Source organism: Papio anubis, chromosome 7 (genome assembly GCF_008728515.1).
Source record: "Papio anubis isolate 15944 chromosome 7, Panubis1.0, whole genome shotgun sequence".
Lineage (NCBI taxonomy): Eukaryota > Metazoa > Chordata > Mammalia > Primates > Cercopithecidae > Papio > Papio anubis.
Genome location: NC_044982.1, coordinates 86,953,915 through 87,014,862, shown reverse-complemented (window position 1 = coordinate 87,014,862; position 60,948 = coordinate 86,953,915). Strand labels below are relative to the sequence as shown.

Below are 60,948 nucleotides of genomic sequence, written 5' to 3'. Positions count from 1 at the left end.
TCCAGCCTGGTGACAGGGTGAGATTCCATCTCAAAAACTAAAACAAAACAAACAAACAAAGCAATGCTTTAGCAAAAATAACAAAGAAATGCTATTTCTTTGTCCACTTTGTTCATATGCACACGTAGGTATATTCAAGGATTTTCCTCCCTGCCCCCAAAATGGAACTGAGTCAAAGTATATGAGAATATAAAAATTCAGAAGATGTTTCCAAATTGGCAAATGTTTTCTCAGTTTACTTCCCCATTACCAGTTATGAAACAGCCTATTTTTCCATTTCCTACCAAGCTCTGACTTTTCTCAAATGTTTGCGTATCGGTCAAACTGATGAAACAACTGGTATCTTACTATTTTAGTATGTGTTTATTTATGAATGAGGTTAAATATCTCATTTAAAGTTAGACAGAGACTTTAACAGGCAGTTAAAGTAGATAGAAAGTTTCTAAATTTTCTGATATTTTCACTCTTTCTTGTTCTCCTTTACTTAAGATTTACAACTCATCACTTTCATTCTGGTTGCCTTTTTTAAATGTCTCACATTCTTTCCTCCCTTAGGAAATAATCTCTCTTAGAATCTCCTTAACAGCACCCATAATTGTGTCACTTTTTCTAGCATTCATGGTGAGTGCCATGATCTGGCATCCTCTACTCCTATAGTTCTTGCCTTCTTATAGGTAATTCACCTTATCTACCCAATTTACAGATACGAGAAATTTACATCTCTAGGCCTTAAAAATGCATATTAATATTGAAAGCACTTGTCAACATGGTCATATAAATGTTATTAGTATATTGAGGGCTAGGCATGGTGGCTCATGCCTGTAATACCAGTACTTTGGGAGGCTGAGGTGGGAGGATCACTTGAGCCCAGGAGCTGGAGACCAGTCTAGGAAACAGTGAGACCCCATCTCTACAAAAAATACAAAAATTAGCCAAGTGTGGTGGTATGTGCCTGTAGTGCCAGCTACTTGGGAGGCTGAGGCTGAGGTGGGAGGATTGCTTGAACTCAGGAATTGCAGGCAGGTTGTAGTGAGCTGTGATCGTGCCCTGCACTCCAGCCTGGGTGACAGAGCAAGATCCTGTCTCAAAAATAAATAAATAAATTAATTAATTAATATGTATATCAAGGATGCCCAAGTTATGAAATCCACTGTCACTTAACTATTTCACGTACTTTACAGAAAGTCTTTAGCTTACAGTCATATCTGAGATATGGCTATAAAACAATACTTAAAAATAAAACAAAGGTATCCATTCAAGTAAGTAAATGAGTTCTTATTCTGTGCAATGTACTTTCTGGTGACAAAATTTATGATAGAGGAATATGAGTTGCTTTGTGACTGAAATTGTCTCCAAAGGCGTATATTAGCCCATGTCTAGTTTTCTGACAACATATGAATTGCTCGTGATTTTGCTAACATCAATGCTTTTTGTCCTAAATCAAAGTTTCTCCTTACTCTACTCTTTCAGGTAGCATGAGAGTCGTCACAGCCGACAGAGGCAATGGATGAAGCCAATCATTCTGTGGTCTCTGAGTTTGTGTTCCTGGGACTCTCCAATTCATGGAAGATCCAGCTCCTCCTCTTCCTCTTTTCTTCAGTGTTCTATGTGTCAAGTCTAATGGGAAACCTCCTGATTGTGCTAACTGTGACCTCTGACACTCGTTTACAGTCCCCTGTGTACTTCCTGCTGGCCAACCTTTCCATCATTGATTTGGTATTTTGCTCCTCCACAGCTCCCAAGATGATTTATGACCTTTTCAGGAAGCACAAAACCATCTCTTTTGGGGGCTGTGTGGCTCAGATCTTCTTTATCCATGCAGTTGGGGGCACTGAGATGGTGCTGCTTATAGTCATGGCCTTTGACCGATATGTGGCCATATGTAAGCCTCTCCACTACCTGACCATCATGAGCCCACAAAGGTGCATTTTGTTTTCAGTCATCTCCTGGATTATAGGTATTATTCACTCAGTGATTCAGTTGGCTTTTGTTGTAGACCTGCCGTTCTGTGGCCCTAATGAATTAGATAGTTTCTTTTGTGATCTTCCTCGATTTATCAAACTGGCTTGCATAGAGACCTACACATTGGGATTCATGGTTACTGCCAATAGTGGATTTATTTCTCTGGCTTCTTTTTTAATTCTCATAATCTCTTACATCTTTATTTTGGTGACTGTTCAGAAAAAATCTTCGGGTGGTATATTCAAGGCTTTCTCTACGCTGTCAGCTCATGTCACTGTGGTGGTTTTGTTCTTTGGGCCATTAATCTTTTTCTATATTTTCCCATTTCCCACATCACATCTGGATAAATTCCTTGCCATCTTTGATGCAGTTATCACACCTGTTTTAAATCCAGTCATCTATACTTTTAGGAATAAAGAGATGAAGGTGGCAATGAGAAGACTATGGTCTCAGTTTGTGAATTACAGTAAAATCTTTTAAATATATCAAGAATATACAAAAAGGCAAATTATACTAGAATTTCAGACAGATATGTGCTAAGTAAGTTATGTTAAATTTAACCAGAATATCACTTTCTACTAGTATGTGTTGGGTTGTCTTTTTTTTTTTTTCTTCCCAAATTGAATTGTGATATAGATTTCTTGCTTATATAAGAGATTTAAAGATTAAAGAGTGTGGTTACTTTATCTCACCAACATTCTTACCTATATATAGTGTCAAATAGAATTACTCTAAATGTTAAACAATTCATTTTGAATGTCAGTATGTGGTTTATTGCCCATTTTCTATTTTTTTCATTTAAGGTAGACTATCTTGCTTTAAAGATAAAGGTTTTTACTAGACTTAATGATTTGTCTTACTATGTAGCTAAGTAATTTTTTTTATTTTTTTCAGTTCATTATCTGTTAGCTATTTATTTGCTAAAGTTGTTTTTTATTTTTTCAGCTCATTATCTGTTAGCTATTTATTTGCTAATCTTTACTCAAAGTCCAGTAAAGAGAAAGTACACTGTTGCCTTTTATTTTTTTTAAGGGGAATTTTGGTATAAAGAATTAACTAAGTATGAATTTGTGTTAAATAAATTTTATGGGAGCTACTGTTTTGGGTTAGCCTCCTGTATTAGGCCCCAGCCAAACAGGTGATATAGTTTGGCTCTGTGACCCCACCCAAATCTCATCTTGAATTATAATACCCATTTGTCAAGGGAAGAACCTGATGGGAGGTGATTGGATTATGGGAACAACATGGTTTCCCCCATGTTGTTCTCGTGATAGTGAGTGAGTCTCACGAGATCTGATGGTTTTATAAACTAGTAGCATTTCCCCTGTTTGCACTCACTCCCTCCCGCTGCCTTGTGAAGAAGATGCTTGCTTCCCCTTTGCCTTCCAACATATTGTAAGTTTCCTGAGGCCTCCCCAGCCATGCAGAACTGTGAGTCAATTAAATCTCTTTCCTTTATAAATTACCAAGTCATGGGTATTTTTTTATAGCAGTGTAGAATGAACTAATACAGCAGGCAAACCAGAAGAGAGTCACTTGTGCTAGGTGCCACGTAATCAGACTAAACTTCAAAATTAGCCATTTTCAACTCCCCCACAAACAAACAAACAAAAAAACAAAAAACAAAACAAAACAAAAAAACCAAAAAACCCCCAAAAAACCCATTAACTCAGTCAGCCTGAGTCACTATAACACAAAAGTCCCTTCTGTTTCAAGTATCTTTGAAAAGGCCAGTCCATTTTTTTCTCTGATTCTGCTATCTTCAGCCTTTTTCTGCCTACAAAGCCAAGCTCTTCTGCTCAGCTCATTGAGAACACTCATTCTGTTGATAGAACGAAGTACTGCCCAATTCTAGAATCACTAATAAAAGCCAATTACATCTTTAAAATAGTAACTTCTTAGTTTTGACAGTTGTTAACTAGTTATTTGAAAAAATCAAACTTTGAGATAAAAATGTAGCATTTGTAGGAAGCAGCTTTCACTCCTAGAAAAGGGAAAATAAAGGAAAGAGGTTAGAACTACTAAGACTTAAATAAATAAAAAACCCCAAACTCTTAAAGCTTGGAGGAAGAACCTGTGGAGGTGAAACTCAAATATCTGAGCAGAGGTGGATGCTGCCTGGCTGGGGCTAGTGTCTCTGAGCTTAGCGGAGGCCCTATGGGTCATAACACGCCCCTGAGGGAGAGGCACCACTGGCTGGCGCAGGTGTTCCTGAGTGAGGGTGTGAGGTGCAGAGCTCCTCTAGCATCAGAAAAACTAACTGGATTCAGCTGCTGCTTTGGAAAACAACCAAGGTTGCTGAGGTGATGAGTGTGGTTGGGTGATGCTGACAGGCACAGCAAGCAGAAAGGAGGAAAACAGGAAGAAGGAAGTCCCTTTTTCCATCTCCAGCCTTTCAACTTCCCTCACTTCCCTCTAGTATCCCTAATGGTGAATCCAAGCAAGGAGAAACTGAAAAGAAAAAAGAGAAAGTTGGCAGAGTGCCAGCTCCTGCATCATACAGAGTGTAGAAAGATACGTTGGCACTGAAAGCACATGCGGTTACTTAGTAGGAGAATAGAGTTTTTGAATTTTAAAGTAAATTATAAATAATTTTAGTCCTTCCTCATTTTGGAAACTCTCGACTACTAGAAAAGAAAGTGCTAAAAGTAGTGTATGGAAGATCCAAATCTAGACCCTAGAACCCAGACTGACAGACTCCTGGTCTTCTGCTGTTTTCTATCATTTTAGAACATATTTTCTTAGTTGATAAATCTGGTGTTCCCACTGGACTGTTAATTTTTTACTTACATAACATATTATTCACCTTGTATCTTGAGTGACTGTCAAATAGCAGAGTTTCAACAAATCTTCAAGCATGGTTTTCACTTAATCTATTCAGTCCTATTTTACATTTCTTTTTCTGATCCTTTGGATTGTTTTAAAATAAGGCTTTTATTTTGGAATAATTTTTTTTTAAATTTATTTATTATTATACTGTAAGTTGTAGGGTACATGTGCATAACGTGCAGGTTTGTTACATATGTATACTTGTGCCTTGTTAGATTTACAGAAAAGTTACAGAGATAGTCCAGAGGGTGCCCATATGCCCCTTACCAAGTTTCAATTTCCCCTAATGTTATCACCTTGTATTTCCATGGTACATTTTCCAAAACTGAGAAATCATCACTGGTATAATACATTACTGTAAACTAAATTCTAGACTTTATTCAAATTTCACCAGTTTTTTCCATTAATGTCTTTTTATGTTCCAGAATCCAATCCTGGATATCACATTACATTTAGCTATTATGTCTCTTTAATCTCCTCTGAGGTTTGTGACAATTTCTCAGTCTTACCTTGCTTTTCATGGTGTCACATCTTTGAGGAATATTGGTCAGATATTTTGTATAATGTCCCTCAATTTGAGTTTGTCTGACATTTTTTATTATAGTTATACACGGGTTTTGGATTTTTGAAAAGAATACCCAAAAGATGAAAAGATCTTCTAATCACATGATATCAGGGAGTACATAATATCCACACAGCATCACTAGTGATGTTAAATTTGCTCAATTGGTTTATTATTTGATCTTGATAGAAGCGACTTCTTAGATGTTACATATGGCATCTGCATTCTTTCTTCCTCATTAAGTCTCCCCAAGTTATCTATGGGATTGATGATGGTTTGTTGTAATTTGAGTATATACCAGATTTTTCTTGGGGTTATGACTGGGGTAGAGATTTTCTTGGCATATAGATTTTTCTTGGGGTTCATTTCAACTCCATCCCACCATAGTTGGATTGTAAAGACAAGCTGTGTACATGATTATTCTACGTCCTCTTCTCTTGCTCCTTCTTTGATTCAGTTACGTTTTGCTTCTATACAGATGGAACTCTTGGCCTCTCTCTTTTTGAGTTTCCTAGTCTTACGACTTCAGAACTGATGTTTGTATTTCAAACCTTTGTCTATTTATGGTTAGTTTTCCCTAGGAGTTCTCACTGGAGAATCTTTGGCAGTATAACCACCTTAGCCAGTTCCTAGTGCCTGTATATTTCACCCTCTGGCCTAGTTCTGTAAGAGTGGGCATTTGAATATTTTGTCACGAATCTTTGATGTGTAATTGCTAGCACAGCAACATGGATGAATTACTGACTGCTCTTTAAACCATAAGTCTGGGGTTCAGGACTATGGAGAAGAACATGGCCTTTGTGTCCCCACTTTGATATAATTTCTAGGGTTGGAACTATTCACTAATTTAGATCAGTCATTTGCTTTATTTGTATTATTTTTTCCATGCCACAAAACAGTGATTAATACAATAATTCTCACTAGCTCAAAATTTTTTTGCTAGTGAGAATATTTTTGCTAGTGAGAAGCATTATGAATGCCTCATAATGCTTTGAAAGACATGATCATTTCATTGCTATCTCCAGGGAGACAGTGTAGAAGGTGTCCATGGCAGTGTTGGTTTTAGTATAGGGAAGATATGATCTTCAAAATATTAAACAACTGCATCGATCGGAACAGATCCTGGTCCCAGGGTTGGAGCAAGATCCTGGAGACTCCTGCTGTTCCAGGCATTAACTTTTAGTAGCTGATTCATGAGGAGCTCTGAGGAAGCAACTTGGAAGCAGATGAAACCTCAAGAGACTTGTGACAGTGGCTATATTCTAACCAGTGTGCAAGTATTTTAAATTTTTAACAACTGGTATTATTACACTGGTGTCTTCTAGCTAAATATTAGCACTGTTGGTATGTGAGGGTTGAAGTTAGAAGCAAGGTCCAATACTTGCTTAATCCAATCAGTGACCCTGAAAATCTTGGAGGTGATCAGGGTACTCAGAAAGTCAGAGAGTGGTGCATACCCACCATGGAATGCTCTGTGGTATTTAGAAGTGATATACTAGATGTACATATAGCAACATGAGATAAGTGGAAAAAAAAGGATTAGAATGAGATGTAGAATACTATTTTATATGTATATGCATACAAACAATACTACATGTTTCATGATAACACAACAGCAAGACACGCTTAAAAAACACCAGAATGGCTGTCTTTGAGAGAAAGGGATTCAGAATGGAAATTAAAGGGGATAAGCAAGTAAAACAAGTGTGCTTGTTGTAACCCAATGATCATTGCTTGTTGATGAATTGATCAATACTTGTTGTAAACCAATGGTTATTAAGAACCATGGACAGAGACACATGATTACATCTAAGGTTAAAAAACCACACAAACAAGTCCTGTTGCTTCCTCTTAATATTTTGAAGTCAATCCTTTTTCATATTATTCCTGCTTCCTAATGACAGACATAGTAAAAGATAGTGGAATTACTTCAACAACTGGATTCTTTTATTAAATTCAATGAATATCGTCTTCTTTGATTACAGAAAACTGCAAGTTGCTTTGGAAAAAATGAATGTTAATTAGATAAAACCTATATCTTCAAATTGCTTGGTACAATATGTTAAATTTATAACTTATAAAAGTCACATTATAAGATATTTAAAATTTTTAATAGTTTACTATTTTACTTGCCTACTTTATTCATGTATAGATAAAATTTATATTTATAAGGATTCCATATGATTTTTATGAATCTCTTGGAAAGTGTGTATTATTAGATTATCTGGAGATACTTTCATTTATCATGATAGGATTTAAATTGTCAAAGATTGTGTCCTTTGCAGGGACATGGATGGAGCTGGAGGCCATTATCATTAGCATACTAACTCAGGAATAGAAAACCAAAAGCCACATGTTCTCACTTATAAGTGGGAGCTAAATGATGAGAACACATGGACACATAGAGGGGAACAACACACACTAGGTCCTATTGGAGGGTGGGAGGAGGGAGAGGATCAGGAAAAATAGCTAATGTGTACTAAGCCTAATACCTCAGTGATTAAAAAATCTGCACAATAAACCCACAAGACACATGTTTACCTATGTACCCACACATGTACCCCTGACCTTAAAATAAAAGTTAAAAAAGAAAAATAACCCAGAAAAATATAAAGAGGTGGAGATTGATTTTTCTTAGAGATTCTAGAGTCATTTCTTCCTCCTGTGACTCATTATCAGCATTTCTTCTTTGTTGCTTTGAATATATTTCTAGGAGACAATTTCTTGGCTCACTGACGTTAGAGTTGCAGTCCCAGGTCATTATAGCTTTATTAGGTCACTATCCTCCAGTGCAGTTAATTAGCTATTTTTTCCATTTATATAAATACTTTAAGTATCTGTGTGTGCTTGAGATGACAGTCTGTAAATAGCTACAAGGTAAGGATGGCATGAAGTTCACAACAGGAACAAGGTAAACTAGATAAACTTCAGCTGCAGGAAAGACTCAGGTAACAGTTTGCTAGCCTGGGGCAGAAAGAAACAGGTGGTTGTTGTGGGGAAATGATCACAGCAAAGGAGTAAATATGAATTACGATGGATATGGAGAACAAGAATTAATCTTAGTTTTTTAACTAAAACTTAGAAATGACTTGGAGATGAAAAGGTGCAACAGGGTATACTACAGAGTCTGGAGTCTGCACTGTGGCTTGGTTCAGGCCAGGACTAGGATGTTTGTAAAGTTGTTTGTGGTACCCAGAGACCTTTGGGGAAATCTATTAGTGCTGAAAATGAAGAAAAATATGCTTGTTGTCTTCCTAACAAGCTTGTTATTTACTTCTAATTCTAGAGAAGACCCAATATATAAAAAGGAGAAAGTTCATTAGATACTAGTCATAAGTGAAGTTTTAAAAAATAAAATCCCAGTTGCATGGAATCAAGATGGAGAAGGAATAATTGAAAACTTATTTGGAAGAAAAACATCTAGGGTTCTAACTCACCATGAACTAAAAATAAATGTAGTGTCTGTTAAATTTAGTTGATTGAAGAATGGAGAAAAAAGTAGGAAACTAAATGTGTAGCGTTTAACAACCTGCAATAAATCTTCTATACTTGTTTATGTTTTCAAAACATTTATGGTAATTTTTTTAGGTGTATACAATAGGAAGTTTAGGTAGTGAAATGGAATGATTAGACAAAAGTGACAAAGATAGGTAGAAGATGGATCCTTTGAGGAAGGCTAAAGAAATTGAGGTGAATAAAACTAGAGGGTACAGATGAGTGATCTTTATTTGCTTTTACCAACATCAAGGATATTAAGCACTTATCTGACAGAGTAGCTGACAACTTCTTTATATCCACAGAGGATGAATTAAGTGGACATCAGCTTAATTGAAAGGATGAGAGATTTCCTTTTTGTAAGAGAACATTTGGACTTTTATGTTAATGAAAAGCAGGATGCAGCTGGGCGTGGTGACTCGTCGCCTGTAATCCCAGCACTTTGGGAGGCCGAGGTGGACAGGTCAGTTGAATACAGGAGTTTGAGACCAGCCTGGCCAACATGGTGAAACCTCATCTCTATTAAAAATACAAAAATTAGCCAGATGCGGTTGTGCATGACTGTAATTCCGGCTACTTGGGAGGCTGAGGCTGGAGAATCGCTTAAACCCGGGAGGCGGAGGTTGCAGTGAACCAAGATTGTGCCACTGCACTCCAGCCTGGGCGAGAGTGAGAATCTGTCTCCAAAAAAAAAAAAAAAAAAAAAAAAGGTTTGACACCTGTTCGTAATAGCTAAGAAATATATTTTTAAACCTTGAAAACTGAGGAAAAACTGACATTTCCTTGATGGGTAAATACAAGAAAGGAAGCAGTTCAGAACATATTCTCAGATCTTTTCCAGCTCACCGAGTTTATTAATTGAGAATAATGAACATATTTGTTTTCAAAATTTTAAAATGTAGTGATCATAAATCTATTCTAAGAAGTTGCCCAATTCTAATGCCATGCAATTCCAGTTAGGTGAATTTAAATTTAAATGATTCCATCAAATGCTAGAGTATCTGTATTTGTCACATTATCACAATTGTTTAAGTAGTATAAATAGATGATGACTGTAATTCATGTCATTATAATTATTGAGAGCAATAGCCAGGCCAGACTAGGGAACTCAAAGCAGGATATCTCCTAATGGCAATGGCCTTAGGAGAGAGCACATTCTTTCTATGGAGGGTCTGGGATGCATCAAAAACAGTCAAACAATTATAACCCAATGTGTCATTCTGGAAGCCATTCATCAACCCAAAGATGAATACTTAATACTCAAGAAATATGAAGACAAGAAGACAAGAACTGACTAAATTTTTAGATCTGCTGCTGTTTGCTCTTTGTGTTATTTTCTCATCTTTGCTTTACAAGGGATTATGAAGTAGGTACATGTTGTATTTAGCTCAATTTATTCTTTTACTCAGTTCTAGCTTTCATTCTTGTAACTCTTATTCTCCTACCTAGCCGTTAAGCTCTTACCCTGTCTCTTGAAGCAACCAATCCTTGATAATCCTTCTTGGGTAATGATTAAGCTTAAAAATGGATCACTTATTTCTTCATCATTAAGACTCTTATGTCTTGCATGCGTAAGATCTCCACTAAGGAAAACCAGCTGGCAATTTTTTTCGTTTGTCTGCAGTAGCTCAATGGAATATCCTTCCTGTACCAATGTAAGCAAAACTAGGGACTTCAGTATGTTAACCTAAAAAGAAAGCAGCTCTAGTGCTGCAGTACGTTAACCTAAAAGAAAGCAACTCTAATGCTAAAAGGAAATGTTTTTGGGCACTTGAGCTTTTAATATTGCACATCTAGACAAACTCCTACTTTGCCATCATTTGCCCTTTATCATAATGAACCATCTTAGTCTCCTGTTGAATTCAATAATTCAATTTCCCCTTCTCTTTTTTTCTCATCTATTTCCTTTCTGATTTAAAAAATGTATTTTAAAAAAGTTCACCTTGCCTTTGTGTAGGCTCTGTCTTTGAGTAAACTTTACACAGAATCTCGTATTTTTTTGAAAAACCTAATAGACCCTCTTTTATTTTTGTTCTTTTCCTTGTAAATTCATTAAAAGTGAAATTTCCATAATTTCTTTTGTTATTCTGAGTTGTAAGTTTTTGCTATTCAAATTTCAGTTTGGAGGAAGCACCACATATATTTCCACTTCATAGCATATTTTTATTATTCCTACTTCATGGAAGCCTTAATAGCATTTTTTGCTACAAGGCTATTTTTTCTCTTAGTGATTAGAAGGATTTATTTTTGTCTTTTTTTTTTTGCCCATTTTTAGACAAGTTTTGGTTAGTTTGTAGTTCAGGTCACGAGGATTTAGATGTAAATCATAGAATGGTTTGCACAGCTCTTACTTAAAATTGTTCTGATAACCTTAGATTCTCATTTTATTTATGTTCAATTTCTTAATTTTTTCAACATAATTAATGTATATATTTTCACCTTTATATAATCTCTAAGGTTTAGTGCACTGTGAAGCACTTGATAGATATAGCATAAATACTTGTTGAGTGAATGAATGAATAAGCCAAGAAATCTTCCCAGCATTGTTTTTGAGTTGCTTTAGAGTCAATACAAAGAATCATTGTATGTGAAACTAGACCCCACGAGTTTTATATGTATATGTGGGGAGATAAAACCAATGCATTTTTATTGGATAAAACCCACCGGAAAATATTGTAATAGAAGTTATAGTTGTAAGAATTCAGGTAAAGGAAGAAGTCAGAAAACTGAGGTATCCTGAAAGTAGAAATTGAATTAGAAATAGAGTGTTTGAGACTCCCCAGGTAGTTGATAAATTATAGACTTTCTTCAAATGTTCTTACCCTTTCTGTAGAATGAAAATCTGTATGTGATACCAAAATTGCATTTGCTCTGGTGAATATGGATTCTACAAAAGCAAGAATTCTTGTCAATGCTATAAACCCAACCTTTGGAATCATATCTGGAATCCTGGGCACTCAAGATATTTTTTGAATTAATGAACAAAATCATTCAGAGAACCACTCAGGAGTGATATACCTAGCATAACTACTTTTCTAAGAACATGTTGGTTGACTAATGATCCTTGTTTCCTTATTGACAGTCATTAGTGGCCATGCTTGGTCCTACATGTAACTGGAGTCAGAAGTCACTAATGTATAGTTACAGAGCAAAAGTCACGATGCACTGTCTCTCCCCATTCCCTCAATATCTCTTCCACCTTCCTGACAGGCTACTTGAAATCTCTCTGTAGATTCATTAGTTTAAGATTTTCCTTTTTCCCGTAAAGCACTTGTTCACAGTAAGAAAGCTGTGCTGTATGGAATAATAGCCTTCAAAAATGTTCATGTCCTAATTTCTGGATCTGGTGAAAAGGTACAGATATGAATAATTTAAGAATCTTGATTTACTTGGATTATCTGGACTTTCCCAATGTAATTACAAGGGTCTTTATAAGAGGAAGAGTCAGAGAGGAGATGCAATGACAGAAGTTGAGGTTGGAGTGATGTACTTTTCAGAGGCAGAGTCATGAGCAAGCAAGGAATGGAAGCATCTTCCAGGAGCTGGAAAAGGCAAGGAAACGGATTCTTTTGTAGAAGCTCAAGGAGGAACGCAGCTTTGTTGACACCTTGATTTTAGCTCTGAAAACTCACTTTAGACTTCTTTCTTTTAGAACAATAAGAATATAACTCTGTGTGTGTATGTGGTAAGCCACTAGATTTGTAGTAGTTTGTTACAACAGCAGTGGTAAACTAATGTAACAAGTATTTACTGTAAATAACTTTGGAAGTAAAAAGTTCTTGGTCCCAGTATAAATTTTCCCACCAATTACCTTTGTGAGGCTGAGCAGATTGCTTCCTATATTTCTTCCTTTATGAATTATTTATAAAACAAATGTTGGACAAAATCAGGAACATTTCATTGAACAATGAAAGTCTAATGGTTTATTTCTGGCAGTTGTTCTTCATCCTTAAAGAATTGTAATATTGTCACACCTCCCCATGCTGGGACCTGGCCACCATTCTTTAGTTTATTTTCTGGACTTAATCTCCATTACTCAATCATCATCTTCTTCCAGAGTGCAGATACAGACACTGTCTGGCTCTTTTCACTCAATATTTTATTTCTGTCACTTTTATTCACTCCAAATGTATTTCGATAAAAAAGAGAGACTGCCTTTATGTGACATGGTTTTTATCTTATGGTATCCCCTGGGTGTGTATATCTACATTAGAGGAGATTATTTGTTTCAGCTCATTACATCTTTTATATAAAAATTGAGATTAAAAAATCACTTATAAAATGCAGTGGTTTCTTCCTAGAAGCCTTTTATTGACTTTAAAATGAATAAGACCCCATATTTATTTTTATGACATCTTATATAAATGTTTCTTTGAGTGGTTAAATAAGTACAGGATTGAAATAGGGATAGTGTGATAATTCCTGATTGGCATGTTGTTAATACACTAATATAAACCTTACTGAATTATGATGTACTCTCTTGACTCCAGTGTCATTCTTCAGTCCCATTAATGTATGCCTTCATTCAACAAGCGTGATACACTTATTATATGACTGTGTTGGTCACAATTGGTTATTATGATGATGGTGGGAGCTACCAGTGTGGATCAGTCATGGCTTCTGTATTCAAGAGTCTACATTTTAATTGGAGAAATGGACATTTCTATAACTGTGAGAAGCAGAGTAAAATAAATGCTGATGGTGCGATGAGAATACAGAGTCTTGGTCACATTGGGAAGATTTCACACATAAGTGAGAATTTGGCTGGGATTTTGAGAATTAGATTTTGTGAATTGGAGAATAGAATAAGAGAAATTTTGAAATTTAGAAAAAGAAGGGAAACGTCTAAAGTCTAATCAAGCAATATAAATAGTAGAACAGCTGTATGCTGTGCATGAGTAATTGTTAGGTGGCTCATGTCACTGGTTGAAATCATATCCATTGATAAGTAATCATAGTGATAAGTATTTAAAGATGACCTTATATCTCACCCAAATAGAACATCCTGGGAAGGATCAAATAGGAAATATTCATGTAACACAAAAGCAGAGGAGAGATAGGTCTAAGGATGGAATTAATTTAATAGTAGTAGTTTTGAAAACCCTAATGCCAAATAGGAGCCAGCTGACCCCTCTAAGTAGAAGTCCAGCATACATGTGATGAGGGTTATTTGGCTGTGTGAGATGTTAATATGATACTTATTTTCATGGCTGGAGGCTTTCTTTCTTGAACATGAGTACTTGCCTAGGTAATTCTTTCCCATTTTCTTTCTTCCTTTAGGTAAGTAACATGAAAACTGATCTTGGAGTCTGAGGCAATGAATGGAATGAATCACTCTGTAGTATCAGAATTTGTATTCATGGGACTCACCAACTCATGGGAGATTCAGCTTCTACTTTTTGTTTTCTCCTTGTTGTTCTACTTTGCAAGCATGATGGGAAACGTTGTCATTGTGTTCACTGTAATCACAGATGCTCATCTGCACTCCCCCATGTATTTCCTCCTGGCTAACCTCTCAATCATTGATATGGCATTTTGCTCAATTACAGCCCCTAAGATGATTTGTGATATTTTCAAGAAGCACAAAGCCATCTCCTTTTGGGGATGTATTACTCAAATCTTTTTTAACCATGCTGTTGGGGGCACGGAGATGGTGTTGCTCATAGCCATGGCCTTTGACAGATACGTGGCCATATGTAAACCTCTCCGCTATCTGACCATCATGAGCCCAAGAATGTGTCTCTACCTTTTAGCCACTTCCTCAGTCATTGGCCTTATCCACTCATTGGTCCAATTAGTTTTTGTGATAGATTTACCTTTTTGTGGTCCTAATATCTTTGACAGTTTTTATTGTGACCTCCCTCAGCTCCTCAGACTTGCCTGCACAAACACCCAAGAACTGGAGTTCATGGTCACTGTCAATAGTGGACTCATTTCTGTGGGCTCCTTTGTCTTGCTGATAATTTCCTACATGTTCATTCTGTTCACTGTTTGGAAACATTCTTCTGGTGGTTTAGCCAAGGCCCTCTCCACCCTGTCAGCTCATGTCACTGTGGTCATCTTGTTCTTTGGGCCACTGATGTTTTTCTACACATGGCCTTCTCCCACATCACACCTGGATAAATATCTTGCTATTTTTGATGCATTTATTACTCCTTTTCTGAATCCAGTTATCTACACATTCAGGAACAATGACATGAAAGTGGCAATGAGGAGACTGTGCAGTCGTCTTGCGCATTTTACAAAGATTTTATAAATGGGTTGGTTGTGAAGGTGTGTAACTATGAATTATTCTTCATGCTGGTTGCATAAAAGAAACTATGCAATTTCAGAGAAATGCTGAAGACTCAGGCCATATTATATGCCTGAAAATCTATTAAATTATGGTAACAATTTCACTGTTAAATTAGAAGTGGTGTTATTCTTTGCACCGTGTGCATCAAAGTGCTAAATGTTGAATCTTAATGTCTTTTGTAACCTACCACTTTGAAAGACCTTGTTCTAGGCTGTAATTGAACAAATAATAATACTATGTATCTTTTTCTCTATTGGACAGATTATTCTATCGATAGACAAACTACACATTCAATTAACCTGTTTACTACCTAACTCCCTTTTTTTTTTTTTTTTTTTTGAGATGGAGTCTTGCTCTGTCACTCAGGCTAGAGTGCAATGGCATGATTTCAGCTCACTGCAACCTCTGCCTCTCCGGTTCAAGGGTTCAAGCAATTCTTCTGCCTCAGCCTCCTGGGGGCTGGGATTACAGGCACCTATCACAACCCCTGGCTAATTTTTGTATTTTTAGTAGATATAGAGTTTCACCATGTTGGCCAGGCTGGTCTTGAACTCCTGACCTCAAGTGATCCACCTGCCTCCGCCTCCCAAAGTGCTGGGATTACAGGCATGAGCCACCACACCTGGCCTGTTTAGTATCTAACTCTCTTGATTTTAATTCTTTTTGTTCCTAAAGTGTTTGCTTTGTGTTGCTCCAGTCTCTACATATTTTGCCTCCTTTTTAGGCTTCTCTGTCTGGCCATCTGGAAAATTGTTAGTCCTATATTTAGAATTAGAGTGGATTACCAACACCATTTGTTGTAATCCCTTCAAACTACATGTACTAAAATCGAAGAATTGAGTGGTGACTACAGTTTGCCCAAAGGCACACAGCTGGAAATCATCAAAGAGAGCCAGGCACCAGAAACCGTGACTTTCACTTTCAGATCAACTTTGTTTTTGATTTGATGCTCATATTCCACTCTTCCAGCTTTTCCTGTAGGACTAATTTTGAGTCTATTTGAAGAGAGAGCTTTATACTAATCATTTCTATTACGTCCTACCAGGAAATCATTAGCACTTAGCACTTCTTTATCATTTCTGAATCCTTCCCTAATTTCTGCCACCATGATACATTGCCTTGTTCAAGTCCTACCAAAGCTGAATTTTAAATCATTACTTTACATTTTCTTGTTCAAGTTCTACCAAAGCTGAATTTTAAATCATTAATTATAAAAAAAATGCTTGAACTTTATTATTAAACAGTGTTCTTTTGTCTATGGTAGTATTCACAGAGACCCTTGATTAAATTCTATTTTATAGGTTTGAAGTTCATTCCATTGCTTACAGTGGATGATGTTTCTTATTTTGGGAAACAGAAATGTAATTGGTGAATTACATAAGTTACACTAAGGTATTTATGCCTCTTTCTCAGAAGGATAAATTTCAAATATATCAGCAAAAATTGAAAGATTTATAAAAGATGTGTGAAAATTCTTTTTCCCCAAATTCTGTGAATTTTAATCTAACATGGTTACTAAAATATAGAAACAAACCTATTAATTGAGGTTTCCATCATGAGGTAATGAAGCTCTGATCGCCTTTCATCATTTGTGTCCTAGGGGAGATAATTCATGTTACTCATATAGTGCTTCTTATGGTCCAGGTACTCTTCTAAGTGCTTTATTTGAATCTTATGATGCAGATTCATTCTCTCATTATACCCATTTTAGAGAGGAGGTGTCTGAGGCAGAGTTGCTAAATATCCTCAAGATTATGAAGTAGTAAGTCTGGACTCAAAGTCTGCTAGTTTGAATTCAGAGTTTGTTCTTATAACCTGTGCACTATAATGCATCTCTGTCAATAAAACGTATCAGAATAGCTTCTTTACTTAAAAGCAATCTCTATTTGTGGGCTCTCTACTGGGTGACCCCATCACCAGCAAACCCAGCATTTATGGGGTCAATTAATTTACAAAAATTTATTGTATATGTATACCCATTCAGCCGTTTTATTGTAGGCTGTCACTATAATCAGGGAAGTTGAAATGCCAGAATTTCCCTGATATAGTATAGAGGAAAATGTCTAAAGTCTCCAGAAGATATTAAATAATTCCTAACTCTACCTTTTTGGGAGGAGCTAGGAGGACACAGCATCACCATGGCTGCTTTAATAAATGGCAGAAGGAAGGACTGTACAACAACTCTAAGTACATATACACATAGTAATGATCTACCAGTACTTGGCTCAAACATACCTATGACCGTTTATTTGCACAATTAAACACCTGGAAGAAAAAGGAATATAATAATATTTAAAGGACTGTTAGACACAGAGTTGACATTTACTCCCAGATTCCTGAAGGGTTATCACTCCTTTTTTGAGTGGAGGCATTTGGGAGTTGGGTAATATGTGGAGTCCTAGTTCAGATGGGGTGCATGTTGGGTTCACCAAATGACAACCTCCCAGTGATCATTACATCATTTTCTGAATGTATAATTGGAAAAGATACACTTTGTAGTTGGTACAACTCTACACTTCTTCCTTGTCCTGTAGGTGACAACTATGATAGTAGGGAAGTCACGAAACTACTGTCCTATTCCCCAGTCTAAAATAGTATTTCCTTTTTCTTTTCTTTTTTTTTTTTTTTGAGACAGAGTCTCACTCTGTTGCCCAGGCTGGAGTGCAGGGGCATGACCTGTAACTTCCACCTCCTGGGTGCAAGCAATTCTCCTGCCTCAGCCTCCCAAGTAGCTGGAATTATAGGCACATGCCACCACACCCAACTAATTTTTGTATTTTTATTAGAGACAAGGTTTCACCATGCTGGCGAGGCTGGTCTTGAACCCCTGGCCTCAAGTGATCCACATGCCTTGGCTTCCCAAAGTGCTGGAATTACAGGTGTGAGCTACCACACCCAGTCTAAATAGTATTTCAAAAATTATACTGCATTATGTAGGGGTAAAAATATCCCAAAGATACAGAAATAGTTCCTATCCTATCTCCATTTAATTCACCAGTGTGTCGCCTATAAAAGCTAGTCACTTCCTGGAGAATGCCAACGGACTGTTGTAAATCTATCCCAGCAGTAGTCTAAATTGCAGATGCTATGCCAAAGGTGGTATCTTTGCTAGAGCAGATTAACGTAGACCTGGGTATATAATATGTGATCATTGGTCTGGTAAATTTTCTTTTCCACCTCTTTTGGAAAGGAGAATTAGGAACAGTTAGCGTTCACTTGGAATGGCCAACATATACATTTGCTGTCTTACTCTGTCATAACATAGCCTGAAAAGACCTGAACCATTTGGATATTTTATAGATTGTCTTAACGGTCTGTTATATTAATAACACTATGCTGTCAAACCAGATGAAGAAGTGGCAAGTATTAGATACTTTAGTAGTATGCATATGCTCTCAAGAGAAGGAATAAACTCTATAGAGAACCGTGAAATTGTCACATCATTAAAATTTTGAGAGTTTGATAGTCCAGTCCATGCCAGGAGGTCCTTTTCAAAGCAAAGGAAAATGTTTTTTCCTTCTTAATTTTTTATTTCAATAGGTTTTGGGGTACAAGTGGAGTTTTTTTTTGTTGTTGTTGTTACATGGATGCATTATATAGCGGTGAATTCTGAGATATTTGTGCACCCATCACCTGAGTGGTGTGCATTGTACCTAATGTGTAGTTCTTTTTTTACCCCTAGCCTCCAACCCACTCTCCCACTTCTGATTTTCTAAAGTCTATTATATCACCCTGTCTGACTTTGTTTACTCGTAGCTTAGTTTCCACTTACAAGTGAGAACATAATGATTTTGGTTTTCCACTCCTGTGTTACTTCACTTAGAATAATGGCCTCTAGCTTCATCCAAGTTGCTGCAAAAGACATTACTTCATTCCTTTTCGTGGTGGAGTAGTATTCCATGGTATATATATTTTTTTGTCCATTCATTTGTCGATGGGAACTTAGGTTGGCTTTCTGCATCTTTGCAATTATGAATTGTGCTGCTATCAATATACGTGTGCAAGCATCTTTTTCATATAATGACTTCCTTTCCTTTGGATAGGTACTCAGTAATAGGATTGCTGGATCAAATGTTAGATCTACTTTTAGCATTTTAAGGAATTTCCATACTGTTTTCCATAGAGGTTGTACTGATTTACATTCTCATCAGCAGTGTATAAGTCTCCCCTTTCCCCCACATCCATGCCAACATCTATTGTTTTTTGACTGTTTAGTAATGGCCATTCTTGCAAGAGTAAGGTGGTGTCTCGTAGTTTTGATTTTCATTTCCCTGATGATTAGTAATGTTGAGCATTTTTCCATACATTTGTTGGCCATTTGTATATCTTTTTTTTGAGAAATGTCTATTCATGCACTTTGCCCACTTTTTGATGGGATTATTTTATTTTCTGCTGATTTGAGTTCCTTGTAGATTGTGGATACTAGTTCTTTGTTGGATGCATAGATTGCAAATATTTTCTCCCGTTCTATAGGTTGTCTGTTTATTCTGATTATTATTTCTTTTGCTGTGCAGAAGCTTTTTAGTTTAATTAGGTCCAATTTATTTTTGTTCTTGTTGCATTAGATTTTGAGGTCTGAGTCATGAATTCTTTGCCTAGGTTGATGTCTACAAGAGTTTTTCTGATGTTGTCTTCTAGAATTTTTTATAGTTTTGGGTCTTATATTTTAGTCTTTAGTTCACCTTGACTTGATTTTTGTATGTGGTGAGAGACACAGATCCAGTTTCATTCATCTACATGTGGCTTGCCAGTTTTCTCAGAACCATTTATTGAATAGGGTGTCCATTCCCAATTTATGTTTTTGTACGCTTTGTCAAAGATCAGTTGGCTGTACATATGTGACTTTATTTCTGGGTTCTTTAGTCAATTCCATTGGTTCATATGCCTACTTGTATGCAAGCACCACACTGTTTTGGTAACTATTGCCTTGTAGTATAATTTGAAGTCTGGTAATGTGATGCCTCCAGGTTTGTTCTTTTAATCAAAGGAAAATTATTGCATCTTGCACCTTCTGTCACTAATAAGAAAGAACTATACCTGGTAGATTTCTTCCATTTCTGGAAGAAGCATAGGCTATAACCAGGAATACTACCACAACTCACATGCTGAAAGCCATGAAAGTCTGTCAGCTTTGAGTAGGGTGCAAATCTGGAAAAGGTTTTTCTGCAAAAAATCCAGACTTTGTGCAAATAGCCCTACTTCTTGGGTCATACTACCTGGCATACCCAGGTATTAGAAAAATTGGTGGTGAAAAGAGAAGAAATGAGTTTTATAGCAAGCACCAGTTGGATAATTACAACACAAAGCTTTAGGGGCTTAAGCAATCATTTTTCTAAAAATTACAGAGTAATTAACACATAGACATGTAATTCCACAAGACGTCATATTATACCACATTAAAGATATGGAGGTATGAGAGTTAGCACATGACCATTAGATCTACTGGCCTCTTCATATACTGCACCACCCAGAATCTGCTCATCTAATGAAGCAATGAAATGGCTGTTATCAAAATAGTCCTCATGGTGAGCTACATGAAAGAGGATTTCAACAGCTATGTTTTATATTAATTACCTTTTCCTTCGCCTCCTTTCCCACTAATTCACGTGAAAGACACTGGCAGCTACCATTGTGGGTTTAGATTACTCTGCAAAGACATAACAACTCATTTCTTCTATTTTGCTAACTTTCTCCTGCCCTGATATTATTTGTCTTGCCCTGTTTCTTCCCTGGATAAAAAATGAGTGGATTCAGACAAGAATAGCACAGCTTCCATTTGTCTCTCCAGTGTCACTCTTAACCCTTCTCCACCCAGTTTTGTGCCTTTATTAAGCTCTTCTTCAGTTACCTAATTTGAATGTGCCATCTCTTGTCCTGGCAGGCTCCTGACTGACATAAGTGTACAAAATTGAAAGTAAAAATACCTTGTTTTCTTGCACAACAATCTCATTGTCAGAAGTACTTATTGCAAAAACTTTATTGTCTATTTATTCAGATTTATATGCACAGCAGCATAGTATGTGCTGTATTGGTATCCACTGTTTCACTCAATGGTGTGTTGTGGTTGTCTTTAACTATATAGATATCAAACTTGCTTTACAGTGGCTTTAGAGAATTTGATTGTATGGATGTAGCATACTTTTGAAAATTTATCATCAACTGCTGGACGTTTTAGTTGTTTCATTTACTATTAAGCTCTGAACACTGGAATGAATTTCTCTACAACTAAATCTTGGTAAGTATCCATAACTACTCAGTATATGATTATGTGAAAATGAAGTGTTGTATACACTCTTCTACCATTTAAACTGTACTAAAAATTTGGCACAGTGGCTTTTCTGGAGATGATAAAATGATTAAATTTTTTGAGTTAACGTTTACTTATTTTCAGGGATTAATTATAATGAATAGTTATTACTATTGCCAACAAAACAGCACAAATATATTAAACAAAAATATTCCACTTTTGTTTCCCTCTTTTTCTCTAGTGTCTTATTATGAACTTTTGCATCTTTTGGTTGCACTGGTCAAAGCAAATAGTTCTCTAGTGGCAAAGCCCATGATCCATAAGCTCCTTTAAACTATCATGTTTTTGCAGTATCACTTGGTCACTGTCCCCTTGAGGTATATGTAATTAGCCTTATATTTCCTATGGCAGGATATGATATGGCATTTCACATTAGAGAACACAGGAAACTCCCAGAGTACCTGAACATGTTGTTCTCTCTATACAGGTAAAGTGGAAGGTTGCAAATAAATTTAACAACGGGATATTGGCTTTAGTTTTAGACAAGGTTCTGTTGTGGGACTTGCTATGCAGTGAGTCATAATCTAAAGCAAAGTAGATAGGGTCCAGGATAAGGAATTGAATAACACGAGAGAATAATTGTGAAAAACTTTACTGACATTTTGGAAGAAGTTAACTGGCTTTGGCTTTGAGCTAGGATTACGTTGTGTCTAGGGAAAGGTGAAAGACATTAGAAAAAGTCTGATTTTGCAATATTTTAAATTCAGCATAGGTTGCAATTAATCACTCTCAGTGATTACATGAATGATTCTTATCCTTTGTCATGTGATAAATAGGCAAGAAAAACTAACACATGCAGATAGAAAAACATAGGTTATTATATTTTTCTCTCAATTTTCTTTTCAAAAGAGATGGGTATAAACTGATCATTTTCCATAATAAGGGAAGCATATTTCTTAAGAATCTGTCAAGTCGCAAGATGGAAGAGTCTCATAGATACTTCATGAGAAATGAAAGACATGGAGTCCAAAAGCCCCAGAGCTTAGTAAATAATTTCCAATGTAATATCATTTAAAAATGTGATGTGAAAAGTTTAAAAATAAAATAATACATAAACCACCAGGAGCTTGATTTAGTTTTCCTGGTCTCTTATATGGTTTAGAATTACAGTGTTTGTATCAATTGTATCTTTGAACTGTAGATAGAATGAAGAAGGATTTAGAGAATGCTTATAAATAATTTTTTTTTTTTTTTTTTAGGAATCAGAGTAAGTGAGAAAACATTCTAAGAGTAAATATAAAAGGTATTGAGTTTGTCGAATCTTGGAAACAGAAAGATAAGGGCTAACTTTGTTGCATTTATGTATATAAAAGTTAATTTGACTGGATACATGATTATAAAACTTTATTGGATCCTTACAATTTACCCTATAAAGTTAGAATCATTAATTGCAATTTGATAGACCAACTGAGACTCATAAATTTAAATAACTTGCCCAATACCAACTTGTAAGTGGCTGAATAATTATATAAAAAATGATTTCTTTCCAAAGTGCTATATTGCTTCTCTAAATAAAACTGATATTACAGTAAAATGTGATAAATCTTTGCATAGAGGTTTGAACAAAATGCTTCCCACTGTACCAAAATGCTCTTTGTAGTTTAAGCTTTTTAGATCATTTGCTAAATAGTCTAGGGCAGTGATTCTCAAATTATCTTCTCAGATTATTTTAGTTACATATGTTTTCCCCCAGTGCTTCTTGAACTTATACTTTGGTACAATACAAAATCAAACACTTAGATTTTGCTGTAATGTCATATTATTAAAGAACTTTCTAAACACTCTCAATGTCAGTATCTAACATAAAGCAAACCAGTAACTAACAGTTTGTGGACATGCTTTTCTCTGTAGACCACTTTTTTGTTGCTTCAGATAATCCAAATGTGAAAAAGTACTAATCCCTGCCTTTAAGATACGTCAACTTGGTGAGTTAAACTTGTACCCAGTTTACTACAATATAAGGGATAGTAAAATGAGTACTGGTAATATAAAGCAAGACCTCACAGCTATGGTAAACATTTCTTAAACCTTGAAATACTTTCCAGATGTGGGGACTGGGGAAGAATGTTTTTTCCAGAATAGGGCTGTGGTCTTGGAAATGGATGCAATAGTTGAGAAAACATAAATAGTTTTGTGTGACTAGAGCCAAGCTATATTAGTCTTGAAGCAAAAATTAAAAGAATTTGGAATCAAATTCCTGTTACCCATGTTGACCAGTCTTGTATTTCAAGAGGAACATCACAGCCACTACTCTGGGACAAGCAGAGGGATATTAAAGCAGAGAAGGTTTTCTCTTTCACACTTGGTTGTCACACTGTGTTAACACAATTTCAGAGCCTATCAGGAGATTAGGTTCTTCTCTCAACTCTCTGCAAGTTTTATTAAAGTGTAGTTAACATATAAAAATTACACATATTTATGGTGAACAATGTGATATTTTGATACACACATATGTATGAAATAATTAAATCAAGCTAATTAACATATTCATCTCCTACACTTATCATTTCTTTGTGGTAAAAACATTGAAGATCTGTTCTCCTAGAAATTTTAAGTATGAAGTACATTATTATTAACTCTAGTTACCATGCTTCACAACAGGCCTCCAGAATTTATTTGTCTTGTTTAACTGAAACATGGTACTGGTGCATAACATCTCATTCTCTGCCTGTTTCATCAACCCTTGTCAGCTGCTAATTCTAATATCTAGTTCTATGAGTTTGACTTATTTAGATGCCACATATAAGTGAGATTTTACAGTATTTGTAATTCTGTGTCTGTCTTATTTCACTTAGCATAATATCCTACAGGTTCATCCATGTTATTGCAAATGACAGAATTTCCCTTTTTTTTTTTTTTTGGTAAGGCTGAAGAGTATTTGATTGTATAGGTACACACACACACAGACACAAACACACATTTTCTTCATCTACTTATGTATCAATGAACACTCTATCTTAGCTATTGTGAATAATGCTATGATGAACATAGCAGTACAGATATTTCCTTGAGGTATGTATTTCAATTCCTTTGAATATATGCCTAGAATAAGATTTCTAGATTATATGGTAGTTCTCTCTCTCTCTCTCTCTCTCTTTTTGGAAACTCCATAGTGTGTTTCATAATGGCTATAGAAATTATATTCCCAACAACAGTGTACAAGGGTTCCTTCACTTCACAGCCTTGTCAAGGCTTGTTATCTGTTGTCTTTTTGGTAATAGCTGTTCTGACAGGTCTGAGATAATGTCTCATTGTCATTTTAATCATATCCTTAATGATTAGTGATAAGATTTTTTATATACCTGTTGGTCATTAGGTTGGTTTTAATGCTAAAGTGGAAATAGACTTTTATAACTTTGACTTCTTTCTTTCTAGTTTATTAATATGATTATTATTTACATTTTCTGCTGTTGTTCTCTTCAGGTACCACTGCTAACAAAGCCAGTGGTTGGGGCAAATCACTCTGTGGTGTCAGTTTGTGTTCCTGGGACTCACCAATTCCTGGGACATCCGACTTCTCCTCCTTGTGTTCTCCTCCATGTTTTACATGGCCAGTATGATGGGAAACTCTCTCATTTTGCTCACTGTGACTTCTGACCCTCCCTTGCACTCCCCCATGTATTTTCTGTTAGCCAACCTCTCCTTCATTGACCTGGGTGTTTCCTCTGTCACTTCTCCCAAGATGATTTACAACCTTTTCAGAAAGCGCAAAGTCATCTCCTTTGGAGGCTGCATCGCTCAGATCTTCTTCATCCACATCATTGGTGGTGTGGAGATGGTGCTGCTCATAGCCATGGCCTTTGACAGATACGTGGCCATATGTAAGCCCCTCCACTACCTGACCGTTATGAGCCCAAGAATGTGCATGTTCTTCTTAGTGGCTGCCTGGATGACGGGCCTTATCCACTCTGTAGTTCAGTTGGTTTTTGTAGTAAACTTGCCCTTCTGTGGTCCTAATACATTGGACAGCTTTTACTGTGACCTTCCTCGGTTCATCAAACTTGCCTGCACAGACACCTACCGACTGGAGTTCATGGTTACAGCCAACAGCGGATTCATCTCTTTGGGCTCCTTCTTCATACTGATCATTTCCTATGTTGTCATCATTCTCACTGTTCAGAAACACTCTTCAGCTGGCTTATCCAAGGCTCTGTCCACACTTTCAGCTCACATCAGTGTGGTAGTTTTGTTCTTTGGTCCTTCAATTTTCTTCTATACATGGCCATCTCCCTCCACACACCTGGATAAGTTTCTGGCCATCTTTGATGCAGTTCTCACTCCTGTTTTAAATCCTATCATCTACACATTCAGGAATCGAGAAATGAAGATGGCAATGAGGAAAGTATGCAGACAACTGGTGAATTACGGGAAGATATCCTAAGTCATGGCTTGTATTGTGAGTGTCTTTATTAACTATTGAAGTTTATTGCTGAAGCTTCTCTTTGTCCTACCTTAATTTGATCATCCACATGGATATTGGGTCTATTTTTTCATTTAGGAGGGAGGGAAATTTGCTTCTGAAAAGAGAAAAAAGTTACATATAAATTATTTAGAAACCAAATATTAAAGTTCTGAGCCTTAATTCCTAAGAGTAATTATTAGAAATATGTAAGATGGAAGGCTATTTGAAGGCCTCTGAAAAGGGAGAAATATCTCCTTCATCCACTGTAATTCAGTATGACCTTAAATTGACTATATCTGCAAAGACAAACGTTTGCAAAGAAGGCCACATTCACAGTACTCAGTGTTAGAATTTTAACATACCTATTTGGTGAACACAAATCAAACCACAACAGTAGTATAGGTAGTACAAATATCTGAGAATAGAAATGATTGTAGTATAGTTACCTATTTATCAGAGTAAAACTATTTTTAAAACAAAGTTAGTAGAAGTAACTTTTGAAATCCACTATGTTTTTTAAAATAATGGAGCATAAAAAGTCAGCATAAAGCACAAAAAGTGATTCCTGTGGGCTACAGAATTTTTGTCTACTGGTAGGGACATTTACAAAGAAGACAAAAAATAACACTTACTATTTTTTTAAAAGAAGAAAGAATAAATTTGTTATGTCATTCAAACAGAGAGAATGCCAAATTCTAGTCTTGCTTTAATGTAATATTTGGCAATAAAACATTCTTGAGATTTAAAAAAATAGATCAATCAAAGCTGAGCTGTGAAAAACTTTGCCAAAATTTTAACATATAACATTGCTTCTATTCAGAAGCATTATTTGTAGTTACATATATGTAACAAAACAGAATTTACTTCCTCACACTTCTAAAGCTTTCTGTATCCTTTGGGTTTTGTCTTTTACTATTGTTCTTCACATACTGGAATAACTAGACATTTTATCTTAGAATGAATCTACCCCTTTCTCCCTCTTGATAAACAAAACCAGATCCTATTACATTACATAGCCTGTCATATTTTTTGGTTATTATTACTTCTAGTTTCAATGACTCTTAGTAATTATGACATTAACCAAAGAAACTGACTTTTATTTCATAGAGAGTATTTGCTAAAGAAAACTAAAACCTGACAATATTTAATGTGGTAAAAACATTAGTTGGTTTTTGAGGAACCATATATTTTATTGAGAAATTATTATAATAGAAGAAAAGAGATCTCAGTAAAGGTTTGGGCTCAGTTCCTAGTACAACGAAAACAGGTGGGAATTTATGGCTATGGAGCAGGCTGTAGTTTCTGTAGGTGGAAAATTATTAAAAAGAGACATCAAAGGTAGTGGAGAATTCTTGCTAAACTGACCTAACAGGATTCTTGCTGCAGGCAGGCAAGAACATATCAAGGATGGAGAAGAGGAATTAGATCAGATATCAAGTGTAATCAGATATCAAGGCTGGAAGATCCTCCCTAAACTCTTAGCAGTATTCTTGCTAAAACTGGGCTATGCAGGTTCAGTGGAGAAGAGGGCCAAGGTCGAGGCTTATTTGGAAAGTGGGACAAGAAGAGTCTGACTAAATTTTGGTCAAGGGAAGAGTCTTTGTCAATTCAAAGATGGAAAATTGAGTATTGTCTTACATACACAATTATTTTATTAACCAGTAAACTCATGAGCATGCAAAATATAACCATTTACTACCACAATTATTCTATTTACATCTTCTTAAAGGAAGTAAATGTTTTTTTTAAAGTAGGAAAAATGAAAACATTTACTATGATGATTTGAACACTCTATAAAGGTATGAATAAAGTGACACAAACACATCACACACATACACACACACACACACACACACACACAAAACACATTCTCCATGACTACTGCCCTCAGCATTAGAAACAGTAATGGCTTCCTTCTGTAGCTAGTCCTGGATACTTAACCATTCCTTGTTGGTCTTCTATAATACCACTTGTACTGTTGGAAATTAAATTTCCTCATTTATTCCATTTGAATATGGTACTTTTTCTTGGTGTGACCCTGAAATAAGTATTTGTGCACAGAAAAGCTCCAGGAAAGAGCACCTAAAAATGATTTCTGGGATTAGCTGGCTCACATATTTAAGGAGTACCTGTATAACTCCCTTATCTCAGGAATACTGGACTCTGATTACACAAGCTTTCTTCTACAAGTTCATGGAAAATGCTTCTTATGAAAAAAACTATGCATGGGCTTCAAATTCTTTTTGCACCAAAATAAATTCATACTAACTTGTGATAACATGTCTAAAAGGAATCTAGTATGAGGTACTAGGAAGGATAAGACATCAGTGTGAAAAGAGCCCATATCAGAACAACATGATTTCTTCTGAAATTGAAGCAAGAACAAACATCAAGTTTATGGTGAAGCTTGGGCAGAAAAATGGTGAAATCACTGATGCTTTACAGAAAGTTTGTGGAGACAATTCCCCAAAGAAATTATCAGTTTAAAACTGTATAACTCATTTTAAAAAGGGATGACTATGTTCTATGTTGGAAGACAAAGTTTGCAGGAGCAGAGCATTCATATCAATTTTTAAAGAAAAATATTAAACTTGTTATACCCTAATTGAAGAGGACTACTGATTAACAGCACAAACAATAGCCAACTCCATAGACATTTCAATTGGTTTAACTTACACAATTCTGACTGAAAAAGGTGAGCAAACATTTTACTCGACAGCTGCCGAAACTGTTGCATCCAGATCAACAGCAGAGAAGAGCAGAGCTTTCAGTGGAAATTTAAAACAAGTAGGAACAATATCCTGAAGCATTTCTTTGAAGAATTATAATAGGACATGAAGCATGGCTTTACCAGTATGATCCTGAAAACAAAGCACAATCAAAGCAATGGCTACCAAGAAGTGTAAGTAGTCCAGTCAAAACAAAAGTGGACCAGTAAGAGCAAAGATAATGGCCACAGTTTTTTTGGGATTCTCAAGGAATTTTTCTTTTTGACTTTCTAAAGGGCCAAAGAACATTAACATTTGCTTATTATGAGAGTGTTTTGAGAAAGTTAGCCAAAGCTTTAGCAGAAAAACACCCAGGAAAGCTTTACTAGAGAGTTCTTCTCCACCAAAACAAAGCTCCTCCTGCTTATTCCTCTCATCAAACAAAGGCAATTTTGTGAGAGTTTGGTGGGAAATCATTAGGAATCTACACTGAAGTCCTGATTTGGCTTCTTCTAACTTCTTTTTGTTTCCTAATCTTAAAAAAATCCTTAAATGAAACTTTTTCTTCTTCATTTCATAATGTAAAAAAGCTGCATTGACATGGTTCAATTTCCTAGGACCCTCAGTTCTGTAGAGATGGACTAAATGGCTGATATCATTGCTTACAAAAGTGTCTTGTACTTGATGGAGCTTATGGTGAGAAAGTTTATATTTTTATCTTTTAATTCCATTTTTTTCCCACAAACTTTTGGAAGTCCTCCTTATATGTAGAATAAATGTAGACTATTATTATTCAAGTTTTCACTTGTGTTTGTATAGAATGAAATGTAGGTCAAGGCAAGGAACTGTAGTCTCCATTACAACTAAATGTCACTGCCACTTGATCTCCCAATGCTTACCCTTTTTGCTGGTGGAGCTACTCTTTCATCCAAGTCTGAATAAACCAGCCTTTCCTTGAAGTTAAAAAAAAAAAAAAAAAAAAAAAAAGACCTTTATTTTTGGTTGGCTTTATCTGGACCAGTTGCCCTTAGGACTATAACAAGAATTAGGTCACACTACAACTTATATAGAGAAGTACAAAGCCTGCTCTGAAAATATAAAGTTTAAACTAAAAGAGTTATAGGATTTTCTAAATATTTGCTGGGGTCTGAGGAAAAGGCATATGAGTGAATTCAATGGTTAGGCTGAAAAAGACTAACGAGACAAAAATCAGAAATCAATATGGTATATCACGTGGGATTTAGGCATTAATAATTGATTTGAGTGCCTGGATAAGTGCTAACAGCCTGCTAGGTTGGTTAATGCAATCCTGTACTCAGTGAAGACGTTCCAGTATAAATGTCCATCAAAGGTCATCCATTTTTGAGGAGGCACTTAAATATCATATGGATTAGAAATCTTCCAGCAAACCTGAGGCATGTGATTAAAGTTAAGTTGTTATCAGCTTAAAATAGACTAGTATAACTTTATGGTAAACACAAAGCAGAACCTATAGTTGATTTGCAAAAGATAAAGAGAGTGGAATCAAAACATACCACTACAAAAAACATCAAATCACAAAGGAAGGAAGCAAGGGACAAATACAGGAACAAAGGCTCCACAAACAGCCATAAAACCATTAAGTAACTGTCAATAGTAAATTCTTATTTATCAGTAATTACTTTAGATGTAAATAGTCAAAGTTTGGCGATAAAAAGACAGAATTACTAATATTAAACCAATTCAGTAAAGTTGCACGTGTAAAATCAACATACAAATATTGGTAGTATTTCTATACACTAACAGCAGATTCAATGCAATTTCTATCAACATTCCAATGGCATTTTAAACAGAAATTTTAAAAAATTCTCAATTTTGTGTGGAACCACAAAAGACCCCAAATAGCCAAAGCAGTCTTGAGAAAGAAAAATAAAGTTGGAGGCATCACACTACCTGATTTCAAATTATTTTGCAAAGTTATATTAATCAAAACTGTATCATATTGACATAAAACAGATATGTATATCAATGGAATAGAATAGAAAGCCAAGAGATAAACCCCAGCATATATGATTATCTAAGTTTTAACATGGACACTGAGAAGACACAATGGGGAAATGAAAGTCTTTTCAATACATGGCACAGGAAAACTGGGTATCTACATGCAAAATAATGAAATTGGACTCTTATCTTTATACTTTTTCAACATAGCTAAACCAGAACTATGATTCTCAGAATTCCCCTCCATGTATGTTTCCATGTTAGGGCTTACCGCAAGAAAAGTTTGTGAAGGATTTGGAAAGTGGAAGTGAAGCAGTAGTTACTTTTGATATGAGGTTGGTGTAGGGAAGGTACTGCTGCAGCTCACACATATTGTTATTGGTATGCTGGCTCACCTTGTGATGTGGAACAGGAACTCTGCCTGCAGTTCCTCTACTTCCCACTGGATCTCTCCCTTTAGATCCTCTGAGTCCTGAACCAGGTGCAAGTACATCAGAGTTGGAAGCACTGAAAGAGACACAGTTCTAATTTGTCCTTGGCCTCCTCTACTTTGTCCATTTTCCCTTCCATAGTCCTGGCTCTACTGGCTTTAGGTGCAGCATGAGATTCAATGGCAACAGACATACATAGATTGCTTGATGGCTTCCACAATTGTGTAAGGTCTAATGTCTATAATAAATTTCTTGTTCTGTAGCATTTATAGTGGTTCTACTTTTCTGATTAACCCCTGAGTGATACACTCTCAACAGATCACAACAACACAATCATTTTTGGGCATATAGAATACCTTATTGATCACCATGATATTGACACAACATTACATATGACCAGGGGATACATTTTACAGCAAATGAAGTATAAGAATAAGCTTACACACATGGAACTCACTAGTCTACTGACATGCGCCATCAATTACGAGCATCTGATTTGATAAATTGGTGGAAAGGCCTGCTTCTGCTAAGGTGTAGTTACAATGCTAGTTGGGAACCACATTTCATAATGATGATGTGCTCTTCAACAGGATGCAGGAGAAGCCTATGAGAAGCTACTAAAGCAGGCTATACTGCTGTTCACAGCTCCTGTTGGGTCATGCTCTTCTGCAGCCTTGGCTTTGATTTGTGATTCTTGAAACCCCTCCCTCATTAGACCCCCATAGCCCTAGGGATTATAAGAACTCACTGCCCTTACTAGCCCTGGGTTCCTTTACCATTTCTTCCTGGTTCTTATAACCCTGCCCAAATTCTTATATATAATTCTTTCAATCAACTATTGTCAATCACACATTTTAGTGTGATATATTTTCTTATCTTGACCTTGATTAATTTTCTACAATATCTGTAAAACTGAAAAAGAAAGTAGAGCCATATGGATTTACAGAAGTAAATGCACATAATTGTCAAGCATACAAAAGGTCTGGAAGAATACATACTACATGATAGTTACTCCTAGAGAGGAGGGCAGGAGCCTTGGATTTAGGGTCATTATTAAAAGGTCTTTGTCTTTGTTTGTGATGGTCTAGTTTTTAAAATGAGAACAAATTCATATACTCTCTATGCAATTAAAAGTTATTAAAAATTAAAAATATCAGTTGAAGATCTTTGCTGATATCAAGTCGTTCTGTGATACTTCAAACTGGATTTCAAATTTTCAGAGTATCATTTGCTTATAATTAAGATTTAATGAACTCTAATATATTAGATATATATTTTTTCCCAACTAAAACAAAACAGATAATTACATTGTTTGAAATTTCCGTTTCAGACTACTCTGGGGGTTAAGGATAATGTACCTCTGAGCTGCCTGATTATAGGCCTGTTCTATAAAACACATTCTTTTGGACTTCATGGACACTTGTAAGGGAGTCTGTGGGTCATAGATATGAATGACTTTTGGAGAAATGATCAAGTGGCTTGTTTTTTCCCTGCTTTGCTGCTCTAAAGAGAGTCTGTCTTGGAAGGCAGTTTCAACCCAGAAGTTAGTCTTAAGAATTCAGTTATTTGCATGTTTTTTCAAACTAATTTCTAACTTCTTAGCTCTAAAATTCATGATCATTGAACCATTCTACCATTATTTATATTCCCCTTTTAGTCATTGCCTATAATTCTATTTTGAAACTATTTTTTCTTTTTTTTTACATTTTTGCTTTGGCCTAATTTTATTCTTTAGATGTTAGTTTTATTCAGTTAAACCAATATTTATAGAGTTCCTAATATGTTCCAGAAAATGTAAAAGACATTATAAATATAGAGAAAAATAAGGCACATCCTGACACTTGAGGAACTTCCATTCTGCAGGACATAGAGAAATAGTTTCAATGTCACCAGGCAAGTATAGTGATAGAGTTATGCATATGATGGTAGGGGAGTACAAAGAGGAGCAGAGGGCACAGCAGTGGTTTTAAACAACAGTTGTACATCAGAGTTACCTAAGACACTTTTAAAAATTAATGAGATTCTTGGCCAACCTCCCAGAGAGTTTGATTCAATTGGTTTAGTTTGATACATTATTACTATTATTATTTTACAGTTGAGACTCTATTTTCCTTTCTATTTTTCTTCTTTTTATAAAAAAGTAAATCATTAAATTTTTTTAATTTTTAATTTTTAAAAATGAAATTAGATGCATAATTGAACATATTTATGGGGTACATGTGGTAACAGCGATACAAGCATATAATGTATAATGATCAAATCAGAGTAGTCAAGATATCCATCTCCTTAAATATTTATCATTTCTTAGTGGTAGGAACATTCTAATTCCACTCTTCTAGTTATTTTGAAACTTATAACACATTATTAATTAGTCACCCTATTGTGCTACCAAAAACTAGATCTTAATCCTTCCATGTAACAGTATTTTTGTACTCATTAACCATCCTCGCTTTCTCTCCTGCATACCACTACCATTTTCAGCTTATAGTAATCATCATTCCATTCTCTAGCTCCATGAGATCTACTTTTTAAGCTTCCATCTATGAATGAGAACCTGTGATGTTTGTCTTCTTGCACCTGGCTTATTTCACTTAACATAATGTCCTCCAGGTCCATCCATGTTATTTCAAAGGCCAGAATTTTACTTTTTTGTGGCTAAATAATATTCCGTTGTGTATATGTAACACATTTTCTTTATCCACTGACGGGCACTTAGGTTGATTCTACATCTTGGCTATTGTGAATAGTGCTGCGATAAACATGGGAGTGCAGACTATCTTCAATATGTGGCTTTCTTTTCTTTTAAATATATACTCAGCAGTGGGACTGCTGGATCATATAGTAATTTTACTTTTGGTTTTTTGAGAAACCTCTATATTGTTATCCATAGTGATCGTACTAATTTACATTCCCACCAACAGTGTATGAGGGTTCCCCTTTCTCTATATCTTCACCAGCATCCATTATTGCCTGTCTTTTGGATAAGAGCCATTTTAACTAGGGTGAGAGAATATCTAATTGTAGTTTTAATTTACATTTCTCTGATAATTAGTAATGTTGAGCATTTTTCATACACTTGTTTCCCATTTGTGTCTTCTGAGAAATGTCTATTGAAATATTTTACCCATTTTTAATCAGATTTTTTTTGCTATTGAATTATTTGAGCTCCCTATATATTATGGTTATTAATCACTTGTCAGATGGGTAGCTTGCAAATATTTTCTCTGATTCTGTGAATTGTCTCTGCACTTTGTTGACTTTTTTCTCTACTGTGCAGAAGTTTTTAGCTTGATGTGATCTCATTTGTCCAGCTTTGGTTGCCTGTGCTTTTGAGGTCTTGCACAACAAATCTTTGTCCAGACCAATGTCCTGAAACGTTTCCCCAGTGTGTCTTCTAGTGGTTTCACAGTTGCAGGTGTACACATGATTTTTTAAAACTCTCTGATTATCATATCACTCTGCACTTCAAATTCCTTCGTGCTAAACCACCATAGTTTCTCAAACATGCCAAATCTCATTCTGCATGCTGTTAGTTCTTCCCAAAATTAACCTCTCCTCCCCTCATTCCTCCCTCTAACTCTTAAGCCTCTACTCAAATGCTACTTCCCCTGGGAAGTCTGCCTAGATTCTCACAGTTAGATTTAGGGATTCTTTCCTTTGCATTCCAACCCAATGCATTGAACATGCCTTTAGTAGTGCTATTATCCATATTGGATTAAAACTCTTTGTTTGCATGTACGTGTCTCCTGAGCTACAAGCTCCTTAAGGAGGGAATGGTCCATGGGTCATAGTTAAGAATGGGCAGAATGAGTAAACTCCATGTCTAGGTCCCAGCTTTCAAGGAACTTACAATTTAATGGACTTAAAAAATGGCTTTTAAGATCACACCACTGCGCTCTAGCCTGCATGACAGCAAGACTCCGTCTAAAAAAGAAAAAAATAATAAAAGGCTTTTGTTTTCATTTTAGAGGTTGTACATTAGAGATTCATGTAATTTCTCTTGCCTATCCTGAGTCATGTGTGCTTAAGCTGTTTGAAATTTATAGTGAAATCCACATAATTTTGATTAAATGTGTTCATACTCCCTAGGCATTCGGCATTATTTTGTTTTTTATTTTTAATTTTTGTGGGTACATAGTATGTATATATTATATTTATGGGTTACATGAGATATTCTGATACAGGCCTGAAATGCATAACAATCACATCAGGGCAAATGGGGTATCCATCTTCTCAAGCATTTATTTATCCTTTGAGTTACAAACAATTCAGTTATACTCTTTTAGTTTTAAATGTACAATTAAATTATTTTTTACTACAATCACCATGTTGTGCTAGCAAATAGTAGGTCTTATTCACGCTTTCTAACTATTTTTTGTATCCATTAACCATCTCCACTTTCCCTCAAATCCCCACTACCCTTCACAGCCTCTGGTAACCATCCTTCAACTTTCTATGTCCGTGAGTCCAGTTGTTTTGATTTTTAGCTTTCACAAATAAGTGAAAACATGTGAAGTTTGTCTTTCTGTGCCTGGCTTATTTCACTTAATATACGACCTCCAGTTCCATCCATGTTGTTGCAAATGACAAGGTCTCATTCTTTTTTATGACTAAATAATACCCCATTGTGTATATGTATCACATTTCCTTTATCCATTCATCCACTAAAAGACATTTAGGTTGCTTCCAAATCTTGACTATTGTGAATAGTACTGCAATAAACATGGGAATGAAGATGTCTTTTTGATATACTATTTCTTTTATTTTGGGTATATACCTAGGGGTGGGAATATATGGTACCTGGATCATATTTTAGCTCTATTTTTAGTTTTTTGAGGAACCTCCAAACTGTTCTCCATAATGGTTGTACTAATCTACATTTCCGCCAACAATGTGTCAGGGTTCCCTTTTCTCCACATCTTCGTCAGCATTCATCAATTGCCTGACTTTCAGATAAAAGCAATTTTAAATGGGGTGAGATGATACCTCATTATAGTTTTGATTTGCTTTTCTCTGGTAATCGATGATGAGCAGCTTTTCATATATCAGTTTGCCATTCATGTGTCTTCTTTTGAGAAATGTCTATTCAGATGTTGTAGCCATTTTTTAAATTGGATTATTAATTTAGTTTTTTTTCTTCTATAGAGTTTTTGAGTTCTTTATATGTTCTGGTTATTAATCTCTTGTCAGATGGGTAGTTTGCAACTATTTTCTCCAATTCTGTGAGTTGTCTCTGTACTTTGTTGACTGTTTGCTTCACTGCGCAGAAGGCTTTTAAGTTGATATGATCCCATTTGTCCATTTGTGCTTTGGTTGTCTGTGCTTTTGAGGTCTTGCTCAAGAAATCTTTACCTACTTCAATGTCCTGGAGAGCTTACCCATTTTTTTTAAGCAGTTTCATAGTTTGAGGTCTTAGATGTAAGTTTTTAGTTCATTTTGATTTGATTTTTGTATATGGTGAGATATAGGGGTTTACTATCATTTTTCTGCATATGAATATCCAATTTTCGCAGCACCATTTATTGAAGCAACTGTCCTTTTTCCAATGTACATTCTTGGCACCTTTGTCAAAAATGAGTTCACTATAGATGTATAAATTTATTTTTGGGTTCTCTATTCTGTTCCACTGGTCTACGTGCCTGTTTTTATGCCAGTACTGTGCGATTTGGGTTACTATAACTCTGTAGCATAATTTGAAGTCAGGTAATGTGATTCCTCCAGTTTTGTTCTTTTTGCTTAGGATAACTTTGACTATTCTAGGTCTTTTGTAGTTCCATATACATTTTAAGATTTTTTTCTATTTCTGTGAAGAATGTCATTGGTATTTTGATCTGGATTGCACTGAATCTGTAGATTGCTTTTGGTAGTGTAAACATTTTAACAATATTAATTCTTCTGATCCATAAACATGAAAAATCTTTATTTTTGGGGGTCCTCTTGCATTTCTTGCATGAATGTTTTCTAGTTTTAATTGTAGAGATCTTTCAGTTATTTGGTTAATTCCTAAGTATTTTATTTGTAGCTACTGTAAATGAGATTACATTCTGGATTTATTTTTCAGATTGTTCACTGTTAGCATGTAGAAATACTACTGATTTTTGGAGGTTAATTTGTATCCTACAACTTTATCGAATTTGTTTATCAGTCCTAATAGTTTTGTGGTGGAGTCTTTAGCTTTTTCCTAATAGAAGATCATATCATCTGAAAACAAGCATAATTTGACTTATTCCTTTCTCTTGGATGGCCTTTATTTCTTTCTCTTGTCTGATTGCTCTGGCTAGGACTTCCAGTACTATTAATATGTCAAATAAAGTAGTGAACATGAGCATCCTTGTCATGTTCCAGACCTTAGAGAACAAATTTTCAGTTTTTCCCCATTCAGTATGATACTATCTGTGGGCCAGTCATATATGGCTTTTATTATGTTGAGGTATGTTCCTTCTATACCCAGTTTTTTGAGGATTTTTATCATGAAGGGACATTGAATTGTACCAAATGCTTTTTCAGTATCAAATGAAATAATCATGATTTTGTCCTTCTTTCTGTTGGTATGGTGTATTATATTGATTTGCATATGTTAAACATTCTTGCCTCCCAGGGATAAATCACCTGATCATGATGAATGATCCTTTTCATGTGTTGTTGAATTTGGTTTGCTAGTATTTTTAAAGGATTTTTTGTCAATATTCATCAGCAATATTGGGCTATAGTTTTCTCTTCTTGCTAGGTCTTTCTCTGGCTTTGGCATCAGGGTAATACTGGCCTTGAAGAAGGAGTTTGGAAGTATTCCCTCTTTCTCCATTTTTAAAACAATGGTTTGCGTAGGATTGGTATTAGTTATTCTTTAAATGTTTGGTAGAATTTGGAAGTGAAGCCATTGGGTCCCAGGCTTTTTTAGTCCATTTAAATTTAACGTTATTATTGATAAGTAAGGATTTACTGCTGCCCTTTTACAATTTGTGTTCTGGTTGTTTTGTGGCCTTCCTTCCTTCCATCCTTCCATCTTTCCTTCTTTCCATTTTCCTTTTGGTGAAAGTCATTTTCTCTGGTGGTGTGATTTAATTTCTTGCTTTTAATTTTTTGTGTATCTGTTGTATGTTTTCTGATATGAGATTTCCATTAGACAGTAAACCCTATCTTATAACCCATTATTTTAAGTTGATAACAACTTAATACTGCTTGTATAAACAAACACACAAACTAAAATGCAAAAAGAAAACTAATAAAAACTCTGAACTTCATCCTCCCAGTTTTTTGTTGTTGCTATTTATATATCTCTCTCTTTAAAGTAAACACAGGTTTTGCCATGTTGGCCAGGTTGGACTTGAACTCCTGGCCTCAAGTGATCCATCTGCTTTGTCCTCTGAAAGTGCTGGGATTACAGGTGTGAGCCACGGCACCTGGCCTGTTGCTATTTATTTCTTAGTGTACAGTCTAAGTCTTGAAGAGTTGTTGTACTTATTATTTTTGATTGGTTCATCTTTCAGTCTTCCTACTTGAGTAGTTTACATACTACATAGTGTTATAATATTATGTGTTTCGGTAATATTTTAGATAATTTTAAAGCAATACTATTATCAGTGAATTTTGTACCTTCTGATGGTTTTTTATTGCTCATTAACATCCTTTTCTTTCTGATTGAATGCTCCCTTTATCGTTTCTTGTGGGACAGGTCTCAATTTTGTTTGTCTGGGAAAGTCTTTATTTCTCTGTCATGCTTGGAAGATAATTTCACCAGATGTACTATTCCAGGGTAAAAGTTTTTCTTTTAGCACTTTAAATATGTCATGCCACTTTCTCCTGGCCTGTAACGTTTCCACTGAAAAGTCTGCTGCCAAACATATTGGATCTCCATTGTTTATTTTCTCTTTTCTCTTGTTACTTTTAGGATCCTTTCTTTATCCTTCACCTCTGGGAGTTTACTTATTAAATGCCTTGAGGTAGTCAGACCTGAAGCTAGTATAACACTGGGTCTCACTCAAGGTCTGCTATACTCCTTGGCTATGGCCCATGTTCTTTAAAGGTCCTAGTGCTCTTCAGTCAGCTTGTGGTGAATGAGGCCTGGGACTCACCCTTCAGGACAGTGGGCTCCCTTCTGGCCCAGAGTAAGTCCAGAAATGCCATCCCAGAGCCAAGGCCTGGAATTGAGGACCCCAAAAGTCCACTTGGTGCTTTACCCCTCTGTGACTGAGCTGATAACTGAGGTGCAAGACAAAGTTCCCTTTACTTTTTCCTGTACTTTTCTTAAGCAGAAGAATCTCTCCCCATAGCCACCACAGCTGGGAAAGTGCCAGTTCACACCTGAAGCCAGCACATCTCTGAGTCTCACCCAAGGCCCGCAGTGTACTACCAGGGTATTGCTGCTGCTGCTTCTGGGCCGAAGGGCTCTTCAATCAGTAGGTTATGGATCCGGCTTGGATTGGGTTCTTCCCTTCAAGGCAATGGGTTCCTTTCTGGCCCAAGGTATGTCTAGAAATGTTCCAGAGTTAGGGCCAGATGACCCTGACCATTGTGTCCTATCCTACTATGGCTGAACTGGTATCTAAGATGCAAGACAAAAGTCATCTTTACTCTTCTCTCTCCTCTCATCAAACAGAAGGAAAAGGTCTCTTTTGGAGAGGTGTACTCTTCTGCCCAGGGTTGGGGAAGGGATAATGGAAGCACTCCCTTAGCTGCCCCAGCCAGTGTCTCAGAGGTCACGTGCCCCCAACCTACTCAGTCAGCTGGCTCTGAGCCAAGCTCAGCACTAGGACTTGCCTAGGAATTGCAGTGTTTGTGTCCTAGACTGCCTTTCAAGTTTATATGGGGCCCCACAGCCCTCCAGCCCTGGGTGGTGAGGCTGGCTGGAACTCACCCTCCCACCGCAGGGATGGGTGATTCCCTCTGGCTAGTGCTGATTTAAACACGCCCTCCGTGGTGAGTGTTAGCTGAGATCAGCTCTGTTCTGCTTTCTGTGGTAACGGGGCAGCACTGAGTTAAATTGTGATGCAAAGCCTCACAATTGCTCTGCTATCCCTCTTTCAAGTGTACAGATTATTTCCACCACACAGTGCTGTCGGTGGTAGGGGAGCAGTGGCATCACAACTCAAGACTGAATTCAAGACATTTTCTATCCTCTTCAGTGCCTCTTTTAGTGATATGAAGTCAACAACAGGCACTACGAGTGCTTACCTGATCTTTGGTTCCTATGAAGCTACTCCTTTTGTGTAAATAGTTGTCAAACTTGGTGTTCCTGTTTGTGTGTGTGTGTGTGTGTGTAGGGGGTGGTGATCGGTGGAGACTCCTATTCAGCCATTTTGCTCCTCCCCCCTTCCTAATTTTAAACCACCAATGAGCAAGTCTGAATTAGCAGATAAAATCTCCAAGGGTGAGGCTCTTAAAATATCCAGTCTCAGTTTTGTTTCCTCTCCAATGACTCATTACAAGACTTTTCTTTTGGTGGTTCTTATCAAGCCAATCAGGTTCCAGGGACAAATCCGCTGGCCACATGAACAAAGCCGGCAAATCCAGGTTTCTGCAACAGCACCCAGTCAGTATCCTTCAGTGCTGTTAATTAACTATCTTTTGTGATTCTCTCAACTTTTTATGTAATAGAAGTGGCAGAAGCTCAGTTACCTGATTCTTATTACCTGAAGATCATGTGGTCTAGGAACAGGTAAGTGGAAAGATGGAAAGTCAAGATAACAGCAGGAAAAAAATTTAAATTGATGTATGAAATTTAGTTTCAGCAAAAGAGTATAGTGGCAGAATCTCTGCATTTATCAAATAAGATTTTGGTTGTGGTTAGGTAGGTTATAATGTAGGGAAGAAGGAACAGATCACATTAGGGCATACATAAGAGGCTACAGATCATGAAGAGAGGCAAATAACTGACTTTGATTTTTACCTGGTAGTAGAAATGTATCATGGGTACCCGCAGTAAAAGGAAAGCTATGAAGGAGAGTTGGACTCAACAAAATGCAGTGTCTTTAGCAGAGGCAAGAGATTTGGGAGTTCAAATGGTGACTTAGAAAATGATTTATTACTGAAAAATCTTATTAACCTGTTTGATAGGCATGAAGGGAAATTAATAACCTATAGAAGTTAAAAGTGAAGACCACTTGCTCTGTTTCACCTCTGTCTTTGCAGAAAAGTTAAAAAAAAAAGAAGTCTACTAGAGACTCAAGTTCTGTGGCATTTCTTGGGACCAAAATTAAATGACATACACAGAATTTGGAGAAGAATTGACTGGTAAACTGTCTTTCTGAGAGCCCACCTGCCCTTATCTGCATGCCTTACTACACACTTAATATCATTTTCAACTGCAAAGAAGAAAAACTGTTACAATGGCATTAATGGGGGCACAAATTATTCTGCTATGACAGTATGTTTGTTGGACGTTTAGTTGTTTTTCTTTTTCCTCTCTAGTTTTGGCCATTACAATGTAAAATAGAGGTAGATACATTTAAGGTAAAATAACAAATTTTGGGAATCCAGGAATCTGGGGACATGAAAATTGACCATAAGGGGAAAGGTGAAAGGAAGGAGTAATTTGGTTTGATTACTTAATTCAAGCATGGTAATAATTTGTATGAGAGGATATAAAGGACACCTGTATTTTTACTTTTAAAGAGAAACAGACAAGTGAACATAGGCTTAAAACAAATAACCAGAAAGTTCAGCTGGGAGCAGCAAAGAAATTTTGGGCTGTTGAAATGATAAAGCATAAGAATGGCCAAAAACCAGAAATATCGAATTCTTAAGTAGTATGTCTTAGATAATTTAGACATGCCACTGATGTGGACTGGACTGGACAGAAATTCTCCCTCAATGCTTTATTTCTGTGACGTTATTAGTAGGATACTAATTTTCTCTATTTTATTCAACTATAAATTTTAACATGGCTAAGAATTTCCTCTGGGAGACTGACCAAATTCATATAAATATGCAAAGCAAACGATGATGTTTGGAGAGCAAATATTAAAAAGTCATGGTCTATAACTTTAATAGTCCTGAATTTAAAAAAAAAAAAAAAAGCATGGTGGAGGAAAGTCCTGGAGAACCAAAGATTGAAAGTATTATTTTAGAACAAGCTCAGTTTTTTTGTTTGTTTGTTTTTTAGTTAATAATGCAGTATTTATTGTAAAATACAGAACTCTTACAATCTTACAAACCCACACTCTCTCCTATCCTTTATAGTCTAGTTGTTATTTATGTTAGACAAACTTAGAAATATGTTTTAAAGAGAAGCAAAGTTTATAAGAAAATTAACAGGAAGTACACAAAAATATAGTATTTTGCATTTATCTACAGGTTTATCATGTGTGGTGCCCTTCATTCTTTTCTGAGGATCCAAGTTTCCATCTGGTATCATTTTCCTTCAGCTTGGAGAGCTTTCTTTAGCATTTCTTTTTTTATTATTATTATACTTTATGTTCTAAGATACATGCGCACAACGTGCAGGTTTGTTACATATGTATACATGTGTCATGTTGGTGTGCTGCACCCATTAACTCGTCATTTACATTAGGCATATCTCCTAATGCTATCCATCCCCCTCCCCCAACCCCACGACAGGCCCCGGTGTGTGATGTTCCCCTTCCTGTGTCCAAGTGTTCTCATTGTTCAATCCCCACCTATGAGTGAGAACATGTGGTGTTTGGTTTTCTGTTCTTGCGATAGTTTGCTGAGAGTGATGGTTTTCAGTTGCATCCATGTCCCTATAAAGGACATGAACTCATCCTTTTGTATGGCTGCATAGTATTCCATGGTGTATACGTGCCACAGTTTCTTAATCCAGTCTGTCATTGATGGACATTTGGGCTGGTTCTGAGTCTTTGCTATTGTGAATAGTGCCACAATAAACATACATGTGCATGTGTCTTTATAGCAGCATGATTAGTTTACTGAGAGCAAAGAATGGCTCAGAGAGCACTGAACACCCTTCAGGGGCAGTGGGATTCCTTTCTCTAGCCTTGTGTATTCCACCAGGAGCAACTTTTGCCTTTGAGACTTTGAAGACACAAGCTAAATACACTTTAATATCTTGTGATATAAAATTATTTGCTTTACTTCCTTTCCATTTTTAGGCTATCTGGCTCGTTTCTAAAATTCATTTTTTTCCTGTTTCCTTGTCCAATTTCTCCATCATTTGTATCACATTCAGGCTCATTACATTTGGACAATATCAGATATTGTAAACTTGTGTTTTTTTTCTCTTGAAACTCCATTTGCTTAAACACCTGCTGCTGCTTCCAGAAAGAGATCAGAAAAAATAATCTACACAAAACTATGAAAGACTTGTTATTTCTTATTATCTGAACCCTTGGGACATTAGTACATATTTCTCAGATTTATTGCTTGTGCATCTAGAAAAATTCTGATTTTATCTATCAAATCATGGGATACATTAGGTATATAGCCAAGTTTTTTATTTAAAGATGATGAATTCTTTCATTTTTTGTAAAGTGTTGTCACTATAGACTTCCAGTGTCCCTAGCAATAACTAGTTTGCAATTGTTTAGAGACCTTTCTTCTTTTGAGTTGCATTTAAGCTTCCTTTCTGACTGTCTATTCATCTATTAATCTTTCATCATTCTTCCCTCCCTCAATCCATCCATCCTCCCATCCAGCTACTCATCCACTTACTCATCCACTGCCACACCAAACACTAATTAGAGCCACACCATGTTATGGGAATGGTGGTGAGGAATAAATTGATATAAAAATTGAATTTTACATCAAGAAGCTCATAGTCAAAGCAGGGGTTTGCTACTTTGGCACCATTGACATTTGGGGCTGGTCAGTGTTTGCTGTGGGGTCTATCCTGTGCAGTGTAGGATATTTAGTAGTATCCCTGGTTTATACACACTAGATGCCAGTAGTATTCTTCCCCCCATTATCCCTCACTGGGAAAACTAAAAATGTTTTCAGATGTTGCTAAATGTCCCCTGGGAGGTAAAATGCCCTGGGTGAGAACCACTGGATTAATGAGAGAGACTAAAAATGACATAATTTCTCTGTATTGTGGTATGTCCTACAAGAAATATGCACATTGGAGATATATTCTGGATATATTACGTCTGTACTCCCCACCTCTGATCGTTACTAACATACTTCTGTAAAGTATTTCTTAATCACGAAAGAACTTATATTTGAGGAAATTATTCATGGTTTAATTGTTTTGCCCTACAGCAACTTTAGTTATTCCATGTGATAGCTTTCATGTAAATTCATCTAAATAGCTAAACATACTTTATTGCCGTTTTTTCATCCATGCAGTCTCTGTTGAAGTAACTGTCAGAGGATATTTAATAGAAATACTCTTCATAAAAAGTTTTTATTAAATGCCAAATTATTGAAAATGTGCCAGTATATAGAACAGGATAAGAACTGGAATTTGTGATCAACTCAGTAAAATGATTTTTTCTTTTCTGTTTGCCTATATTTCTGTTTTTTTAAAACATATATTTTATCACATTTAATTGAAGTTGACTACTTCTATATTAGTAGTGTTTCAAGCCAGACTTTTAAGGGTATATGTCTCGCACAAAAATGTTTGGCAATAGTTAAATGATACTACATTAAATCTAACTGGATATGACACTATTATCCTGAAGAGATTTTCCTGGCTAAAAGTAGAACCTCATCTTTCTATTAATCTAGTATTTTTCTCTTTATTTGCATCTTAGATGTTTTTTGTGCTGGTGGTTTCATCCTATCGTATAGAGAAGTCGATGTGTTAGCTCTTAAAAACTCCTGATAATGTGGAGCTTAAGTGACCAAAGAAAAGATTATCCTTGCTTTCTTGGTTTCAGAAACAGCCTTACTTAGGAAAACAGGTTCAAAGAGTTCAGTGTAATTGGTCTGAAAACCAAAACAGTTATTTGAAAGGAGAAATGGCCAATTTAAATTCTCATTTAGAGAATATGGCAGAGTAAATAGAGAATATTTTGTTCTTTTCACTTAAAAATTCCTACTTGGTTATAACAACATTTTCAGCCTATATAATTACTTGTGGTATTGAGTTTCATAGCTTTCTACTTGCTTTGTAACAGGTTATAGTTGACCCTTAGTATCTGTGGGGAATTTATTCCAGGACCGCCACTCTCCCCCGCCCCCACCCTTGGATAACAAAATCCTTGGATGCATAAGTTCCTCACATAAAATGGCATAGTATTTACATATAACCTAAATATATTCTTCTTCATACTTTAATCTCTAGGTTGCTTATAATATCTAATACAATGTAAATGCTATGCATTTAGTTGTTATACTGTATTGTTTTCTTCTTTTTTTTTAAATAAAAAAATTATGGTTACAGAGTAGGTACATATTTTTACTTTTTGTTATTTTTCATTTTACTTTATTTTTCCCAAATATGACTGATCTGAAGCTGATTAAATCTGAAGATGCAGAACCTGTGGATATGAAGAAATTACACCTTTTATTTGCCTCAGACTCCCTTCTTAAAGCTCCAAATGTTTCCTTATTCTAGAGTCCTTATTAGATTTGGTGACTAAATATATGTTTACCAGCGTTGTTTATGTTTTTACAGATTTGAGATCTCGTGTATTTTTATATGAAAACTCTCTAATAAGATGCAGTGTTTTAAAGTCTCCAAAAGGTCAGGGTTATCTATAGCCTGGAAATTTCACCTTGTATCATCTCAATGTCTCCAGAATCTACTACCCCTCATTGGCTCTACTTCTACCACCCTGATCTAAGCCAACATTATCTCTTGGATTTCTGCTGGTGATAAAAAATGTGTTTCTAGCCAATCTCTCTGCTTCTATCCTTGAGACTCTGAAGCATATTCACAATGCAACAGAGTAACCGTTTGATAATGTAAGCTAGATTTTGTTGTTTCTCTATTCAAAATCTAGTTGCTTGTTATCTCATTCAGAGTAATGACCAAAGTACTTACAATGGCTCATAAGGACCTACATGATCTGTGCACCTGTTACCTCTCAAACCTCATCTACTCTACCCTCCTTGCACACTCAGGCTCAGCCTTTCGGACCTCCTTGTAGTTCTTTGCACATGCCTAATGAGTTTACACCTTAGAGCTTTTGCTCTTGCTGTTATTTCTGCCTGAAACACTCTTTCCCCAAACACCCTCATGACTTGTTCATTCATCTTCTTAGATTTCTGCTCAGTCAACTCATCAGCAAGAATGTTATTGTCAATCCTGTTTTATAATAGCACTCCCCTTAGTGCCTTATACTTCTTCCTTGCTTACTCGTTATCCACAGTGAAATTATTATCGGACACCCTGTATATCTTTATTTATTTATTTGATTGTCTGACTCTTTCTGTCAAAATGTAAATCTATGAGGACAGGGACTTTTACCTATTTTGTTCTTAGCTGTATTCCTAGTGCTTAGTTCCTGTCTCATAATACAAGAAATTATTAGGTAAGAACTACTTCAGCGTAATCATTTATTTATTCATTCAAAAAGTTTTAAAATCACCTAGTATTTCAAGACATTGTATGGGCAAACTATGGAAATAAAAAATTAATGGAGTGATGATTTATATCCTTGAGCAGTTTATAATCATATAGGGGAATAGACATGTGACCAATGGGTATAGAAACTAAATTGGGGTATATTGGTGGGTCCTAAGGAAGGCTTGATAAATGAGGTGCTATTTGATCTGGATATTAAAGAATAAATAATATTTTGAGAAGTGTAAAATAGGGAAAGAAAATTTCTGGCTTGAACAAAGAAATCTGAGTCACAAGATCTTAAAAGTCTATGTCACAGAATAGCCCTCTTTGTCCGTCTAGTATACATCATTACTTATTACTCCTCCAGGGAAAAGGTGGTGAATATTGATTTTACTGATATAGCAGTTTAACATCAAATGCTCTTTCTTTGTGATTTCCTCAGGTAAACACGGGTACCAATCTACCAGACTATTTTACCGTCCCTTAAATTAGCAAGCTCATGTGGCAGCTTAGTTACTGTCACATGTAACTGCAGCAGTATTGGCCAAAAGAATGTCATTTGTTATCCATGAGGTGCTCAGGTAATATTTGACTTTCATGGTTATATACTTTTTCATAGAGGCTGTTAATATAATACTATTAATTAGAATTTTCTCATTTTTTTTCTCTTTAGGTAAATGAGAGTGAACTTATCAAATGAACAGCGACAAGCACTCTGTGGTGTCTGAATTTGTGTTGCTGGGACTCTCCAATTCTTGGGAGATTCAGATTTTTCTTTTTTTCTTTTCTTGTCTTTTCTATGTGTCCGGTGTGATGGCAAACCTCATTGTAGTGGTCACCATAACCTCTGACCCTTACTTGCACTCCCCCTTGTATATTTTGCTGGCCAACCTCTCCATCACTGATCTGATATTTTGCTCCATTGCGGCACCCAAGATGATCTGTGATATTTTCAGGAAACAGAAAGTCATTTCCTTTGGGGGCTGTGTAGCTCAGATCTTCTTTAGCCATGCTGTTGGGGGCACTGAGATGGTGCTGCTCATAGCCATGGCCTTTGACAGATATGTTGCCATATGTAAGCCCCTTCACTACCTGACCATCATGAATCCAAGAATGTGCATTTTGATTCTAGTGGCTGCCTGGGCCATTGGTCTCATTCACTCATTGGTCCAATTGGCTTTTGTAGTAAACTTGCCCTTCTGTGGCCCTAATGTTTTGGACAGCTTTTACTGTGACATACCTCAGCTCATCAAACTTGCTTGCACAAATACCTATAAACTGGAGTTCATGGTTACTGCTAATAGTGGGTTCATTTCCTTGAGTGCTTTCTTCTTGCTCATCCTCTCTTACATCTTCATTCTGGTCACTCTTCAGAAACACTCCTCAGGAGGCTCATCCAAGGCTCTCTCTACTCTCTCAGCTCATATTACTGTTGTGGTTTTATTCTTTGGTCCACTGATTTTTTTCTATGTATGGCCCTCTCCTCCAACACATCTGGATAAATTTCTAGCCATATTTGATCTAATTTTCACTCCTTTTCTGAATCCAATCATCTACACATTCAGGAACAGGGAAATGAAGATTGCGATAAGGAGAGTGTTCGGTCAATTTATGGGTTTTAGAAAAACTACTTAAGTGGCTTTATTAAAACACAGAATTTCCAAGTGACTATTGAAAGTCCACAGTAGGCAGTCCTCATAAGAAGAGACTTTCTGCTGTGCATCACTTTGTGTTCTCACAGACCTTCATTGCCCATATGGAGGGTCTATTTTGTTCCCACTGAAGAATGAGTGATGTTTGTCCTCGAAGAGAAAGAGACTTTATACATAATATATAGAAATCAAAGATTATATTCACTCCTAAGTTTTAGTTCCCAAATAATCATGTCATGTCGTTAATAATATTCACATGGATTAAATAATGGTGTAAATAAGTTTGTTTCTCAGAATAACTGTATTGCTGTTTTCAAGCTGTCCTGCCCTCTAATTGGAATATTTGTTAACATCATGCTTTATTATCTGTGTACATCTCATATCTCCATTTTTATTTGTTCTGCCTTGTAATCTCAGTCTTCTGATTATTTGTTCTGCCTTGTAATCTCAGTCTTCTGATTATTTGTTCTGCCTTGTTATCTCAGTTTTTTGGTTATGAGCAAACAGTAGTGAACATCTTTAGGATTTGTGGTCATGTACACATTTTAAGCCACAGATCTTGCTTTTGTGCTTTGTTCCATAAGTTGAAGAATGTTTTTTACTTTATTTTCAGTCAGGTAGATCAGGTGTTGGCAAACTTGTTCTGTAAAGGGCCAGATTAGAAATAGTTTTTGCTCCGTGGGCTATGTGGCCTCTGTTGTAACCACTTAATTCTGTTGTAACATGGAAATAACCATAAACAACATATAGATGAATAGGCATGGCTGAGTTCCAATAAAACTTCTCAAAAACAAGGGGCAGGCCAGATTTGATCCAATGGCTATAGTTTGCCAACTCTAGAAGTAAATTTTGTCCAATGAGTTCCAGTAAAACTTTACAAAAACAGGAGGCAGGCCAGATTTGACCCATTGGCTATAGTTTGCCAACTCCAGAAGTAAATTTTGTCCAACATACAGATTTGCCTACTTCCTCAAATATCACAGTGTTTGTCTTATAACAAGAGTATAAAATGAAAGACAGTATAGTACAGCACAAAATTTGTGTTTAAAATCTATAAATTCTGGTCCCAATAGCATCAACTCACTTACTGTGTAATCTTACCTAAATCATTTAACACTTCCAAAATTCAAAGGTGGCAAATAGAACTCACAGGTTTATGAGGACGATTAAATAAGAATATATTTGAAAAGGTTTTATCAGTTTAAAAGCTAGCCTAGTTTTCTTTCCTGGACTATAACTATTTGCTTGCACACTATCAACTTACAAATAAAATCGATTTTATCTTCTAATTTATCCATCACACATTAAAGTTACCTTCCACATTATATGCTTTCTGTCCTATACACTCACAAAAGTATCTTGTGATGTATCTCCATGATCTTGTGTTTTCATTGCATTCTGATGTGTACTTTCATTGATTTATGTCACCTGTAGAACTGAATATTTAATAGTTTACTATCTTCTTTAGGTCATTGGTTAAAAAAAAGGCTAACATTTACAGAGTACATACTATATGTTAGGCACTCATAATTAACTCATTTAATCCTCACAGTAGTCCTTGAGATAGACACTTTTATCATCCTCATTGTACAATTTGAGAGATGGAGAAACAGATGGGTCAAGTAATTTGTTTAATGTAAGTGGTAGGTTTAGATTTAAACCAGACAGTAAGGCTCCAGAGGCTGACTTCTTAATTGTTGTGTGATTTTTCTTCTCATCAAATTGGTTTAATATGGATCTCTGGGGAATTTTAGCTGATATCTCTTCATGTAAGGCCACTTTTTCTATACCTTTCTCTGTTGCCTGTATTTATATCAATTCCATGTGGATGGTAAAATAATTTTAAATTAAATGAATTATGAACCCACCATGGAATTATGTACATACAGTTTAACTATTATATAATAATATTTAATATCAGAGTTGCTAAAGATAGATTAATAAGTAAAAAGAGAAGTAATAAAACAAGATTTGAAATTTTATTTATTTTTTAATTAATTTGTGTATGTACACCAAAATGTTAATAGTGATATTTCTCCGGGGTAAGGATATAGATGGTTTTTACTCTTGTCTCATACTTACCTATAAATTTTATTTTTGCATTTTTTTTATTGAAAAATAAAAATTTTATATGTTGTGTATAACGTTTTAAAATGTGTATACACGTGTGGAATGCTAAATTGAGCTAATTAACATGCGTTACTTCATATACTTTACATTTTTTTGTGGTGAGAACACAATATCTATACTAGCAATTTACAAGAATATAATACAGTGTTAACTATAGTCACCGTGTTGTACAAAAGATCTCTTGAACTTACTCCTCTTAACTGAAATTTGTATTCTATGACCAACTACTACCAAAGCCCCCCTCAAAACTCCCCACAACTCATGTTAAGCACAATTCTACTCTCCACTTTTACAAGTTCAACTTTCTTAGATTCCACACATAAGTGAGGTCATGTTGTATTTTACTTTCTGTGCCTGGCATCTTTTACTTAATATTATGCCCTCCAGGTACATCCATATTGTCACAAATTACCAAATTTCCTTTTGATTTTGAAGGCTTAATAGTAGTGTTTTATTGTGTATATAGTCACAGTTTCTTTATCCCTTCATTGACTGATAGATACTAAGGTTGATTTTGTATCTTGGCTATTATGAATAATGCTGCAATGAATACAGGGGAGCAGATATCTTTTTGAGAGATTGATTTTTCTCCCCTTGGATATATGCCCAGAAGTGGGATTGCTGGAGCATATGGTAGTTTTATAAGTTTTTCATAAATCCATATGGCTATAGTAATTTATACTTCCATTAACTATGTATTTCTTTTCTCCACATACTCCCCAATACTTGTTATTTTTTGTCTTTTTGATAACAGCCAATCTAACAGATGTAAGGTGAAATCTCATTATTGTTGTAAATTGCGTTTCCTTGATGATTAGTGATACTGAAGATTTTTTGATATACTTTTTGGCCATTTGTATGTCTTCATTCAAGAAATGTCTATTCAGGTCCTTTGCCTATTTTTTCATTGGATTGTTTCCTTGCTATTGAGTTGCATGAGTTCCTTATATATTTTGGATGTTAATCCCTTATCAGACATATGGTTTGCACATATTTTCTCCCATTTTGTGGGTTGTCTCTTCACTCTTTTGATTGTCATAGAGCTTTCCCCCCTGTTTTCTTCTAGTAGTTTTATAGTTTTGGATCTGATGCTTAAGTCTTTAATATATTTGGAGTGAATGTTTGTATCTGGTGTGAGATGAGGGTCTAATTTCATTCTTTACATGTGGATATCCAACTAGTTGTCTCAAGACCATTTATTGAAGAAACTATCCTTTATTCATTGTGTGTTCCTGGCATCTTTGTCAAAAATCAATTGACAATAAATGCATGGATTTATTTCTGGTCTGTTCATGCTCTTCTATTGGTCTATGTGTCTGTTTTTTATGCCAGTTTTGTGCTGTTGTGATTACTATAGCTTTGTAGTATATTTTGAAGTTAGTATGATGCCTTTAGATTTGTTCTTTTTGCTCAAGATTGCTTTGGCTATTTGGGATCTTTTGTGGTTCCACATGAATTTTAGAATTGTGTTCTCTATTACTGTTAAAAAATGTCATTGGAATTTTGATGGGGATTACACTGAATTTGTTGATCACTTTGGGTAGTATAAACATCTTAACAATAGTGAATTCTTGCAATCCATTGACACAGGATATTTTGTCACTTATTTATGTCTTCAATTTCTTTTATTAATGTTTTATAGTTCTCAGTGTACAGATTTTTCACTTCCTTAATTAAATTTTTTCCTAGGCATTTTGTTTTCTGTATCAATTGTAAAAGGGATTCTTTTCTTGACTTCTTTTTCACACTGTTCAGTAGTATACAGAAACATTACTGAATTTCATATGTTAATTTTATATTTTCAGACTTAATTGAATTTGTTAATCAGTTCTAATAGTTTTTTGGTGGAGTCTTTAGAATTTACTATGTATAACATCATGCCATTGCAAGCAAATAATATAACTTATTTTCCAATTTGAATGCCTTTTATTTCATTTTATTGCATAATTGCTCTGGCTAGAAATTCCAGTATTATATTGAACAGAGGAGATGAGATCAGTCTTGTTCCTGATCACAGAGAAAAAGCTTTCAGCTTTTCACCATTAAGAATGATGGTAGCGGTTGATTTGTCATATATTGCCTTTATTGTGTTGAAGTACATTTCTGTACCTAGATTGTTGTGAGTTTTGTCATGAAAGTACGTGAATATTGTCAAATGCTTTTTCTGCATTTATTTAGATGATCCTGTGGTTTTCGTTTTTTATTCTGTTAATGTGGCATATCACATTTTTTGATTTGAGTATGTTGACCATCCTTGGATTGCAGGGGTAAGTCCAAATTGATCATGGTGAATACTTTTCTTAATGTGGTGTTGAATTAGGTTTGCTGGTATTGTTTTTGAGGATTTTCACATCTATGTTCATTAGGGATATTGTAATTTTCCTTTCTTGTAATGCTTTTGTTTGGATTTGGTATTGGAGTAATGTTGGGTTTATGAAATGAGTTTAGAAGCATTCTATCCTCTTGAATTTTTTGGAAGAGTCTGAGAGGGATTGGCATTAGTTATATTGATTGATTGATTGATTGATTGATTGAGACAGAAGCTTGCTCTGTCACCCAGGCTGGAGTGCAGTGGTGTGATCTCAGCTCACTGCAACCTCCTCTTCCAAGGTTCAAGCGATTCTCCTGCCTCAGCCTCCCAAGTAGCTGGGACTACCACACCTGGATGATTTTTGTATTTTAAGTAGAAACGGGGTTTCATCATGTTGGCCAGGCTGGTCTCAAAATCCTGACCTCAAGTGAGCCGCCCGCCTCGGCCTCCCAAAGTGCTGGGAATACAGGCATGAGCCACTGTGCTCAGCACGTTAATTCTAGCCCATTAATTCTTTCTTAAATATTTGGTAGAATTTACTAGAGGAGATTTCTTGCCTTGCCCTGAGATTTTCTTTGATGGGAGACATTTTTTGTTTATTACCGACTCAATGTTCTAAATGGTTTTTATTCTGTTTAGATTTTCTATTTCTTTGTGATTTAATCTCGACAGGATGTACATACCATTTAGTTCTTTTGATTATCCAATTTCTTGGTGTGTAATTGTTCATAGTAGTCAGTTTTGTTTATCTTTTTAAAACACCAACTCTTAGTTTTTATAGACCTGTTCTGTTTTTCCTATCTTTATTTTATTTCTGCTCTGATCTTTATTATTTTCTTCTTTCTACTAACTTTAGACCTAGTTTGTTCTTCTTTGTCTGGTTCCTTGATATGTAATGTTAGATTGTTTAGCTGACATCTTTCCTCTTTTTTCATGTAGGTATTTAATGCTACAAATTTCACTCTTAGAACTGCTTTTGATGCTTTCCATATGTTTTGGTGTGTTGTGTTTCCAGTTTAATTGTCTCAAAAAAAAAAATATATATATATATTTTTTATTTAAGTTCTAGGGTACATGTGCACAACGTGCAGGTTTGTTACATATGTATACATGTGCCATGATGGTGTGCTGCACCCATTAACTTGTCATTTACATTAGGTATATCTCCTAATGCTATCCCTACCCACTCCCCCGTCCCCACAATAGTACCCAGTGTGTGGTATTCCCCTTCCTGTGTCCCAGTGATCTCAGTGTTCAATTCCTACCTATGAGTGAGAACATGCGGTGTTTGGATTTCTGTTCTTGTGATAGTTTGCTGAGAATGATGGTTTCCAGCTGCATCCATGTCCCTACAAAGGACACAAACTCGTCCTTTTTTATGGCTGCATAGTATTCCATGGTGTATATGTGCCACATTTTCTTAATCCAGTCTGTCACTAATGGATATTTGGGTTGATTCCAAGTCTTTGCTAGTGTGAATAGTGCCGCAATAAACATACGTGTGCATGTGTCTTTATAGCAGCATGATTTATAATCCTTTGGGTATATCCCCAGTAATGGGATGGCTGGGTAAAATGGTATTTAAGTTCTAGATCCTTGAGGAATCGCCACACCGTTTTCCACAATGGTTGAACTAGTTTTCAGTCCCACAAACAGTGTAAAAGTGTTCCTATTTCTCCACATCCTCTCCAGCACCTGTTGTTTCCTGATGTTTTAATGATTGCCATTCTAACTGGTGTGAGATGGTATCTCATTGTGGTTTTGATTTGCATTTTTCTGATGGCCAGTGATGATGAGCATTTTTTCATGTGTCTGTTGGCTGTATGAATGTCTTCTTTTGAGAAGTGTTTGTTCATATACTGTGCCCACTTTTTGATGGGGTTGTTTGTTTTTTTCTTGTAAATTTGAGTTCTTTATAGGTTCTGGATATTAGCCCTTTGTCAGATGAGTAGATTGCAAAAATTTTCTCCCATTCTGTAGGTTGCCCGTTCATTCTGATGGTAGTTTCTTTTGCTGTGCAGAAGCTCTTTAGTTTAATGAGATCCCATTTGTCAATTTTGGCTTTTGCTGCCATTGCTTTTGGTGTTTTAGACAAAAGTCCTTGCCCATGCCTATGTCCTGAATGGTATTACCTAGGTTTTCTTCTAGGGTTTTTATAGTTTTAGGTCTAACATTTAAGTCTCTAATCCATCTTGAATTAATTTTCGTATAAGGAGTAAGGAACGGATCCATTTTCAGCTTTCTACTTATGGCTAGCCAATTTTCCCAGCACCATTTATTAAATAGGGAATCCTTTCCCCATTTCTTGTTTCTCTCAGGTTTGTCAAAGATCAGATGGCTGTAGATGTGTGGTATTATTTCTGAGGACTCTGTTCTGTTCCACTGGTCTAGATCTCTGTTTTGGTACCAGTACCATGCTGTTTGGTTACTCTAGTGTTGTAGTATAGTTTGAAGTCAGGTGGCGTGATGCCTCCAGCTTTGTTCTTTTGACTTAGGATTGTCTTGGCAATGCGGGCTCTTTTTTGGTTCCATATGAACTTTAAAGCAGTTTTTTCTGATTCTGTGAAGAAAGGCATTGGTAGCTTAGTGAGGATGGCATTGAATCTATAAATTACCTTGGGCTGCATGGCCATTTTCACAATATTGATTCTCCCTATCCATGAGCATGATATGTTCTTCCATTCGTTCGTGTCCTCTTTTATTTCACTGAGCAGTGGTTTGTACTTCTCCTTGAAGAGGTCCTTCACATCCCTTGTAAGTTGGATTCCTAGGTATTTTATTCTCTTTGCAGCTATTGTGAATTGGAGTTCATTCATGATTTGGCTCTCTGTTTGTCTGTTACTTGTACATAAGAATGCTTGTGATTTTTGCATGTTGATTTTGTATCCTGAGACTTTGCTGAAGTTGCTTATTAGCTTAAGGAGATTTTGGGCTGAGATGATGGGGTTTCCTAAATATACAATCATGTCATCTGCAAACAGGGACAATTTGACTTCTTCTTTTCCTAACCGAATACCCTTTATTTCTTTCTCTTGCCTGATTGCCCTAGCCAGAACTTCCAATACTATGTTGAATAGGAGTGGTGAGAGAGGGCATCCCTGTCTTGTGCCAGTTTTCAAAGGGAATGCTTCCAGTTTTTCCCATTCAGTATGATATTGACTGTGGGTTTGTCATAAATAGCTCTTATTATTTTGAGATATGTTCCATCAATACCAAATTTATTGAGAGTTTTTAACATGAAGGGCTGTTGAATTTTGTCAAAAGCCTTTTCTGCATCTATTGAGATAATCATGTAGTTTTTGTCTTTGGTTCTGTTTATATGCTGGATTATATTTATTGATTTGCATATGTTGAACCAGCCTTGCATCCCAGGGATGAAGCCCACTTGATTCTGGTGGATAAGCTTTTTGATGTGCTGCTGGATTTGGTTTGCCAGTATTTTATTCAGGATTTTTGCATCAATGTTCATCAGGGATATTGGTCTAAAATTCTTTTTTGTTGTGTCTCTGCCAGGCTTTGGTATCAGGATGATGTTGGCCTCGTAAAATGAGTTAGGGAGGATTCCCTGTTTTTCTATTGATTTGAATAGTTTCAGAAGCAGTGGTAGCAACTCCTCCTTGTACCTCTGGTAGAATTCGGCTGTGAATCTGTCTGGTCCTGGACTTTTTTTGGTTGGTAGGCTATTAATTATTGCCTCAATTTCAGAGCCTGCTGTTGGTCTATTCAGGCATTCAACTTCTTCCTGGTTTAGTCTCGGGAGAGTGTAAGTGTCCAGGAAATTATCCATTTCCTCTAGGTTTTCTAGTTTATTTGCATAGAGGTGTTTATAGTATTCTCTGATGGTAGTTTGTATTTCTGTGGGGTCAGTGGTGATATCCCCTTTATCATTTTTTATTGTATCTATTTGATTCTTCTCTCTTTTCTTCTTTATTAGTCTTGCTAGCTGTCTATCAATTTTCTTGATCTTTTCAAAAAACCAGCTCCTGGATTCAATGGTTTTTTGGAGGGTTTTTTGTATCTCTATCTCCTTCAGTTCTGCTCTGATCTTAGTTATTTCTTACCTTCTACTAGTTTTGAATGTGTTTGCTCTTTCTTCTCTAGTTCTTTTAATTGTGATGTTAGGGTGTCAATTTTAGATCTTTCCTGCTTTCTCTTGTGGACATTTAGTGCTATAAATTTCCCTCTACACACTGCTTTAAATGTGTTCCAGAGATTCTGGTATGTTGTATCTTTGTTCTCATTGGTTTCAAAGAACATCTTTATTTCTGCCTTCATTTCGTTATGTACCCAGTAGTCATTCAGGAGAGGGTTGTTCATTTCCATGTAGTTGAGTGGTTTTGATTGAGTTTCTTAGTCCTGAGTTCTAGTTTGATTGCACTGTGGTCTGAGAGATAGTTTGTTACAATTTCTGTTCTTTTACATTTGCTGAGGAGTGCTTTACTTCCAACTTTGTTGTCAATTTTGGAATAAGTGCAATGTGGTGATGAGAAGAATGTATATTCTGTTGATTTGGGGTGGAGAGTTCTGTAGGTGTCTATTAGGTCCACTTGGTGCAGAGTTGAGTTGAATTCCTGAATATTCTTGTTAACTTTCTGTCTCATTGATCTGTCTAATATTGACTGTGGGGTGTTGAAGTCTCCCATTATTATTGTGTGGGAGTCTAAGTCTCTTTGTAAGGCTCTAAGGACTTGCTTTATGAATCTGGGTGCTCCTGTATTGGGTGCATATATATTTAGGATAGTTAACTTTTCGTGATGAATTGATCCCTTTACCATTATGTAATGGCCTTCTTTGTCTCTTTTGATCTTTGATGGTTTAAAGTCTGTTTTATCAGAGACTAGGATTGCAACCCCTGCTTTTTGTTGTTCTCCATTTGCTTGGTAGATCTTCCTCCATCCCTTTATTTTGAGCCTGTGTGTGTCTCTGCATGTGAGATAGGTCTCCTGAATACAGCAAACTGATGGGTCTTGACTCTTTATCCAATTTTCCAGTCTGTGCCTTTTAATTGGGCCATTTAGTCCATTTACATTTAAGGTTAATATTGTTACATGTGAACTTGATCCTGTCATTGTGATACTAGCTGGTTATTTTGCTCACTAGTTGATGCAGTTTCTTCCTAGCATTGATGGACTTTACATTCTGGCATGTTTTTGCAATGGCTGGTACCTGTTGTTCCTTTCCATGTTCAGTGCTTCCTTCAGGATCTTTTGTAGGGCAGGACTGGTGATGACAAGATCTCTAAGCTTTTGCTTGTCTGTAAAGGATTTTATTTCTCCTCCACTTATGAAACTTAGTTTGGCTGGATATGAAATCCTGGGTTGAAAATTCTTTTCTTTAAGAATGTTGAATATTGGCCCCCACTCTCTTCTGGCTTGGAGAGTTTCTGCCAAGAGATCTGCTGTTAGTCTGATGTGTTTCCCTTTGTGGGTAACCAGACGTTTCTCTCTGGCTGCCCTTAACATTTTTTCCTTCATTTCAACTTTGGTGAATCTGACAATTATGTGTCTTGGAGTTGCTCTTCTCAAGGAAGATCTTTGTGGCATTCTCTGTATTTCCTGAATTTGAATGTTGGCCTGCCTTACTAGGTTGGGGAAGTTCTCCTGGATGATATCCTGCGGAGTGTTTTCCAACTTGGTTCCATTTTCCCCGTCACTTTCAGGCAAACCAGTCAGACAGAGATTTGGTCTTTTCACATAATCCCATACTTCTTGGAGGCTTTGTTCATTTCTTTTTACTCTTTTTTTCTCTACATGTCTCTTCTTGCTTCATTTCATTCTTTTGATCTTCAATCGCTGATATTCTTTCTTCCAGTTGATCGAGTTGGTTACTGAAGCTTGTGCATTTGTCACATAGTTCTCGTGTTACAGTTTTCATCTCTATCAGTTCTTTTAAGGTCTTCTCTGCATTGACTATTCTAGTTATCCTTTCATACATTCTTTTTTCAAGATTTTTAGTTTCTTTGTGCTGGTTATGTAGTTCCTCCTTTAGCTCTGAGAAGTTTGATCAACTGAAGCCTTCTTCTCTCAACTCATCAAAGTCATTCTCAGTCCAGCTTTGTTCTGTTGCTGGCGATGAGCTGTGTTCCTTTGGAGGGGAAGATGCGCTCTGATTTTTTGAATTTCCAGCTTTTCTGCACTGCTTTTTCTCCATCTTTGTGGTTTTATCTGCCTTTGGTCTTTGATGATGGTGACGTACTGATGGGGTTTTGGCGTGGGTGTCCTTTCTGTTTGTTAGTTTTCCTTTTAACAGTCAGGACCCTCAGCTGCAGGTCTGTTGGAGTTTGTTTGAGGTCCATTGCAGACCCTGTTTGCCTGGGTAGCAGCAGTGGAAGCTGCAGAAGAGAGAATATTGCTGAACAGTGAGTGTTGCTGTCTGATTCTTGCTCTGGAAGCTTTGTCTCAGAGGTGTACCCAGCCATGTGACGTGTGAGGTGTTGGTCTGCGCCTAGTAGGGAATGTGCCCCAGTTAGGCTCCTCAGGGGTCAGGGACCCACTTGAGTAGGCAGACTGTCTGTTCTCAGATCTCAACCTCCATGCTGGGAGATCCACTGCTCTCTTTAAATCTGTCAGACAGGGGCATTTACCTCTGCCGAGGTTTCTGCTGCTTTTTGTTTAGCTATGCCCTGTCCCCAGAGGTGGAGTCTACAGAAGCAGGCTGGCCTCCTTGAGCTGTGATGGATTCCACCCAATTCGAGCTTCCCAGCGGCTTTGTTTACCTACTTAAGTCTCAGCAATGGTGGGCACCCCTCCGCCAGCCTTGCTGCCACCTTGCAGTTAGATCTCAGACTGCTGTGGTAGCAATGAGGGAGGCTCCATGGGCGTGGGACCCTCCAGGCCAGGTGTGGGATATAATCTCCTTGTGTGCCGTTTGCTAAGACCCTTGGAAAAGTGCAGTATTAGGGTCGGAGTTACCCGATTTTCCAGATGTTGTGTGTCTCAATTTCCTTTGGCTAGGAAAAGGAATTCCCTTCCCCCTTGCACTTCCCAGGTGAGGTGATGCCTCGCCCTGCTTCAGCTCTCACTGGTAGGGCTGCACCCATGGACCAGCACCAACTGTCTGACATGCTCCAGTGAGATGAACCTGGTACCTCAGTTGAAAATGCAGAAATCACCCGTCTTCTGTGTTGCTCACACTGGGAGCTGGAGGCTGGAGCTGTTCCTATTTGGTCATCTGGGGTGCGCCCTGTCTCAAAATATTTTAAAATTTACCTTTTGATTTCTTCATTTAGCCATTAGTTACTCAGGGGTATGTGTAATTTCTACATATTTGGGAATTTTCCAATTTTTCTCCCATTGAGTAGTAGATTTGTACTGTAGTGTTTGTAAAAGATACTTTACATGATTCTAACTAATAAGTCTGTTAAGGCTTGTTTTGTAGCCTAACATATGATCCATCCTAGAGAATGTTTCATGGGCACTTGAAAAGAGTGTGTATTATGCTACTATCGGGTGGAATATCCTCTATATGTCTGTTATATCCATTTAGTCTGGAGTGTTGTTCAAGTCTACAGTTTATTTACTTCCTGTCTAAATGATCTTTCCATTGTTGAAGGTGGGGCATTTAAGTCTCCTACTATCATTCTATGGTCATATTTTAGAGACCTTTACCTTGAAGTCATGCTTTATTTACTACATTTAGACTTGATCTGTGCCTTCAAATCATAATCAAATCATATATACTTGTTTTGCAGAATCTTTTCTGAAATTGGCTGAAGATAAGAAATGGTTTCCTGCTTTTCTGAGCTCACACACTGAGAAATAAATTATCAAAAACTGAAACAAGAAAGGCACTGGACACCAACTTCTAGTTGGTACTCTGGCAGGCTTCATGTATAACATATATACTACACTTATATATGTTATACCTATACATATGGTATAGGTATGTGTTGTAACATATGGTATACGTTATACCTACCTAAGTATATAGCCTATACTTATAAGTATCTCCATAAATGGGAGGGATTTACTAAGGGAGATTTCATACTAGAATGGCCAAAATTATTATTCTCAAACATTAAGGCATGCCAGGTTTTCTGGGACTCTAGCCAGCTACACATTGTATCTTGTTCGTGTACAAATTTTTAAACTGGTGAGCAAATTACTTAAAGAAGATTCAGAACTCAAATGGCCAATATTTCTGCAACTATAGAGTTAACACGTAAAGCCTTCTAAGTTTCTAACTCTCTAGATTTTTCCCTACCTAATTTGAATGTGATGCCTTTTCTACTGGTGTGTGATAAAACTCACTATCTTTGCTATTAGTAATTCAAGGCTACTTGGAGATTTTTTCTTATACAATTCAGCCAGTTCTAGCTAAACTGTACACATTGAAAATTTAACCCTAAACTTACTTGAAACTGAAGTGAAAAAAGGGATAAAAGAGGGTTTTAAAAACAAAAAAACACACAAACTACTAAAAAATTTGTCTATAGTCTTCATTAGATTATCCATC

The 60,948-nt window shown here is 36.2% G+C and overlaps 4 protein-coding genes across 4 annotated transcripts; all 4 read left to right on the top strand.

Moving 5' to 3' along the window:
* The first annotated feature begins 1,077 nt into the window (after positions 1–1,077).
* LOC101017031 (olfactory receptor 4F6) lies at positions 1,078–4,891 on the top strand. Its single transcript, XM_021940927.2, has one exon. The coding sequence runs from the start codon at positions 1,504–1,506 to the stop codon at positions 2,440–2,442; it is 939 nt and encodes a 312-aa protein (XP_021796619.2). The 5' UTR covers positions 1,078–1,503; the 3' UTR covers positions 2,443–4,891.
* Positions 4,892–9,561: 4,670 nt separating this feature from the next.
* Positions 9,562–15,408, top strand: LOC101017379 (olfactory receptor 4F15). Its single transcript, XM_021940928.2, has one exon. The coding sequence runs from the start codon at positions 14,166–14,168 to the stop codon at positions 15,102–15,104; it is 939 nt and encodes a 312-aa protein (XP_021796620.2). The 5' UTR covers positions 9,562–14,165; the 3' UTR covers positions 15,105–15,408.
* Positions 15,409–22,664: 7,256 nt separating this feature from the next.
* LOC101018808 (olfactory receptor 4F3/4F16/4F29-like) lies at positions 22,665–29,514 on the top strand. Its single transcript, XM_021940929.2, has one exon. It carries the CDS (start codon positions 24,989–24,991, stop codon positions 25,829–25,831), a length of 843 nt encoding a protein of 280 aa, XP_021796621.1. The 5' UTR covers positions 22,665–24,988; the 3' UTR covers positions 25,832–29,514.
* Positions 29,515–45,342: 15,828 nt separating this feature from the next.
* Positions 45,343–49,923, top strand: LOC101017735 (olfactory receptor 4F15). The gene has a single exon (XM_021940930.2). It carries the CDS (start codon positions 47,098–47,100, stop codon positions 48,034–48,036), a length of 939 nt encoding a protein of 312 aa, XP_021796622.2. The 5' UTR covers positions 45,343–47,097; the 3' UTR covers positions 48,037–49,923.
* The last annotated feature ends 11,025 nt before the right edge of the window (positions 49,924–60,948 follow it).

What these genes read in the sequence shown, in the direction of transcription:
- LOC101017031 (XM_021940927.2), top strand. Translation starts at nt 1,504, where the DNA reads ATGGATGAAGCCAATCATTCTGTGGTCTCTGAGTTTGTGTTCCTGGGA.
- LOC101017379 (XM_021940928.2), top strand. Translation starts at nt 14,166, where the DNA reads ATGAATGGAATGAATCACTCTGTAGTATCAGAATTTGTATTCATGGGA.
- LOC101018808 (XM_021940929.2), top strand. Translation starts at nt 24,989, where the DNA reads ATGTTTTACATGGCCAGTATGATGGGAAACTCTCTCATTTTGCTCACT.
- LOC101017735 (XM_021940930.2), top strand. Translation starts at nt 47,098, where the DNA reads ATGAACAGCGACAAGCACTCTGTGGTGTCTGAATTTGTGTTGCTGGGA.